At 40.5% G+C, this 72,089-nt stretch overlaps 1 protein-coding gene and 1 pseudogene across 2 annotated transcripts; one reads left to right on the top strand and one right to left on the bottom strand.

The window, feature by feature from the left end:
- Positions 1–30,626: 30,626 nt before the first annotated feature.
- On the bottom strand, positions 30,627–56,884 carry CTH (cystathionine gamma-lyase). Its single transcript, XM_032296624.1, has 12 exons — positions 56,527–56,884; positions 52,768–52,849; positions 51,024–51,119; positions 47,790–47,899; positions 45,036–45,167; positions 41,472–41,529; positions 40,942–41,019; positions 39,116–39,268; positions 37,412–37,533; positions 35,880–35,932; positions 31,661–31,799; positions 30,627–31,093 (listed from the first exon to the last, which is right to left on the bottom strand). The coding sequence occupies exons 1-12, from the start codon at positions 56,692–56,694 to the stop codon at positions 31,067–31,069; spliced, it is 1,218 nt and encodes a 405-aa protein (XP_032152515.1). The 5' UTR covers positions 56,695–56,884; the 3' UTR covers positions 30,627–31,066.
- Positions 56,885–58,320: 1,436 nt separating this feature from the next.
- LOC116563850 lies at positions 58,321–58,977 on the top strand (annotated as a pseudogene). The gene has a single exon (XR_004274599.1). The product of XR_004274599.1 is annotated as a coiled-coil-helix-coiled-coil-helix domain-containing protein 10, mitochondrial pseudogene (transcript).
- Positions 58,978–72,089: the final 13,112 nt, after the last annotated feature.

Here is a 72,089-nt window from a genome sequence, read left to right on the forward strand (position 1 = left end):
TGTGGGAAATGAATGTTTGCAGTTTAAGGCATCCCGTCTATGTTATTCTCTTAACAACAGCCCAAGTGACTAGTACATTCTCTGTGACTTAGTCACTAAAATTCAAATCAGAAAGATAGCAAATAAGCACATGAAAAGATGTTCATCATCATTAGTCATTAGGAAATACAAATTACTACAATATCACTATGTATCAATCAGATTGTCTAAAAATTAAAAGACTGACCATGCCAAATGTTGACAAGGGACTGGAATTCTCAGATATTGTTGGCAGAAAAATAAAATTTATTTGGAAAACAGTTTGGAAGCTTCTTTAAAAAGTTAAACCTACACTTACTAAATTACTAAGCTATTCTGCATCTAGGAATTTACCCAAGGGAAATGAAAGCCTATGTCCAATCAAAGATCATAGCTGATTTGTTTATAATAGCCTAAAATGGGAAACCACCCAAATGTCAATCAACAAATAAATGGATTGACCAGGGCTCACACCTGTAATCCCAGCACTTTGGGAGGCCAAGGCGGGAAGATCACATGAGGTCAGGAGTTTGACACCAGGCTGGTCAACATGGTGAAGCCCCATCTCTACTAAAAATACAAAAATTAGTCAGGCATGGTGGCGTCCCCTCTAGTCCCAGCTACTTGGGAGGCTGAGGCAAGAGAATCATGCATGGGAGGTGGGCATTGCAGTTACCCAAGATCATCCCATTGTACTCCAGCCTGGACAACAAAGTGAAATTTCATCTCAAAAGAAAATAAAATAGGCAGGGCACGGTGGCTCAGCTTGCAATCACAGCATTTTGGGAGGCCAAAGGCAGGTGGATCACGAGGCCAGAAGTTCCAGACCAGCCTGACCAGCACAGTGAAACCCCGCCTCTACTAAAAATACAAAAATTAGCTGGGCTCGGTGGTGTGCACCTATAATCCCAGCTATTCAGGAGGCTGAAGCAGAAGAATCGTTTGAACCCAGCAGACAGAGTTTGCAGTGAGCCTAAATAGTGCCACTGTACTCCAGCCTGGGTGACAGATAGTCTCCATCTCAAAAAAAGTGAATAAATAAAATAAAATAAAAGAATTAATAAGTTAAGGTTTATCTATACTACTGGATTATTCTCAGCAAAAAAAAAAGTAACAACTATTGATACACACTAAAACATGAGTGCATCTCAAAATAATGATGCCCAATGAAAGAAGTCAGACAAAAAGTACATTATGGATGTCTATGTTAAAGTCTAAAAAATACAAAATAAATTACAGTGACAGTAAGCAGTAAGTTGTTTGAAGAAGGGAAAGAGAGAAGGAAAAAGAGAGAGTACAAAGAAGCACAAGGACACTTTTGGGAGTGATGGCTGTGTTCACGATGTTGATTTCAGCAGTGACTTCATGGATATGTACGTATATCAACACTTAGCAGATTGTAACACTTTAAATAAATGCAATTTGTTGTAAGTTATGCTACAAATATTCTCACACTTGTGAGAGACAGAGAGCCTATCTAATATAAAATTTAAACTAAGATAAGGATTTTTGAGATTGCAGCTTCTGGCATATCTTTTCTCACTTGGTTTATAATTTTTCTCCTACTGTGTCCATTTAAAAGCTTTTTTAACTTTTGTTTTACGTTCAGGTGTACATGTGCAGGTCTGTGTTATTGGTGAACTTGTGTCATAGGGATTTGTTGTACAGATTATTTCATCACCCAGGTATTCCACCTAGTACTCCCTAGTTATTTTTCTTGATTATCTTCCTCCTCCTGATCTCCATCCTCTGATAGGCTTCAGTGTGTGTTGTTTCCCCCATTTGTTCATGTGTTCTCATCATTTAGCTCCCACTTATAAGTGAGAACATGTGGTGTTTGGTTTTATGTTCCAGCATTAGTTTTCTAAGGATAACGGTTTTTATCCAGCTCTATTCATATCCCTGCAAAGGACATGCTCTCATTCTTTTTTATGGCTGCATAGTATTCCGTGGTGCATATGTACCACATTTTCTTTATCCAGTCTACCATTGATGGGCATTTAGGTTGATTTTATGTCTTTGTATTGTGAATAATGCTGCAACGAACATACATGTGCATGTGTCTTTTTGATAGAATGATTTTTATTTCTTATATTCAAAGACCTAAACATAGAAATACTATTTAACCAATCAAGCCCATTACTGAGTATGTACCAGTGGAACTGAGGGTCAAATAGTATTTCTGTCTTTAGGTTTTTGAGGAATCACCACAGTGTCTTCCACAATGGTTGAACTAATTTACCTTCTCACCAACAGTGTGTGAACATTCCTTTTTCTCCACAACCTCACCAGCATCTGTTATTTTTTGACTTTTTAATAGTAGCCATTCTGACTAGTATGAGATGGTATTTCACCATGGTTTTGGTTTGCATTTCTCCAGTGATCAGTAATGTTGATCTTTTCCCATATACGTTTTGGCCACATGTATGTCTTCCTTTGAAAATTGTCTATGTCTTTGCCCACATTTTAATGTTTTTTTCCTTGTAAATTTAAATTCCTTACAGATGCTGGATATTAGATCTTTGTCAGATGAGTAGTTTGACTTATGCAACGTTCCTGGTTTCCTTCCCCTTTCGTTCAGTTTCTACGTCTTCCTTCCATCCACTCGGAAGATCTGCCATTTTTGTTTCCTAAATGATCGAATAATCCTATCTGAAAAACAGAGGCAATATATACCCATAGCTACACAGTATTGGGCCCAAAATGTCTTCGTTTGTCTTTGTTTCTTCTATTCCTAGCACAAGCACAGCACAATTGAAAATTGTATTACAAGTCTGTTATATAAATCTAGAGACTGAACGAATTTAACAATAATACTAAGGAACTACAGCTAGGAAAAAAATTTTAATCTCATGACACCTGTGATTTTTACATAGAGGCAAGATGGTCTATTTTCAATTCAGAGTTCAAGGAGAATTTTCCAAAGCAAATTTAAAATAAGCCCCTCACTAACACAACATGTAGAACAGAACTGTGACATCAGAAAGTCATTTCTATACGTTAATGCAAATAAATACGCAGCCCCTGGTTTGCTGAACAAATTAGAAGAAAGCATATCTTTTTATAAAAAACTTTTTTTCCTTTAAGCTATGTTGGACTTGAAAAAAAAGGCTGTTAATAATAAGTTGATACTTAAAGTAAGTGCACTTTGAGTAAGTGTGTAATCGAAAAATGGTTTAGTAATAAAAGCCCTAGAGGAGGAAACTGACAGATCATATTATGTGGGATGAGACTCACAAGGGACATACAATACAGAATAGAATAAAGACAGGACCAGAGTAGAAGCCGTTTCTCTGCTATAATAGGTAATGGGTTCTCAGCAAGAATAATTAGGAATTATTCCTAAAATCACTGAAAAATCCTTTAAAGTCTGTTAGTCTTTCCTTATCTATAAGGGGTACATTCCAAAACATTCCATGGATGCCTGAAACCACAGATTGTACCACACATATTCTTCTTCCTAAACATATATGCCTACGGTAAACTTCAATTTATAAATCACAGTAAGAGATTTACAACAATAACTATTAATAAAATAGAGCAGTTTTTAAACTGTACCAGCATCCCTGTTCTTGTGCTTTGGGGCTAGTATAAGGCCGACCTGAACATAAGCACTGTGATACATTGACAGTCGATCTGAAAACTAAGAGGGACAACAGAGTGGGTTACTAAGTGACTAAGGGGAGGATTATAGACAGCATGAAGATGCTGGACAAGGAATAATGCACATTCTAAGCAGGACAGAGTTGGGCAAAGTGAGATACTGTGAGATTTCATCACGCTATTCAATATGATGTGCAATTAAAAAATTACAAATTATTTATTTCTGAAATTTTTTATTTAGTATTTTTGGACTGTGGCTACTAGTAACTGAAACTGTAAAGCAAAACCACATATAAAGGAGGACTGCTATATATGTAAGTACATGAGATAAGCATTTCTTGTTTCTTAATCTGGGCTTATTTATTTGCAACAAACCATTTTACTATCTTTAAGTTCCCTATTGGAGTTAACAAAGTAATGAAAGTCATCTTACTATGTGGTTACTATCAGGAAACAGCCTATTTTGCAGAATTGTCTTGTAATATAGCTTATCTCCATCTTGAAATAAAACATGTAACACTAATTTACATTTTTTTCATGCCGTCTTCTTTAGAAAATGTGTCCTTTGGTTTCGGGACAAAGGAGACAGGGTCTAGGGAGAAGATGGCAAGTTAGATCCATGGTCCAGTAAATGCTTATTATAGCCCTCTCTTAGAAATTGATAATGCACACTTGCTTATGAAAGATGGAGAGTTGCTGCAGCAAAGAAACCTATTTAACTTTAGCATAGCATTTCTCAAATCTAATTGCTCAAGAAAAGGTTTCTTTCACATAGTATTATATAATACACCCAAAGACCTAATACACATATTTCAAAAAACAAGCTTTGAGAAGAGTACACTACTTCATGATAATTATATATGATGCAATATATAATTATCTTAATCCAGTGCCTGGATTAAGACCTCAATAAATGGGAACTATTTTCTCCCACCCCAAATTATAAACCTATTGAAGACACAGGCTGATGGTTTAATAACCAATATCCAAGAAAAGGAGTATAATTGAAATATCTTGGCTAAGATGACTTTTTGGGGGAGTCTATTTTCCTTTTTTTGAGACAAAGTCTCACTCTGTCACCCAAGCTGGAGTGCAATGGTGCAATCTAGACTCACTGCAATCTCCGCCTCCTGAGTTCAAGCAATTCTCCCTGCCTCAGCCTCCTGAGTAGCTGGGATAACAGGCGCCCACCACCATGCCCAGCTAATTTTTGTATTTTTAGTAGAGATGGAGTTTCACCATGTTGACCAGGCTGGTCTTGAACTCCTGACCTCAGGTGATTTGCCTGCCTTGGCCTCCCAAATTGCTGGGATTATAGGTGTGAGCCACTGCACCTGGCCTGGACTTATACTTTTGAGTTAATGTTGGAATAATTTAAAACTTTGGGGGACTATTGGTTTTGAAATGTGAAAAGAACATGAGATTTGGGAGTGGCCAGGGGTGGAATGATGTGGTTTGGCTCTGTGTCCCCATCCAAATCTCATTTTAAATTGTAATCCTGACCAGGTGCAGGGACTCATGGCTTTACTCTCAGCACTTTGGGAGGCCAAGGCAGATGGATCACCTCAGGTCAGGCATTCAAGACCAGCCTGTCCAACGTGGAGAAACCTTGTCTCTAGCAAAAATACAAAAATTAGCCAGGTGTGGTGGCACATGCCTGTAATCCTAGCTACTTAGGAGGCTGAGGCAGGAGAATCACTTGAATCCAGGAGTCAAAGTTTGCTGTCAGCTGAGATCGTGACATTGCATTCCAGCCTGGGCAACAAAAGTGAAACTCTATCTCAAAAAAAAAATTGTAACCCTCACATGTCAATAGAGGGACCTCATGGGAGACAATTAGATCATGGGGGCAGTTTCCCCCATGCTGTTCTCATGATGGTGAGTGAGTTCTTATGAGATCTGACAGTTCCAAAGTATGGCACTTCCTCACTCTCTCTCTCTCTCTCTTGCTGCCATGTAAGACGTGCCTTGCTTCTCCTTCACCTTCTGCAATGATTGTACATTTTTTGAAGCCTCCTCAGCCATGTGGAACTGTGAGTCAAGTAAACCTCTTTTCTTTATCAATTACCCGGTCTCAGGTAGTATCTTTACAGGGGCCTGTAAAATCAAAAGCAAGTTAATTAATTCCAAGATACAATGAGGGTACAAGAGTTGGGTAAATGTTCCCATTCCAAAAGGGAGAAATTTGTCAAAACAAAGGGGTCACAGGCCTCATGCAAGTTTGAAACCCAGCTGGGCAGTCATTAAAGCTCCAAAATCTGCTTTAACTCCATATCTCACCTCCAGGACACACTGATACAAGGGTAGGGCTCCCATGGCTTTTGGCAGCTCCATCCTTGTGCCTCTGCAGGGTCCAGGCCCTGCAGCTGCTTTCACAAGCTGGCGTTGAGTGCTTGCAGCTTTTCCAGGTGCATGGTGCAAGCTATCAGTAGACCTACAATTCTGGGGTCTGGAGGATGGTGGCCCTCTTCTCACGCCTCCACTAGGCAGTGCCCCAGAAGGAACTCTCTGTGGGGGATCCAACCACACATTTCCCTTTTGCAGAGGTTCTCCATGAAGCCTTCACTCCTGCAGCAGACTTCTGCCTGGTCATCCAGGTATTTTCATACATCTTCTGAAATCTAGGTGGAGGCTTCCAAAGCTCAACCCTTGTCTTCTGCATACTGCAAGCCCAACACAACTTGAAAATCATGAAGGGTTGGGGCTTGCACCCTCTGAAGCAACAGACTGAGCTGTACCTTGGTCCCTTTTAGCCCCAGCTAGAGCTGGAGCAGCTGGGATTCAGGGCACCAAGTTCCAAAGCTGCACAAGGCAATGGGGCCCTGGGCCCAGCCCACAAAGCTATTTTTTTTCCTTCCTAGGCCTCCAAGTCTCTGGTGGGAGGGGCTGCCATGAAGATCTTTGACATGCCCTGAAGACATTTTCCTTATTGTCTTGGCTATTAACATTCAGCTCCTCAGTTACTTATGCAAATTCCTGCAGCCAGCTTAAATTCCTCCCCAGAAAATGGGTTTTTCTTTTCTACCACATGGTCAGGCTGCAAATATTCCAAATGTTTATGCTCTGTTTCTCTTCTAAACATAAGTTCCAATTTCATACTATCTCTTTGTGAACACATATAATTGAATGCTTTCGGAATAAACCAGGTTTCTTCTTGAATGCTTTGCTGCTTAGAAATTTCTTCTGCCAGGCTGGGTACAGTGGCTCACACTTATAATCCTAGCACTTTGGAAGGCCAAGGTGGGTAGACTAAGATTCAGGAGCTCGAGACTAGCCTGGGCAACATAGTGAAACCCTGTCTCTACTAAAAATACAAAAAATTAACCTGGCATGGTGGCACACACCTGTAGTCCCAACTAGTCAAGAGGCTGAGGCACAAGAACTGCTTGAGCCCAGCAGGTGGAGGAGGCAGTGAGCCAAGACTGCACCACTGCACTCCAGCTGGGGTGACAGAACAAGGCTGTCTCTCCAAAAAAGAAAGAAAGAACAAAGAAAGAATGAAAGAATACAAGGAGGAGAGAGGGAGGGAAGGAAGGAAGGAAGGAGGGAGGGAGGGAAGGAAGGAAGGAGGGAGGGAGGGAAGGAGGAAGGGAGGGAGGGAGGCAGGGAGGGAGGGAGAAAAGAAAAAAGAAAAGGAAAGGAAAGAAATTTCTTCTGCCAGATACCCTAAATCATCTCTTTCAAGTTCAAAGTTCCACAGATCTCCAAGACAGGAGCAAAATGCTGCCACTACCTTTCCTAAAGCATAGCAAGAGCGGCATTTCTGCTCCCATTCCCAATAGTCCCTCATATGCGTCTGAGACCACCTCAGCCTGGACTTCATTGTCCATATCACTCTTAGCATTTTGGTCAAAATCATTCGACAAGTCTCTAGGAAGTTCCAAACTTTCCCACGTCTTTCTATCTTCTTCTGAACCCTCCAAACTGTTCCAACCTCTGCCCAATACCTAGATCCAAAGTCACATCCGTATTTTCAGGTTATCTGTATAGAAGTATTCCACTCCTGGTACCAATTTTCTGTGTCACTCTGTTTTCACACTACTATAAATATACTACCTGAGACTGGGTAATTTATAAAGAAAAGAGAAAGTTTGATTGACTCACAGTTCCAAATACCTGGGGAGGCCTCAGGAAACTTACAATCATGATAGAAGGCAAAGGGAGAGCTAGCATCTTCTTACACGGTGGTAGAAGAGAAAGAGAGCAGGGGGAAGCACCCAACACTTATCTAACAAGCAGCTCTTATGAGAGCTCAGTCACTATTATGACAACTGTATGGGGAAAACCGCCCCCACCCATGATCTACCCTGGTGGATCACCTCCCACCAGGTCCCTCCCTGGACACATGGAGATTACAGTTCGAATTACAGACCAAGATGAGATTTGGGTGGGGACACAACCAAACCGTATCAGGCCTGTAAAATCAAAAACAAGTTAGTTTCTCCCAAGATACAATGGAAATACAGGCATTGCAGTCATTAAAAATTAAATCTCGAAAATAATCTCCCCTGACTTCATGTCCCATATCCAGGACACATTGATGCAATGTATGGGACAGCTTCAGCCCTGTGGCTCTGCAGGGTTCAGCCCCAGCAGCTGCTGTCAAGGTCTAGCCTTGAGTGACTGCGGCTTTTCCAGGTACCCAATGCAAGCTGCCAGTGGATCTGCATTCTGGGGTCTGGAGGATGGTGGCCCTCTCCTCACAACTCCAATAGGCAGTGCCCCAGAGGTAACTTTCTGTGGGGCCACCAACCTCACATTTTCTCTCTGCACTCTCCTAGCAGAGATTCTCCATAGGGCTCCACCCCTGCATCAGGCTGCTGCCTAAACATCCAGGTTTTTCCATACATCCTCTGAAATCTAGGCAGAGGCTCCCAGGCCTCAACTCTTTTACTCTGTGCACCAGCCAGCTTAATATCATGAGGGAACCACCAAGGCTAATGGCTTGCATGCTCTGAAGCAGCAGCCAAGCTATATCTGGGTTTCTTAGAGCTATGGTTGAAGCGGGAGAAGCCAGAATGCAGGGAGCTGTGTCCCAAGACTGCAAAGAGGAGCAGGGCCCTGAGCCTGGCTCATGAAATCGTTCTTCTCTCCTAGGTCTCCAGGCCTGTGATAAGTCATGAGTCATCCAATGTGGTTTTAGAAAGTGCAATCTTGATTAGACATGGTGGCTCACGCCTCTAATCCCAACACTTTGGGAGACCAAGGCAAAAGGATCACTTGAGCTCAGAGGTTCAAGATGAGCCTGGGAAACACAGCAAGTCCTCATCTCTACTAAAAAATAAATAATAAATAAATAAATAAATAAATAGCCAAGCATGATGGCACACACCAGCAGTCCCAGCTACTCAGGAGTCTGAGATGGGAGGATCCCTTGAAACTGGGAGATCAAGGCTGCAGTGAACTATAATTGCACCACTGTACACCAACCTGCATGACAGAGTGAGAGCCTGTCTCAACAAAAAGTAAAATCTCAGAAGAAAAAAAGTCTCTAAAAAGGAAAGAAGTTATTCAAGCACCAATAAGAAGATTCCTGAATTTAAAAAGGTAAAAGTTAAGCATAATGAGTAGAATATCACCAAAGAAATAAATTATATTTCACAAATATTTATTGATTAACTGAACTTATGTCTCAGTTTGCACCTGGTACTGGTATAACTACTAACTGCATACCCTTTTGCTTCCAAAAGTGTCTCACTTTGGATAATGCATTATGTGGGGACACACTACCATGTGCCAGGTGAAGTAGCAGTAACAGAAAGTTAATATAAAAATCATTTATATTAATGATTTAATATTGGAATATTGGGGCAAAAAAAAGCATGTGTCTTGCCATCTGAAAGGTGCTCCATCTCTGATAGAGGCAAGAATAGTATATCTGAAAGTGAGTTGAAAACAATAAAATGTTTTTTCTAGTTTAAGGTCAGTGTTAGATAGAGCAAATAAACTGCAGAAAAAAAGCAGGAAAAGGGAGAGGGCAGAATGAGCTAGACAAATTAGGAAAAGCAGTGGGACACATTTGCAAATTGATACCCAGAACTTAAGCTTGAATCCCTATGGCATTGAATGGAAAATGGGTGCATACAAACATGACTGACTCCAAGCTAGTGACCTTCAGCCTGCCTCTCTGGCAGCAAGGTAACTAAGACTACATCCCTCAATGGGCTCTTAATTGTTTTAACAGTTTCTACAGAAGACATTTCTTAGAAGATCAGATATTACTTTCATGTAAAATATACTGCAAGCCTTTTTTCCCATCTCTTTCAGACCTTCAAGGTAACAAATTTGGAATTTTATTTATTTATTTCCCTAAGAACCTTTTAACTTCCAAAGAAGGGCAAGTTTGGGTGTCTGCAAAACTAAACAGTAGGACGGCTTTGCTCTCAAAACCCTTCCGTGTTGAGCGGAGCCTCTGGCCCTTGCTCTCTGCTTTGTCTTCAGCACTCGCCTGCTGCACAACAGCATACTAAGTTTAGTTTGCCCCCAGTGCTCTAAGGGTTTTAAACTGAGCTAGTTTTCTAAAAAATAATTCATTTTTAACAGGTCTTATTTCTGAGTAAAGCCACAGAAGAGCAGTTACAGGCAAATAAAAGCAGATTTTATTTAACATTCTGTGAAATCTGGCAGCCTGGGAAGAAGATGTATGCTGGGCCTGGCACAGAACTCCACAGTCAGTTTCCACAGGGAAAGAAGATGAATAACCCAATGCAGGCAACCCTTCTGTGAGCACAGAAGAAATGAACAAAAGACTCCTTTCATGTGGGTGCTTCATAACACTTTACACTGACTTCATGCAGCAACTTCAAAGAACTTCTCTGTTAGGAGTAATTATCTCCAGTGTGCAGAGTAGCACACACAGTGTTCTCACAAATTGTACACTCCCCTTCAGATGTCCAGCTGGCTGATGTGAACATGACAACACCCCATTTCTAGACCAGAAACAGCTTCCTGATTCAGTCTACAAGGAAGGAAGGGAAATATTTTAAATTAAAGGCTTTCCAAAGAGCTATGTCCTTGGTGTTGGCATGCTACTCACAATGATCTAAAAGCCCAATTAAGTACAACTTGAAATTAAAAGAAAGCCCTAATTATCAGATCACTAAAATAGGATCCTTTTATAACAGCAGCTCAAATATGAACAAATCAATTCTAATGTTTTATAATATAGAATAAACTGAAAACTGATTGTATGAATTGAGTTCTTTTTGTCACATCCAAGTGAATCAGATTCAAGGAACCAGGGGAAAAAGCACTCAGGGTACATAGTGCCTGCTTCAAGAATTACCCTGCAAGCTCAGCTGCTGAAATGACCTGCTGCAAATTAGGACCTTTTTTTTTTTTTTTTTTTTTTTTTTTGAGACGGACTCTTGCTCTGCCACCAGGCTAGAGTGCTGTGGCGCAATCTCGGCTCCCTGCAACCTCTGCCTCCTGGGTTCAAGCAATTCTTCCACCTCAGGCTCCCGAGTAGCTGGGACCACAGGCGCTTGCCACCACGCCCAGCTATTTTTTTTGTACTTTTAGTAGAGACAGAGTTTCACCGTGTTGGCCGGGATGGTCTTGATCTCTTGACCTCGTGATCTGCCCGCCTCGGCCTCCCAAAGTGCTGGGATTACAGGCGTGAGCCACCGCGCCCGGCACTAGGACCATTTTTACCTACAGCTGCCTGCCATGACTCTTTAGTTTTTCCTACTGCCGGTATTCACCGATCCGAGCTTGCCAGGTCCGAGGAACTTCACTACTGCCAGTGAGATTTCTTGCAAAACAATATGCAACATTTCTCTTTCTAATAAAACATTCAATCTTCTCTCTGGTCTTCCAAAATACTAAAAACTACACGAGCCGGGCGCGGTGGCTCAAGCCTGTAATCCCAGCACTTTGGGAGGCCGAGGCGGGTGGATCACGAGGTCAAGAGATCGAGACCATCCTGGTCAACATGGTGAAACCCCGTCTCTACTAAAAATACAAAAAATTAGCTGGGCATGGTGGTGCATGCCTGTAATCCCAGCTACTCAGGAGGCTGGGGCAGGAGAATTGCCTGAACCTGGGAGGCGGAGGTTGCAGTGAGCCGAGATCGCGCCATTGCACTCCAGCCTGGGTAACATGAGTGAAACTCCGTCTCAAAAAAAAAAAAAAAAAAAAAATAACTACACGAGTCTGTGTGTATACCACAAATTGCAATTCTGTTTTCTCAAATTAAACTTTATGTCTATAGATTTGTCTCTACATTTTTATTTGACTTTGACAAAACTGATGAAATAGTAACTATTACTTGTTATCTCTTAAAACAGCAATATTTTTAACAAACCACTTGATTCTTCATGTAATTAATTTCTGTCTATAGAACAAAGTATAATTCACATTTTCTTCAAGGCAATAGGTTGTTTCTTCAATATAAAATGTATTTTTTTTTTTTTTTTTAAGAAATGAAGTCTTGCTGTGTTACCCAATCTTATCTCGAACTCCTGGGCTCAAGTGATCCTACCACCTCAGCCTCCCAAAGTGCTGAGATTACAGGTGTGAGCCACCATGCCAAGCTGTAAAATGTCTTGAAAAAAAAAATGATAAAATATAAAAGGACTTCTAGGATCCTCTCTAGTTATAATACGTTGTTGCATAGGAATTTTGATTATTTTAGTGTATCCTGTTGATACGGTTTGGTTGTGTTCTCACCCAAATCTCATCTTGCATTGTAGCTCCCATAATCCCCACATGTCATGGGAAGGATCTGGTGGGAGATAACTGAATCATGACGCAGGTCCTTCCTATGCTGGTGTCTTGATGGCGACTAAGTCTCATGAGATCTAATGGTTTTATAAATGGAAGTTGCCCTGCACAAGCCATCTTGCCTGCCCCCATACAGAACACAACTTTGCGTCTCCTTTGCTTTCTGCCATGATTGTGAGGCCTCCCCAGCCATGTAGAACTGTAGGTCCATTAAACCTCTTTCCTTCTTAAATTACCCAGTCTTGGGTAAGTCTTTATTAGCAGCATAAGAACAGACTAACATATCTGTAAAAAGGTATGGAAAGTGTATGCTGGCTCTTAACCACTGTGAATTGGCTTTCCTAGGATTTTTGCATTTTACTTTTAATTATCCAACGTATCTTTACATCTAAGTTCTAAGAATCCTTGTCAAATTTCTACCACCATCTTTTTTAGGTAGAACTGATTAGAAACTAAGTAAAACAAAAAAATTATACACAGAACTTTTCCTCAAAAGATGGTTTTAATTAACACTAATTTTTAATCAAAGTATTATGTTTACAAAGTTGTTTTAGGTTTATGCAGAGCTAAAAGACTTATAACAATAATAAAATAATAGCCCCAAGTCCTCTTTGCCTGCCAACCTTTTTCTCCTACTTGCGGTTTGAACACTTCTTTACGAGTACTTTCAAAACTCTGAATAGTATGTATGTATTACTATCTCTCAATTCATCAGATTTTAGTTATTTACTAACTTTCCGATATGGTAAATGATTTCACGCCCCCTCTTCCCCTTCTTCTATTCCTCCCGATATAATTCTCTCTCTCCTTCTCTTTCTGTCTCATTTAAACCCAAATGAGACAGAAAGGTTTCATTCTTATAATTATGTAAATATTCAGCACTGTTGAGTCAAGTGGATATCATGACTACATTTACTTTCTTGTACAAATTTTTTTCTTCTTTTACTTTATTTCCCACACACTCCAACACCTCTATGAAATGCCTTGCATGTCCAGGTGCAGTGGTTCACACCTGTAATCCCAGCATTCTGGGAGACTGAGGAAGGAAGATTTTGTGAGCCCAGGAGTTTGACACAAGGCTGGGCAATGAAGTGAGGCCCTGTCTCATTTACATAATATATGCAGAGAGAACTACAGTCTTGAGGAAACCAACTCAAGACCAATATGTTCTGCAATGTAGATTTCCTAGAGACATAATTGTTGTTAACTACAGACAGAACCCCATAAAGATAAACAGGGGTAGAGATATAAAAATTGACAGATAACCAGAATGAAGCCATCTGGTAGTGATATTGCCAAATGTTACCTACACAATAATTGGACATTTGTTCAATGACTTTTGCGAGCTCCAGGGAATTTTTCTTTTTCTACCACTAAAGGAGGATGTCACTAATCACATTACGAGTAGCTCTGAGTATGTCCAGAAGAAGAATTTTAAACAGAGAGTTTTTTGAGCTTTCACATTAAATTAGGTTTATATTAGAGGGGCTACAACAATTAAAATCTTTGCAAATGTATAGAATACCTAATCCAATCCTGCAAAAACTAATTTATGCATATAAGAGAGACAGATAAGGAAACAAAGAGTCAGAGAAAATAATAAAATCTAATTTAAACATCCCTCTCCAGAAATGGAGCTATCATAGGCCTTTATTCAAAAAGAATTTTTTTTTTAGTTTCTAAAATACATCTAACACATGAAAGAATAAGACAATGCTTCATGTGCACATGAAGCCTGCAGCCTAGTATAAAGACTAGACCCGGCCTGATCAGGCCAGGTATGGTGGCCTATCCCTGGAATTCCAGCACTTTGGAAGGCTAAGGTGGGCAGATCGCTTGAGCTCAGGAGTTCAAGACCACCCTGGCCAACATGGTGAAACCCCATCTCTACAAAAAAATACAAAAATTATCTGGGTGTAGTAGCATGCGTCTGTGGTCCCAGCTATTCTGGAGGCTGAGATAGGAGGATTACTTGAGCCAGAAGACAGCAGTTGCAGTGAGCTAAGATTGCACCACTGCACTCCAGCAGCAATAGAGCCAGCCTGGGTAGTAAAGCAAGATTCTGTCTCAAAAAAATATATATACACACATATGTCTCGGTAATATGGGATTACAGAGGAAAGAAATTACTTCCAGCTAAGATCAAGATGGTTTCCTGAAAGGAACATTTAAGATGGCTTATAAAGGATGGATTTGATTTTGATTTTGAGTGATAGTAATAAAAGCAAGGAAGGAAAATTCTGATTCAAAGAAAAGCAGTGCTTCTCACCAGTCAAGAGATATTTCAATTTTGAGGCTCCTAATGCATTTTTTAAAAGTAAAAAAATGCAAAAATACAGGTTTACAGAATAGCATTTGTTTACGTCTCTATTCCATTTGAAAATATGAAAAGTCTAAATTCAAAATGCTTTTCGAATGAAACTCCCAGGACAAATGGTCTTTTGGACCCCCATCATCGCTCACCCCAAACAGACCCTGAGATACAAAAGCAAAGGGAGGCAATTCATAAGGCATGAAATAAATGTGATCTTAATTACAGAAACAGACAAGACAGGTTATATGGGGGTTTTTTTCTACGTGGTTAAAAAATGTTTAACAAAGTTATTTAATATAAAGGATGCACAAAAAATATGATTTTTCAAATTGTTTTAAAGCATTTATCTAAGTCCATCATGTATCATGTATCACTCACCTTGCCAGCTGCAATAATAATTTATCTTCTTAGCAAACTGTGGTGTTGTTAAACACACTAGTTTTTGTCCACGGTTCCTGGTTTACAACTCCCATAGCTCTTCTTTCTGTCTTTTGTGATAACACTGGGTATGCTAGGCCTCAGAAAACAGAATTTCTCTGACCTTCCTCCTTCCTTTCACCTGCCCCAAGGCAGCACTCTTATCTGCCCCCATCACCTCAAGACCCTCTCCAGAGAGGGTCTCACCCTATACACTGAAGGAAGGAATTTGTCTTGAAGTTCCCCAAAAAACCCATAAGTACTGGGTTCAGAAAGTTTCCAGATAGCTGAACACGTGGAGGTTCCTGAAGGCTGGCATGCCTCCAGAGGGCATGGAAGCTGCGTGCCCCTTCCCACATACCTTACCTTATGAAGGCATGCATCTCTTCATCTGTGCCATTTGTAATATCCTTTACAATAAACCAGCAAACGTAAGTGTTTTCCCTGAGTTCTGTGAGCCACTCTAGCAAATTAATCAAACCCAAAGAGATTGATTAACTCCAAAGAGGTGGGAACCCCACCTTGAAGTTCCAAAGAGGTAGGAACCCCAACTTGAAGCCAGTCAGTCAGAAGTTCCAGAGGCCTGAAACTGTGACTGTGTTTAAGGAGGAGGTGGTCTTGTGAGACTGAGCCTCAACCTGTCAGCTCCGATGCTATCTCCAGGGAAATGGTGTCAGAATGAAATTGGTGGATACCCAACTGGTGTCTGCTGCTTAGGTGTGGGGGAAAAAAAACACTCCTTTGGTCATGGAAGTCTTCTTCTCTGTTGATGATTGCTGTGGTGCTGTGAGAACAGAGGGAAAACATGGTTCGACTGTGTTGCCACCTAAATCTCATCTTGAACTGTAGTTTCCATAATCCCCACGTGTCATAGAGAGACCCAGTGGGAGGTAATGAATCATAGGGGCACTTACCCCCATGTTGTTCTCATGATAATGACAGCGTTCTCACAAGATCTGATGGTTTTATAAGGGGCTTCTCCTCCTTCGCTTGGTCCTTCTTCCTGCCACCCTGTGAAGTAAGTGGCTTTCCTCCCCTTTTGCCATAATTGTAAGTTTCCTGAGGCCTCTCCACTCATGCATAACTGTGAGTCAATTAAACCTCTTTTCTTTGTAATTTACCCAGTGTCAGCTATTTCTTCACAGCATCATGAGAGCAAACTAACACACATTGTGTGGGAGAATTTTTCTCTACATATAAACTGTTTTACAGATTTTCTCCCATATCAAGTTTTATTCTTTAGCAAAAGTGAGTAATATTAAAGCACAGCGTGACTTTCCTGGGAATGTTAGTAGGCTCTGGTGTCCCGAACACCATCAGGTCTCTTTACTGAGAGTCTGATCCATGAGAGAAGAAATTGTGCTCTGAGGGAAGAAAGCTCGTCTTCAACAACAAAAATATTAAATAAAAATTAACATGAGCCTGGGCAATATAGTGAGATCCCATTTTTACAAAAAAAAATTTTTTTAATTATTTGGGCATAGTGGCACCTGCCTGTGGTCCCAGCTGCTCAGAAGGCTGAGGTGGGAGGATTGCTTGAGCCAGGGAGGTCAAGGCTACAGTGAGCCATGATTGCACCACTGCACTCCAGCCTCAGCCTAGGCAACAGAGCAAGATACCGTCTCAAAAGAAAAAAAAAGAAAAAAGTAAAAGAAAAAGAAAAAGAAAAATCAGCATAGATGCTGAGTCACCAGCTCATAAAAATCACTATTTCGTATCTTATAAATACTTTCTGTTTTACCCACTTTATTTCACACAAAATTCACCCCCTCAGCTTTTTCTCTGTGAATGTGGTCTCACAGTTAATCATAGCATTTTAGATAATGTTGGGGAACAAATCAAAGTTTATCAGGCAGAGAAATTAGCAAATCTATATTTCTCTAGACATTAGAAGGGGATGGGTTGAAAAACATTAAGCAAGAAATGTCAAAGGAACTGGAAGTGAGAGAGGGCCAGCAAAGTCACAGTAAAAAAAGCTCTGAAATATATTAGATGAAGGCTTTCCTGCATACAAACAAATAAAAAATGAGAGCCGTGAATTCTATCTACAGCAATCAAAGCACCATTTGAAAATGAAAGTGATAAAGACTCAAATAGGCTTTTTTTTTTTGTTTGCTTCAATATCTAAGTAATATATTTTTAAGTAATGCAGAATTAATTTGCTACTTATTTGAAGTTTATAGATAATGCATACTTAATGGTCTTTTTTTATTATTTTTCTCCATTGATGAAGTGAATGTAGAGAAACTCATATGTCAGACAGGATGCTAAGCACTTTACAAACATTTTATCAGTTATAGTTCAAAATAATCCAGAGAAGTAGATACCATTATTGTCCTTAAGATGAGGAAACAGAGGAGATTACATAGTCTAAAGTTACATAAGAAGTAAAACCAGGATTCAGGCCAGAAGTGGTGGCTCACTCCTGTAATCCCAACACTTTGGGAGGCCGAGGCAGGTGGATCACCGGAGGTCAGGAGTTCAAGACCAGTCTGACCAACATGCAGAAATCTCATTTCTATTAAAAATACAAAATTAGCCTGGTGTGGTGGCGCATGCCTCTAATCTCAGCTACTCGGGAGGCTGAGACAGGAGAATCACTTGAACCCAGTAGTTGGAGGTTGTGGTGAGCCAAGATTGTGCCGCTGCACTTCAGCCTGGGCAACAAGAGAGAAACTCTGTCTCAAGAAAAAAAATTAAAAAATAAAAGTAAAACCAGGATTCAAATTCAGGCAGCATGGCTCCAGAATCCATACTCATAACCTTAATTTGTATTTTTTTAAATGTGTATTTCAGAGATAAACATAGTATGTGGCGTACACTATGAGGTAATACTTCACAATATTACAAAATATGTAGTTTTGCAAGTTAAAATCAGTATACTTTATAGTAATATTAAAAAGCTGTTTGGATCAATTTTTCCCTTCTGTATGGTCAACAACACATTTCTCAGCAGCTTTGTGAATGAAGCAATGAAGGGTTTCCAGATCTGAAAATTCTACTTTAGAAAATAAATTTTCTAATATAAATTTCTATATAGAGAAAGTTATCTGTATAGAAATGGTAAAACCACAGTTGTACCATTTTCTCCTTGAATTTAGGAAATCTGACCTCTGGCACCCAGGTTAGAGAATTAAGCTGATTGTTTCAAGCTAGTTATCGCCCACCAAAATGTTGGTTACAGTCTGAGCAGCATAGCTCCTCCCTATCCACAGGTAAGGTACTTCAATCTAGAGGGTAGGTCCTGGTAACAGCCTGGCTGTTATGAATGAATGTTTGTTGAACAGCCAGGCTGTTACCAGGACCTACCCTCTATACTGATCTGACGGGGAAGAATCTGAGGGAATGTGTTCTCTTTCCGGGTCCACCAGGGGGCTTAGTATATAAGCAAGGGCAAGGTATAGCCCGAGCCTGTGTGAAACGGGAACCTGCATGGGACCGGGGACCCCGGGGGCCTGGTGCATGGTTCTGGCAGGGCTCTCGCGTTCCCCAGTTGGAGGCAGCAGTGAAGAAAACGGACCCAGGGTGCGCACGTGGTTCCCGTATCACGGCGAACAGGGACGCTGCAGGGGCGGGGCGAGCCGCTCCAGCATCCTGGTTGTAGCTAGTAGTGTAAAAACACTCCCCCGGGGCATTCACCTACAGGCCGCGTGTCCTGTGTGGGCAGCAGCCAGGGCAGGCAGCGGCTAGGGGAGTGGCCCAAGCGTGCACGTGGTTCTGGCGGGTTAACTTGGCAGAAAGGAATGCTGCAAGGGGCAGGGCACGATTCCCAGGACTCACAGCCAGCCCAGCTAGCTTTTTTTTTTTTTTTTTTTTTTCCTGAGACAGGGTCTTGCTCTCTTGCCCAGGCTGGAGTGCAGTGGCACAATCTCGGCTCACTGCAACCTCTGCTTCCCGGGTTCAAGCAATTCCCTGCCTCAGCCTCCTGAGTAGCTGAGATTACAGGCCCGCACCACCATACCCGGCTGAATTTTGTATTTTTAGTAGAGACGGGGTTTCACCATCTTGGCCATGCTGGTCTTAAACTCTTGACCTCGTGATCCACCCGCAGCGGCTTCCCAAAGTGCTGGGATTACAGGCCTGAGCCACTGCGCCCGGCCAACCCAGCCATTTTTTAAAATGACACCGACAAGCAGTTTTTCCCTCTGGGCGCACTGTGAGAAGACACCGGCTGGAAGAAAAGATACAGCCGCTGGTTGTGGGTCCCTGCCAGGTTTTCGGGCAGACACCCAGATTCAAATTCCAGGTGCCAGCCCGGCCGATGCACCGCCTCAGGGTGCTGCATTCTCATTGAGATACGGCTTAAGAAAGCTTTCTGCCTCATTTTGACACGAGCAGTGAGGTTGGTGAAGGGGTTAAGGCCTAGGGCTGGCAGCTGCAAAGTCACTGGTTCAAGTTCCTGGTGGAGCCAGTCTCAAATTAGGGTCGTCTTTTAGAAAATTCAGAAGCTGAAGGCTATGGGACTTTGTGTTTTGTGTGTGTAATTTCTCTTGCTTAGGATTGGCTCGCTCTCTCTACAGCAAAACTTTTCCATCTACAAAATCATAGTTAAACCTGTTCCAGGACCCAAATAGTCAATGGCAGCTCTCACATCCCCAAGGGCATTTTCCTGCAATGGAAATGGGTAGGGGAGGAGGCCTGGGTCCTGAGGATTAGTCCAGCCTCAGCCCCGTGGCCTGCCTTCTTTGAACTGTGTGCTCTAAGGGCCCCTCCTTAGAATATTATCCTTCTGGGGCAGTTTTATAATCTGGCCTGTGTAAATTGGACTTTGGCTGGGGAATATGGGTACCCATCTCCTGAGCCTCACTGGCGTAGTTCAGGGATACGCTGGTACAAACCACCCATCCCAGCTAAAAGTATGCAGACAGTGAGCATTAGTTCCCATGACGCTGGTAGGTGTGATTCGAATCCAGTACATGGGAGACCCCACTGAAAAAGATGATCGGGCATCTTGGGCACACAGAAATTTCCAGGTACTGACTGGAGGACACTCTATTTCCAGTACATTTACCTGAGGAATGCCTCAGGTCAAGCAGCTATAATTAAACAACCGGGGATGCTGGCATTCCTTTTGTTCGATTTCAAATGGGTGCTAATCTTCCCAAGCTCAAGTCTGCATTAAAATGTATACTGGATACTTGGGACCAAATTGACACACGATATTTGAAGAAGAGGCTCATTTTCCTCTGCCGAACAGTGTGGCCAAATTACCCCCTGTCGAGTGGAAAAACCCGGCCTCCAAAGGGAAGTATAGATTATGACATTATTCTACAATTAGACTACCTCCATGTGTGGGATTCCCTGTGGTAACTACCTCCATCAATGCCAACCAGGGCTCCTCAGCTCCTGTACCCCAGCAGGAGCCAGAGAGGACAAAATGGCCAAGGCATCTCGGGCTACCAGGATGCCCAAACTCTACACCCTACAGGCGCTAGGAGGAGAATTCGGCCCAACTAAGGTGCACACACGCTTCTCATTTTCTGACTTAAAGCAAATTAAAGTGGACCTAGGAAAGTTTTCAGATGACCCAGACAAATACAGAGATGTTCTGCAGGGCCTGGGTCAGTCCTTCGAATTAGAGTGGAAGGATGTCATGCTATTGCTTAATCAAACTCTAACCATCAATGAAAGAGAGGCTGTTCTAGCAGCGGCTCAAGAGTTTGGAGACACTTGGTACCTTAGTCAGGTATATAACCTGATAACACCAGAGGATAAGGACAGATATCCCACAGGTGCTCAGGCAGTCCCTGCCATGGACCCTCGCTGAGATCCGGATTCAGAATAGGGGTTCTGGAGCCGTAAGCATTTCCTGACCTGTATACTCGAGGGATTAAGGCGAACTAGGAAAAAGCCCATGCACTATGCAATGTTATCCACCATAACTCAGGTAAGGGAAGAAAACCCAACAGCTTTCCTTGAGCGATTGCAGGAGGCCTTAAGAAAGTATACTCCCCTGTCACCAGACTCCATTGAAGGTCAGTTAATACTAAAGGACAAGTTTATTACTCAGTCAGCAGCAGATAATCAGAAGAAAGTTTCAGAAGCAGGCCTTGGGGCCATAACAAAGTCTAGAATCATTACTGAACCTGGCAACCTCGGTGTTTTATAATAGAGACCAGGACGAACAGCCTGAAAGGAACAGGAGAGACCAGAGAAAGGCTGCGGCCTTAGTCATGGCTCTCAGGCAAGCAGACCCCAGGGGCTCAAATGAGGGAAGGGCTCAGGTTAGCCGCCGGGCTGGCAAAACTTGTTACCACTGTGGTCTGAAGAGACATTTATAAGAAATTGTCCCCAGAGGAATGGACCACCATCTCGTCCTTGCCCGCTGTGCCAAGGTAATCACTGGAAAGCACACTGTCCCTGGGAACAAAGGTCCCCAGTGCCTGAGGTGTCTGACCATATAACCCAATGGCAGGACTGAGGGTGCCTGAGGCAAGTGCCAGCATGAGCAATCACCCTCACAGAGCCTGAACTAAAGCTATCCATAGAGGTCCAGGAAGTTAATCTTCTCCTGGACACTGGCATGGCCTTCTCAGTATTTCTTTCCTGCCCTGGAGACTTGGTGCTTGTTAAATCTCTCCCTTGAGACTCTCCCTCTTTAGCCTTATCTTGGGAAGGACCCTTTTCAGTTGTTCTGTCTACCCGAAAGGCAGCTAAGGTGGTGGGAATCAACTCGTGGATTCATCACACTCGACTGAAGCCTTAGACACCTCCTAAAGAAAGTCATAGACCCTCCACTCCACAGCCTGAAGTTCCAGGAGACTCAGTCCTGTAATCGCCAGGAACTCATTTCTCCTATCTAAATAAGCAAGGAAATAGAGTCTCCGTTAGAGACTCCAGAAACACAGTCTTGCTGATTTCAGTGCAGTGGAACCTATGTGAGATTTTCAATCTACAGAACTATAATAAATTTATGCTAGTCAAGCTAAGTTTGTGGTGATTTGTTGTGGTAACAACAGAAAACAAATACAGAAGAAATTTTCAAGGTTTTTTTTTTCAGTTCTATCACTCATTTTACCAGTGAGAAAACTGGGTCCTCGTTATACTGTAGAAAGTTCTTCTTTTTTTTTTTTTTGAGACGGAGTTTCGCTCTTGTTACCCAGGCTGGAGTGCAATGGCGCGATCTCGGCTCACCGCAACCTCCGCCTCCTAGGTTCAGGCAATTCTCCTGCCTCAGCCTCCTGAGTCGCTGGGATTACAGGCACGTGCCACCATGCCCAGCTAATTTTTGTAGTTTTTAGTAGAGACGGGGTTTCACCATGTTGACCAGGATGGTCTCGATCTCTTGACCTCGTGATCCACCCGCCTCGGCCTCCCAAAGTGCTGGGATTACAGGCGTGAGCCACCGCGCCCGGCCTTAGAAAGTTCTTCTAACCCTATTCATTTGGCTAACATCTATTCGCCGTCAAAATTCAACCTGGATGTATTTTCCTCCTGAAAGTTTTACTTGGCCCTCCAGAATTGGAAGTCCCCATTATGTGGTCTCAAAGCATTTCATGCATGCTTTAGCACACTGCCTATTTCTCTAAACTCCTTACCGGATTTTGAGGGCAAGGTCTTTGTCTTCCTCAACATGATATTTTTTTAGCTTAACACATCCCAACAGTTATAGCTCAATAACATTGAATGAAAAAATAATTAGGAGTTACAGCTCAACAAACATTCATCCAATTCAACCAACATTGAATGAATGTTTGTTGAGCTATAACTCAATAAAATATTTATTTTTTGAGCTATAACTTGCTATAACTAAAAAAATAGAAACAGTGTCTCCTGAGTACCTTTCTTCTATGCTGTTAGAGTATTCTCTTAAAAGTGACCAAAGCATGGCAAACAATTTGCAGCCCTGGAGTGGCAGCATAGCTGTTTGTTCAGGACACATATTTGGAATTATACAAACCAGGTTCATGTGGTGCCTCTATCAATAATATTACAATTATCATTGTTGCTATTTGATGATGATTAAGCTTTAAGTTTGCTGTATGTTTTCAAAATGATCTACTACCATCTGTATTAGCTCCACATATGTATGTATATGTAATTTTATGTATCAATTTCTCTAGGAAATGGCATCTAGAAATGTCAATTAGATCTTCTGGCATTTCTTTCTCCAATATTCAACTTTTTATAAAAAGCCAAAAAATTATCACATCAGTTGGTTAAAACAGCTTGTAGCTAAGCTAAAATGAGAACCACCCTCCAACCCAGGATAATCAGTCTGTTACTTAGTAACAACAACAGAATATTCTAAATCTAAACCACAACAAGAGTTGGATGGACAGTTTTATTTGCCATGATTCCAATATTCAAAACACTGTCTATATAATTTAAAGAAAACTGAGTCATATACACAACAACAATGGTTTTTACTAAGTCAAAGGGATAGATAATTATTGAGCACCAAATGCATCATGCTTTACATGCATTATGTCAGCAAACATTATTAGTCCCATTTTTCCTATGAGGAAGGATACTGAAGTTTAGATAGTTTGAGTTGCTAAAAATAAGGTCAACTAGCTGGTAAGCACATTAGCTGGGTTTTGAACTTAGAAATTCTGATGTCTACTTTTCTGTTATGAAATCCTATTAAAGGCCAGGTACCGTGGCTTTTTTTACCGGATTATACCTGTAATCCAGTAAAAATTTACTGGATTACAACTGTAATCCCAGCACCTTGGGAGGCCAAGGCAGGTGGATCACCTGAGGTCAGGAGTTCGAGATCAGCCTGGCCAACATGACAAAACCCCGTCTTTACGAAAAATATAAAAATTAGCTGGGCCTGATGGCGGGCACCTGTAATCCTAGCTACTCAGGAGGCTGAAGCAGAGAATAGCGTGAATCTGGGAGGCGGAGTTTACAGTGAATGGAGATCGTGCCATTGCACTCCAGCCTGGGTGACAGAGGGAGACTCCTGCACCCAAAAAATAAAGCCTATTAAAGACCACCTTTTTTTTTTTTTTCTAAATCTCTAAACTCTCTAGAAAAAAAAATTACTTTTAGCTTGGGCAACATAGTAGGACTTCATCTCTACAAAAAAATTAGCCAGGCATGATGGCACATGCCAGTAGTAAGCTACTCAGGAGGCTGAGGCAGGAGGATCACTGGAGCCTGGAAGGTTGAGGCTGCAGTAAACCATGATTGTACCACTGTGCTCCAGCCTGAGTGACAAAGCAAGACCCTATCTCAAAAAAAAACCTTCTGCAAAATAGAAAAACATTATTACAGAAGGAGAGAAAGAAGAAAAGAACGGGTGAGCAATTTCATTATAGACCAATAATCACAACATTATAGTCACGGTTACTTTTTTTAGGTAGCTTATGGATGTTGTTAGATAAAATGGGTGAGACGTAAGTTACCACCTGTAGTGGATGCTATAATACACCAATAAGGTTCCCTTTACCAGGCCACAGCACCAGCCTACCCTTCACCAGAGAACTGCCCTCAGCTGACTGGAGCCACTTCATCAGGAAGGTTTCCCATGTCTCCTCCTTCAACTTCCCTTCCCTTCCCATCTCCAGCTCATAACTAATGGCTGAATAATACAGGGCTATAAAAGGCCAGCCCCCATGTCCCCAGCTGCAGCACATTTGTTTCAGAGATCACCCCCTCAGGAACAGGCCAAGGCTAGACTTCACTTGGCTCTTTCATTCAAAATAAAATAAGCTATGTGAATAAAATATATATCCATCTTTTATTACAAAGTCTCCACCTTAATCTCTTTCCCAACTAGAAACTAGGGTTTGCATTAATTGTGATGCCTTGATCACATGGTAACAGCTCTTGCAATTTCAAGAGGGTGTTTTGCTAACCTGTTTGAGAATTGTCTGTGCTGGACTAAGAATGGTGCACTAACACAAAGAAGTAAGAGGTCTGAAGCCCAACATTCTAGCCCCGCCTCTGCCACTTATTTTTGCTAGCCAAATGAGGTGGAATGGTCACATAATCACTCTGAACCTTCCTTTCCTTCTCTGTAAGAAGATGGACTATACTTGTCCCTTCTAATTCAGCACATAGGTGTAAGAACAGCTGAGCTAATAAATGAAAGAAAAAAAATCAGCCCCGATTTTTGTTTCTAATTGAAGAAACCAAAATATAAATTACTGTAAAAATAGTAATGAAGTCAGAAGTCTCTAATCTCTAGAGCTATGTGATATGTGTTCTATTAAAGATGCACTATTCAAAAGAAGTTTGCAATATTTGACAGTTCTCACAGGATCAAATATACGTTATTTTGTGAACAATAAGTCAAAATTGAATGCAATGTGTTTATTTAAAAGAAGACATATATAGCAATCTTTTCTTGAATCTTCAATTTAAAAGCAATTTCATTTTTTATTCTACTCATTTTTTTCTAAGTAAATTTGTCTTGTATTGTGAAGTAAATGAAATCAGGATTTCTTCCATTGTATGGAAGTGGAAATTATTTCTAAAATAATTACTTGTCTTTGGATAATTCCTAAGAGAAGTTTTATTTTGAATAATACTTTTGTTACTCATTGATGACTTTTTGTTTAATCATGTTTACCATCTTTTATATTTCTTTCAATATTGGCCTCTTAAGAGATCTGTTATGTGTTCCCTTTTGTGTTTTTCTAACGTGCATTTCAAGCTTTATTTTTTTTCTCTGAAATTTTCTTCAGGTCCACCTGAGTAATTAAGTGATCATACTGTTTTCACTTTATAAAAATACTGTTAAGATTTCCATATGTCTGGGCTGGGCGCGGTGGCTCACGCCTGTAATCCCAGCACTTTGGGAGGCCGAGGCGGGTGGATCACGAGGTCAAGAGATCGAGACCATCCTGGTCAACATGGTGAAACCCCGTCTCTACTAAAAATACAAAAATTAGCTGGGCATGGTGGCATGTGCCTGTAATCCCAGCTACTCAGGAGGCTGAGGCAGGAGAATTGCCTGAACCCAGGAGGTGGAGGTTGCGGTGAGACGAGATCGCGCCATTGCACTCCAGACTGGGTAACAAAAGCGAAACTCCGTCTCAAAAAAAAAAAAAAAGAAAGATTTCCATATGTCTACAAAATACATTTGTAGTTCCACACTGTTTCCTAGCTTTTCTGTGGAATCAGATCATTCAAGGCTACTGTTGTTAAAAACGACGTCTTAATTTTTAAAAGATATTCCAGATTTTACTGTTACTTTCATATTTACCCCTCACATCTCAGAGCTGGTCATCTTCAGCAAAATAATCCAAAATAATGAACAATCTTGTCCATTTTACTTTACAACAGAATTCACTGAAAAACTAAAAGAAAATGTACTACAAGGACACTGAGAAGAATATGACCCATTTCTTTTATCATGTAAATTGAAAGCAGCTGGAAGTTAGCTATGTAATAACTCCCAGGTACAAATGCATGAACAAATTGAGTCACAGACAAATGTCACATTTTAGAGTCCACAATAAAGTTTTCTCTTACACGTCATCTAGCTGGATCAAATCCAAACATGTTGCTGTGTGCCTACTGAAGACAGGACCCACACGCTTTGGTGTGAGACAGCAATCTCACTCTTAGAATTTCGGACGAGATAGGCTGTGTTCAGGGTGGTATGGCCGTAGACTGACTCTTAGAATTTCAACAGCGAATGTAGCGAACAGAAGAGGCAATAGAATTTTGCATAATGTGCCTTATAAAGCAACTCAGTGAAAATAGTGTCCTGAAAGCCTGACCTCACCTAACCTGAGCAGAATGTAGCTGTCCAGTTACTTTCCCCTTTACAAAACCAGACAGACTGTGAAGAATGTGGGGCCAAGTGTTAAACGCAGAATCATCATCTCACTGTGAACTATGTTAATGGTGGAGGACATGGTTGCAGAGACCCAAAAGCTGCAGATAAACCTCAAAAACCCTAAAAAACATAACGGTGTCTTCTCAGGCAGTGAGGAACAGTGCTAGAACACGGTTGTGAGGGTTACTGTGTCAGTTATGATGCCAAGTTGTTTGGTCAACGATATGTTGGTCTAGATGTTGCTGTAAAGGAATGTTTTAGATGTGATTAAAAGTTAAACAGACTTTGAGCAAAGGAGATTAATCTCTATAATGTGGGTGAGTTTCATGCAATCAGTTGAAGGCATTAAGAGCAAAGACTAAGATTTCCCTAAAGAAAGCAATTCTGCCGGCCGGGTGCAGTGGCTCACGCCTGTAATCTCTGCACTTTGGGAGGCCGAGGTGGGTGGATTATGAGGTCAGGAGTTCAAGAATAGCCTGGCTGACATGGTGAAACCCCATCTCTACTAAAAATACAAAAATTAGCCAGGTGTGGTGGCTTGCATCTGTAATCCTAGCTACTCAAGAGGCTGAGGCAGGAGAATTACCTGAGCCTGGGAGGTGAAGGTTGCAGTGAGCTGAGATCGCACCACTGCACTCCAGCCTGGGCGACAGAGTGACTCTGTCTCAAAAAAAGAAACCAATTCTGCCTCAAAACTGCACCCCAGAATCCCTGCCTGTATTTTCAGATGAATAGTCTACCCTGCAAATTTCAAATTCAAGACTACAGTAGATTTTAGACTTGCCACCCCTCACAATCACATGAGCCATTTCTTAAAATAAATCTCTCTCGCCGGGCGCGGTGGCTCAAGCCTGTAATCACAGCACTTTGGGAGGCCGAGGTGGGTGGATCACGAGGTCAAGAGATCGAGACCATCCTGGTCAACATGGTGAAACCCCGTCTCTACTAAAAATACAAAAAATTAGCTGGGCATGGTGGTGCATGCCTGTAATCCCAGCTGCTCAGGAGGCTAAGGCAGGAGAATTGCCTGAACCCAGGAGGCGGAGGTTGCGGTGAGTCGAGATCGTGCCATTGCACTCCAGCCTGGGTAACATGAGTGAAACTCCGTCTCAAAAAAAATAAATAAATAAAAAATAAATAAATAAATAAATAAATAAATAAATCTCTATTTCTCTCTATACATAATGCGCGCGCACATGCGTGCGAGCGCGCACACACACACACGTACGTGCACCTTATTGGTTCTGTTAGTCTGCAGAACCCTGACTAATACAATGGTAGTTAATTATTGCTCACCAGAATCCCTAAGAGACTGAATGTAGAAATGGACAATGGCCATGCCATATGTAAAATTAGAAATTAAGCCCACAGCCTGCAGCAACCTGTCCAAGAAACCAAACAACCCAGGAGATCAGCCTGCTGTAAGTCAGAGTTGCAGGAAACCAGACTGCTTTCTTTTTTTTTTTTTTTTCAGACAGAGTTTCACTCCTTTTGCCCAGGCTGGAATACAAGGGCATGATTTCGGCTCACCACAAACTCTGCCTCCCAGGTTCAAGTGACTCTCCTACTTCAGTCTCCCGTAGCTGGGATTACAGCCATGCACCACCAGGCCCAGCTAATTTTGTATTTTTAGTGAGATGGGGTTTCACCATGTTGGTCAGTCTGGTCTTGAACTCCTGACCTCAGATGATACGCCTGCCTCGGCCTCCCAAAGCGCTGGGATTACAGGCATGATCCCCACGCCCAGCCCAGACTGCTTTCTTTAGTGACAGTCCACAAAGCTAAACAATAACTTGTGTAACAATTCGCCCAGAATGGCTGGGAAATGATTAAGAACTGACAGTTTCTCTAATTTTGCCCCTGCTTCCAACTCTTAGGACCAGAGAAACCCAAATATGCACCCTTAGCAAATCACACAAGATGCCCCATCTAGAGGCCAAAGCAACTCCATCTTGGATGCTAATCTGCCCTGTCAGCTTCTGATTATTCACCATCATTCCAGTTTCTCTTTTGTACCTTGTTTAAGAGCAGATACTTATTGCAATTCCTGCCCTTACAGTAAGTTACCCTTGATAAACTCCTACATACGGTAAATCCTGCCCTTAGGTCAAACAGCTTTGATGTTATCATACTTCCCTTGTCTTACAAGTCCTTTCTCAACCACTCCTCTCCCTATGGTATGTAAGTACCAGGTCTTGGTGGTAGTTATGCCAGGATCCACCAACTTGCCTCACCACTGCCCAAGATACAGTCATGGCTTCTGTTCCTTAGTCCCTATGAGATATTTCTAAGAAGCTGGATGCCTCTTTGGCCTCTCAGCGTCCTTAGACTTTGATTAGATTACATGGATCTGCCCATTGTGAAATACCACCACCTCCAGTCAGCCTTTTTCCGCTTCCCCATGCCAACAGTATTCAACCAGGGCACACCTGAAGGCTTCCCTCTTTTCCACTATAAAGCTTTTCCACTCATTTGCCCACCTGGACTTTCTGCCAAAACCCAGGTGACAGTGGCTAACTCCCTTGCCATAGTAAGCTAAGAATAGCCTTTATTTTTATTTGGTGGATCTTCGTTGATTTCCACAGCCCTAAGGCCTTGAGATGGCAAGAAATCAGTTACAGAAACCTCAGTGAGATAGGACCTGCCTCAAAATGCTACTGCCTCTAGAGACAGAATTTCCAGACTCAACAGATATAACTCAAGAGTGTGGACAATACAGAAGAACGTATATTTTTATGTATTCTCCTCCTAGACAGTACTGTTATTCATCAGGCTGCATGATATCATTTTAACCAAAACAAAAGGCAATATCAAGATTTATTATAAGATGGAAAACCTTTGGCATAAAAACAATATTTAAGATGTAATTCTTTGACTTACGGATTACTGATGATAGCTTGCTGACTATACATTCATCTATAAAATAGTCTATCTTATTATTTTTTTAGAGACAGGGTCTCATTCTGTCACCCATGCTGGAGTGCAGTGGCATGTTCATAGCTCACTATAGTCTTGAACTAGGCTCAAGGAGATCCTCCCACCTCAGCTGCCCAAGTAGCTAGGACTACAAGAACATGCCACCAGGTCCAAAAGATTCTATTATAGACATATCTTCCTTTATTCTCAACAAATATACTATTTCAGATAAAAACATAAAAAGTACTATTTCTCTGTATAAAAGGTGGCTTTTAATCTGCTGTTTATATGACTTATAACTAATCTGCAAACACTAAGACTTGGGAATGATAGTTATTTAATTGAATTTATAAAAATTAATATAAGAGGCCTGGCACGGTGGCTCATGCCTGTGATCTCAGCACTTTGGGAGGCCGAGGTGAGCAGATCATGAGGTCAGGAGGTTGAGACCAGCCTGACCAACATGGTGAAACCCCATCTCTACTAAAAGTACAAAAAATTAGCCAGGGGTGATGGCACGCACCTGTAATCCCAGCTACTCAGGAGGCTGAGGCAGGGGAATTGCTTGAACATGGGAAGTGGAGGTTGCAGTGAGCCGAGATCATGCCACTGCACTCCAGCCTGGGTGACAGAGCAAGATTCCATCTCAAAAAAAAATAATAAAAATAAATAAATAAAATAAAAACAATTAAAAAAATTAACATACAAGGCTAAGACCTCTAAGAGCAGTAGTTGGGAATTAAAAGGACCCAGGAATATAGGTTAATGTAGGAATATCACAATGAGATGCATTTGATAATTAGATTTATTTTTTAAAAAATATTAAGTACAATCTTAAATCAGTAGAATTTCACAGTAAACTTTTCAAGTATTTGATTTTTGGCTTATGGTAACTAAGTGTAAACCATTGTTTTTAATGTTCTTTTCAACAATATGCAAAAAAAAATCACAATTTATTTAAGAAAATTCATTTAAATTTAAATTCTTCACAAAACATCAAAAATGAATTACCATTACATTGTAAACATGAGTGAAATAAATCTTAGACATGAAAAAAGAACATGATCCCCCAAAGCAGCACAAATCTCACCTCCTTCAGAGGCAAACACAGAGCAAAATTAACAAAAAGATATTAACAGAATTGCTCTGTAATTATGACTTACAGAAAACTTTTTAACAGAGAGGATCCCTAAGAGGATTACAGTTATGAAAGGGAATGAGGTGCCTTAAAATTTTCACTTGAAAATTTTGCAAAGGCTCATTATTGGTCATTTAATTACTCAAGGAAGATTTGATCTTCGCAGGAAGCAGCTTCTAATAGCAGCTCTGGAATATTAGCTGTGACTTCCACTTGGAGGGTGCTATAATAACAGTGCACAAGAAAAATGTTATTAAACATATAGGCCAAAGCTTTACCTCCTCAAGGAGTCTTTTTTCTGATCACTACAATCCCTTTTTTTTTTTTTTTTTGAGATGGAGCTTCGCTCTTGCTGCCCAGGCTGGAGTGCAATAGCGCGATCTCAGCTCATGGCAACATCTGTCTCCCAGGTTCAAGCGATTCTCCTGCCTCAGCCTCCTGAGTAGTTGGAATTATAGGCATGCGCCACCATGCCCATCTAATTTTGTATTTTTAGTAGAGACAGTGTTTCTCCTTGTTGGTCAGGCTGGTCTTGAACTCCCAACCTCAGGTGATCCACCCGCCTCTGCCTCCCAAAGTGCTGGTATTACAGGCGTGAGCTACTGCACCCAGCCTACTACCATGCTTAAATATGCACTTTGAGCTCCCTGTACATTTATACACCTGGTCTTTTATAGGAACAGAAAAGCTTTAGCGTTCACAGTAAGACCACTCTTTGTAAATATAGTTACACCCATGTCCAAGATTAAGCAGACACACATACACACACACACACAATAATAAGACTTACTGCGGCCTTCAAAGCTTGATCTAGATCATCCAGTAGGTCTTTCTCATCCTCTAAGCCCACAGAGAGTCGAATCAATGTGTCACTAATTCCAAGGACATCTCTGTCTTTCTTAGGAACTGATGAGTGAGTCATGATTGCCCTAAAGAAGACATGAGCAAATTTTGATCACTGTATTGTGTCCGTGGAGGCATGTTTCTGTCTCATAAATAGAAATTGCCCTCAAATTTTTTATGCTCCAAATATCAAATTTTGCATGCCCCCTATAATTCACAGCCAAAAACTGAGAAAACTATGAAACTTACCTCTTCTGGCCATGATTTTAAGTGAAAAGCAAGAGTTTTTTTTATCCTGTTTATATCACCAGTAAGATATAATCAATCCAAATAATAAAACTGTGTGTCAAGCACCCCAGTAGGGTAAGGCATAGCATCCCCAGTGTGTAGATTTTAAAACCTGCCTAAATGAGGCTTTGGCCAGAAATCATGTACCGCATGACCAACCTGTAGGACTGCTACTTGGACCAAGAGCCTGTCATAATTAGTTTCCTCTGGATCAATCCAGAACCGGGCTTTCCTTTTTTTTTTTCTTAAATTTTTTTTTCTTTATAATAGAGACGGGGTCTCGCTACATTGCCCAAGCTGGAGTGCAGTGGCTATTCACAGGAGCGATCCCACTACTGATCAGCACGGGAGTTTTGACCTGCTCCGTTTCCGACCTGGGCTGGTTCACCCCTCCTTAGGCAACCTGGTAGTCCCCCACTCCCGGGACAGAACTGGGCTTTCTTCCTTCACATCAGAGAAAGACCACCAAGAATCACTAGTAGCAACCACTAAACATTCAGAATTCCACAATATAACTCCTGGCATAGAGTCCTTGAAGGATTTTTCAAACTATCTGGCAGCTCATTACAATGATCAACAGATGTAAAGGAAAAGCACCCATAATATGTCAAGCACTGCAGTAAAAAATTGGGAAACAAAGAAGAGTAAGATATTTTCTTTACCCTAAATAACAAAGCAAGAGCTAAAACTATGACAATTCACAAAACAAAACAGTCTATATAAACAATGCCAAACAAGTATAGACAAAAAGACTGCCAAGTTCAAGGGAAGGAGAAATTTCTGTGAGGAAACATGAAAGAGAGGCTTAGTGTCTTACCCCCAGTATGTGTATGACAACCAACCACTCTTCCTTTCCCTGCCCACCACCAGCAAAATCAATACCTAAGCTGCTTTCTCCTCTCTTACTTGAGAGCCTTGGGGAAAAAAATCTCAGTTGTGGTCTGAGTGATGGATATCTTCCTTTATCACACTACTAAAGATTTTACACACAAACATCCATCTTAAAATGTTCTGCCCTGGGAGACTCATAATTCCTTAAAAGAGTGGGTACATGTAGAAATAAGAACTCAGGTCTTATTTCTGACCAACCAATTTCGGTATGAATCTTAGCCCCTCCCATATTGGCTATGTGGCCTTATAGAAGTTACTCATTCTCAGTGCCTATTTCCTTATCTGAAATAATAATAGATATACCTACTGTGTGCTTACCATGAGGCAGGTACTCTACTAGGTGGTTTGTGTGCATTAATTCATTTTTTTAATGAATAAAAATTGGATATAACACCTGTCTTAAAAGTTTGTCACAGGCATTAATTTTAAGGAACATGTATAAAGCACTTCTAAGCACCTGGAATGTAGTAGACGCCTAACAAAAGGTAATAGTTCATAGCAGGTGCTAACATTTATTGGGTTCATACTTAGTATGAACCAGGGCATCAGCTTAGGGACTTTTTTCCCACGTTCTCACAACAAACCTAAGAGCTATGTAGAGTGTTGCCTGCATTTTACAATCAAGGAAATTGAGATGTAGAGAGGATGAGTAACTTTTCTAAGGTCACAGAGTTACATGTGTTGTGAGGCTGGAAGACTAAGCTAATACACATTGGCTTCACTTCCTCCCTCCCTTATTGCAATGCTGCACTATTAGCAGCAGAGTTGGGAGACACAGAATGCAGGGTGATAGAAAAGACAGGCCCTGACCTAAATCCACTCATCCTCTGAAATTGGGGTTATATTCCAAACCCGAGTGTCTAGGGGCCAAGCAACTTTAAACAAAAGTCCCTAAATAAATCAGGAGAGATTTATTTTAAGACAATTTTTTTAAACATGAGAGTCTTAAGGTAACACATTTCATTACTATGAAAAACAAACCCATTTCACATGCTGAGTGTGCCCTCTTGTGCATCCAAACTTACTAGCAGGTGTCTTCCAGAAAGACTAACAAAAAACTGTGTTACACGAATTATTTGAAATCATTATTTGGACATTTTTATTTTAACTTTGTGAGACTTCCTAACTTTCTAACTGTAAACTCCTATATAAAGACAGAAAATAGGCCTAAACTTTGGTGGGCCCTGTTATTTCTCCACACAATACTTACATAACAAGTTATTCCATAAATGTTTATGAAAATGAAGCACAGAAACACACTGTATATATTTAGTACAGTTAAAAATAGGTTATGATCTTAACTTACCCCTGCAATAATTACAACATATGGTCATAGTAGCATACAATAAAGGCTATATATATATCAGGAATGCTTGGTAGGACAGGTAATTAATAAATAATAATCATTAATTTTTCATTGTTGTTTTGTTTTGAGACAGAGTCTTGCTGTGTCACCCAGGTTGGAGTGCAGTGGTGCAATCTCAGCTCCCTGCAACCTTCATCTCTTGGATTCAAGCAATTCTCATGCCTCAGCCACCCAAGTAGCTGGGATTATAGGTGTGCACCATCACACCCAGCTAATTGTGTGTGTGTGTGTGTGTGTGTGTGTGCACGCGTGTGTGTGTGTGTTTTAGTAAAGACAGAGTTTCACCATGTTGGCCAAGCCAGGTCTTGAACTCCTGATTTCAAGTGATCCACCCACCTCAGCCTCCCCAAAGGTACAGGGATTGCAGGCATGAGCCATTGCACCAGGCTAATAATCACTAATTATTAATCCCATTGTATGTGTTAAAAAATGGAAGTTTAAAGGTTAACTAGCCGGGCGCAGTGGCTCACGCCTGCAATCCCAGTACTTTGGGAGGCCCAGGTGGGCAGTTCACAAGATCAGGAGTTTGAGAGACCAGTCTGGCCAACATGGTGAAACCTCTCCCTACTAAAAATACAAAAAATTAACTGGGTGTGGTGACAGGCGCCTGTAATCCCAGCTACTCAGGAGGCTAAGGCAGGAGAATGGCTTGAACATTGGGGGTGAAGGCTGCATTCAGCCGAGATTGCACCATTACACTCCAGCATGAGCCACAAGAACAAAACTCCTTAAAAAAAAGGTTAACTAATTGGTGAAAGCAGATCTCAAATCCAGATCCAGGCTCTTTTTACCCCTCTCACTGTTTCTGTTGCAAAGCCAAGACTGAAGTTGCTAACATGTTCCTGTGTGACACCGGAGTCAATCAGCTCAACTCTCTGGATATTTGTTTTCTTGCCTGTAAAATAAGGTGTTGGACTGTATGATCTTAGGCTGCTTCTTGTTCCAATATCCTCTGATGCTTTGATAAAATTAGATGAATTGACTGGGTTAGTTGGTGAAGGGCCTGGTACCAAGGTGGGGTTTAGATTTATCTTGTAAACAATATAGAGATATTAAAGGTTTATCCCACAGAGAACAGAAAACAAACAGATTTGACAATATCTAGCAGGGCTCTTTTCTAATAATCAAGGACATGGAAGCTTTTCATCAGAAACACATTTTCTGTTTCCCAAAGAGCCTTGAAAACAGAATGCTTGGCGGGACAGTTAATCAATAAATGATAATCACTAATCATTTTCTAGTACAAAGTCTCCAGTTCCCTCTAAGGCTGAGTAGGGTCGAACATGTGGCCCTAGGTTAGGTCAGAAGTCAGAGATCCTAGAATACAATTACAACTGGAATCTCTTTTTGACAGAGCAAGGAAGGAAGCAACATTTCAGAGGACACCGCTCGCTAACAAGTAGCCCACTCACTAACAAGTAGCCCTGCTCACTAACAAGTAGCCAGCCACGAGATTTTACCAGGGTCTCCATCTTGACAGGGTTAGAGTCCATTCTGATTAATGCCATGCTATTCTTATTGTTAAATATCTTGAATTATCCCTGACCTTATCATATTTCTTTTTCTATCATTAAAGCTGACATCAAGTTTAAAATACACAGAAAAACAAAACTGTACTTACGGAAGCTCAGCAAGACTTTCGTATCCTCCCAAGCTCTCAGCCAGAGTAAATAGCTATAGCAAAGAAAACATGAATTTAGATCTTCTAGTAAAATAAAAATACTAAAATCCAAAAATAAATGTTTTTAGGCCAGGCACAGTGGCTCACGCCTGTAATCCCAACACTTTGGGAGGCCGAGGCAGATGGACCACCTGAGGTCAGGAGTTCAAGACTAGCCTGGCCGACATGGTGAAACCCCATCTCTACTAAAAGTACAAAAATTAGCCGGGCATGGTGGCACATACCTGTATGTAATCCCAGGTACTTGGGAAGCTGAGGCAGAAGAATCACTTGAACCCAGGAGGTGGAAGTTGCAGTGAGCCGAGATCTTGCCACTGAACTCCAGCCTGGGGAACAAAGTAAAACTCTGCCTCAAAAAAAAAAAAAAAAAAAAAAAGAAAAGAAACAAAAGTGGCCAGAGGCAGTGGCTCACGCCCATAATCCCAGCACGCTGGGAGGCCTATGCAGGTGGATCATGAGGTCAGGAGATCCAGACCAGCCTTGCCAACATGGTGAAACCCTGTGTCTACTAAAAATACAAAAATTAGCCAGGTGTGATGGCAAGCGCCTGTAATCCCAGCTACTCGGGAAGCTGAGGCAGGAGAATTGCTTGAACCTGGGAGGTTGCAGCGAGCCAAGATCACACCACTGTACTCCAGCCTGGCAACAGAGCAAGACTCCGTCTAAAAAAAAAAAAAAATTATTGCATTTGAGACTTTGCTCTGTGGTTACCACTTAAATAAAAAAGTCTCTAAATGCTTACCAAGCTATACCAAGTTATACATACTTCCTTATGAATATGTATAACTTATGAAATACATTCTTTAACTCCCTACTGGAGTAGGAGAAAAAAAAAAAAGCAGTTTTTATGTGGACTGTTATAGTGTCATAAAACTTTGCAAATGTTTTAAAAGTTAAATTAGGGTAACACCAGGAACACTTAAACTAATCTGGCAGCTTTCTATTAATCTATACTGTAGTATTTAAACTACACGAGCTGAAGGTAAGCCGAGTATATGCAATCAGATAGGACTCTTGCTCAAGGCCCCTGAGAGCCTCCCCCTGCCTTTTGAAAATTAGGCAAAGGCCTCACCCCAGGCAGATGCAGCCTAGGAGGCACAGGGTTTGGAAAGCCATTCATAGGATGGATTTCAGAACAGCCCTTGTGCAGGGCACTAACTGCACACTACTTCAAGGTTTTACCTATTTCATCTGAAAAAGTGGTTCACTTTTAAATAAATGCATTGGAATACTCTGTGTCTCTCAAATTGATTGCAGTATGTGGAGAGTTAAGCAAATGAACACATTTCGATGTCTGCTACTGTACCATTGTTGCTTAAGTCATTTTCAACCAATGCATTTCATAAGCAAGAGGTTTATGAGTATAACCTGCAGATACAAAAGCATTATCAGGGTTGGGTAGAAGTGAGAGATGGTGAACTGCTATAAGGAGGCCTTACCTCTTAAAATTTTAAACCTCTTTTGTAAGTTACCTTTAGGTTCTTGAGGAAAATCTCAGCATGCTGCAGAGTGCCCTTAATGTAAAAGGTGACCATCCCTGTACAACCTGTGCACTGACGCTTCGCCAACTCATGCTGTGGATGAGAAGGCAGCCCTGTAATCATAAGGTATAATAAGAGTCGTATTTTAGAAACAAACATGTAATTTTGTGGGTGTGAGAGAATTTTTCACTGTCTGCTTAAATAAATTGCAAATAAGCCTAAGATGAGGATTATGTCATGGTCGCATCTGACTGCTTGCTCGGGCCCCTATCTCTCCAGCTTCATATTGCCTCATCTCTTCTTCCCTCTTCAGCTTTCTTTATGTCAGCACCAGTGCACTTCCTTTCATCTCAGGGCCTTTGCACATGCTGTCCCTCCAACCTGGACTTCCCTTGTTAATTATATCTTGTAATTTCTCACTTATTATCTGTCTTAGCCACCAGAGTTGCTCCATGAGGGCAAATCCATTTCTTTTGTGACTAATTAGATCCCAGTTCCTAGTGCAAAGCCTGGCTCATAGCTGGCAATTAATAAACATTTCCTGAATAAATCTCCAATACTTTGTCTATGCCCTTTTAACCAACGCTGCCCATTCTTCATGGCACAGCTCAAACACTTCTCTCTCCCTCCATCTAAAATATATACCAATCGATAGCTCTTTACCTAAAGTACATATAGGGCATTTAGTTTTGTATGTATTTCTGCTTTGGTTTTCCTAAATTCCTTGTGGACAGGGACCAGTCTTAATTTTTCTATATATTCTAGACTACATGGCTAAATCCCTCAAAAGGATCTAAAAAGAAAAGAACTACTTAGGACCACCACAGCTTAAAAGACTGGTAAAAATAAATTCAGAAAGTTAAGATGTAAGTCAGCTAACTCCACAAAGCATTTCCAGATGCTGGCAGAGGTGAAGGAATTCAAAAACAGAAGAGAACCTCATGGCTGGGACACAGTGGCTGACACCTGTAATCCCAGCACTTTGGGAGGCCAAGGCAGGTGATCACCTAAGGTAAGGGGTTCGAGACCAGCCTGACCAACCTGGTGAAACCCCATCTCTACTAAAAATACAAAAAATAGCCAAGCATGGTGGCGGGCACCTGTAATCCCAGCTACTTGGGAGGCTGAGGCAGGAGAATCGCTTGAACCCGGGAGGTGGAGTTTGCAGTGAGCCGAGATAGTGCCATTGCATTCCAGCCTGGGCAAGTGTGAAATACCATCTCAAAAATAAAAATAAAAAAAGAGAACCTTGGGAATTTTGGCACCTAATATCAAGTCTCAACTGGGACAAACCTTTATCAGATTAAAGTGAGAGCTAGTGCTGAATAGCAGACTGACAAGATTATAAGCAAATCAACTGAGAAGTCCAATGTTAAAATCTTTGAATAGACATACACAAGACTTCAAATCACAGACCACCATAGGAACATCTAATGCATAAAACTAGTTTTCTAATATCCAAGCATCCACTAGGCTAGAGGCAATACAAGGGTAGAGACCATGTCTATCTTCCTTCCGCCAGACCCACCTCAGAGCTCAATAATAAATGAACATAATAAATGAATAATAATAAATGAACATAAACAATAAGTGAAAGCACCTAACTTATAAATAAATGTTACATAAACACGATGCTCAGGACAACTGCTAATATCCTAGTATAAGCATATCTGCTTAGAAATCAAATTAACATACCAGGATAAATGACCTTTTCTACCCGAGGATTAGATTCCAGGAACTGGGCAACTGCCATTCCATTTTTGAAATGCTTTTCCATTCGGAGATGTAGAGTCTTCAAACCCCGATTGCAAAGGTAACAATCAATAGGAGATGGAACTGCTCCAAGAGCTGTGAAATGAACACATCCTGGGTTAGTCTGAAGGCAGGGTATGGCCAAGAAATTATCTGGCTTCTCTTTTTCATTATAGTGGCTCTCAGAAGTTAGGTGTGAAGCTCAATGTTTGAGTTCTAGGAAGAAAATACTATATCAAATCAGAAGCACGAGCACAAAGCATAGAATATGCTTAGAGAAATTTACTTTAAAATGAGGGGAAGCAAATAATATGCTAAAAACTAAGTAAAAGCACAATGATATAAACTTCTCAAATATGAAGATAAATAGTCCTTTCTATGATTTTAATAAAATCAAAAATTGTGCATAGCCTACCCTTGTATTTCGTCGAAAAATTATTTCAACATACAGAGAAAAACAGCAGTTCAAGTCCTATAATTACCGAATATTCTAAAACATTCTATTTAGCCTTTGTGCAAAGCAGCCAATGATTTCACATACCTCAAGGATACATACCTCATTTCTACTTTTTATAAACCAAAGGATACTTATCAAGCAATAAGTTTTGGTTTCTCTCCTGGAGGACATTTTTATTCCTAGTTATGTTTACATCTTACCTGTCAAAATTGCAATGGTTTAATCCTTAACTATACTGGAGATAAACTAAGCAATGTAAACAGGAAATGGTGTTTAGACATCTGTTGAAAAATGTAAGTTTATGCGATAAGTGCTATTTAAAATTAACCATCATTCCTGAGATAAAAGGCGTAGTATATGAAAGCCTTCATTTCAAATATAATTTTTAAAAAGAAAAAAAATCCATTAAGTCTTGAAACTATAAAGTCACTAAAGCTTTATCAAATTATGATTATAATTAAGATGGACATGAAAACAACAAAACTCATTTCTTATATCATGTCATAAAGCCTTAATATGCTATAATCTTTTTTTTCTTTTTGAGGTAGGATCTCACTCTGTTGCCCAGGCTGGATTGCAGTGGCTCAATGTCAGCTCTGCAACCTCTGCCTCCCAGGCTCAGGGATCCTACTGCCTCAGCCTCCTGAGTATCTGGCATGCAACACTGCACCTGGCTAATTTTATTGTATTTTTGGTAGAGAAAAGTTTTCACCATGTTGCTCAGGAGGGTCTCAAACTCCCGAGCTCAAGTGATCCATCTGCCTCAGCTTCCCAAAGCGCTGGGATTACAGGCATGAGCTACTGTTGCCCAGCCACTATAACTATTTTTATAACACTTTTCTCTAAAATCAGAAAAAAATTTGTTAGCAGGGCTCAGTGGCTCACACCTGTAATCCCAACACTTTGGAAGGCCTAGGCGGGTAGATCACCTGAAGGCAGGAGTTCAAGACCAGCCTGGTCAACCTGGTGAAACCCTGTCTCTACTAAAAATAAAAATAATTTGCTGGGCGTGGTGGTAGGCCCCTGTAAACCCAGCTACTCGGGAGGCTAAGGCAAGAGAACTGCTTGAACCCAGGAGGCAAAGGTTGCAGTGAGCCAAGATCGCACCACTGCACTCCAGCCTGGGCAACAGAGTGAAACTCCATCTAAAAAAGATAAACAAATAAATAATAAAATCAAAATTTTTCTCCTCTATTTTTCATTTCTTCATAAATTATTAGAATGCCATCACTTCATAACACTTAGTGGAAATATAAATATCAAATGTAGTCACTGAGAACATCATAGGGAATCTGGACTTTTTAATACTTACAATTTTGCAAGAAACGAAGTCTATCATGGAGCCTTTCAGAATTAACAGACACCAGGCCCATTACAACATCACTGTGGCCTAAAAACAAAAAAAAATTTCCACTAGAAACAATTACGTTAACTCTTTATTTTATAGTTTCCATAATGTGATTTTCACTTGAAAAAACTCTCAAGGAAAAAGCTGTATAAAATAAGTTTAAGTAAACTTTATTCAATCAGAGAGTAGCAAAATCTGTGTCTAAAACAATAAAATAAAAATCATATAAAAACAAAATGTTTCTTTAAGATGTCAGCAAGATAAAAGCATAACTTTTTACAGTAAATTTTAATCCTCTTCTCATAAATTGTGAACATGGTTTTGTGTACTATAAATGAAATCCTCTATTTAATCAAAGGATTTTTCTTTACTTTCTACCTAAGTCACAGAAAAAAACTTACAAATAATCAAAGAAAAGGGATCAAAAGCCAAACCCTATGCTATTTCCACATATCCAGGAAAAGATCATTCAAAGTACACTGTACTCATCTTACCATTCATGTATTTTGTTGCAGAACACATACAAATATCAGCTCCCAGAGCCAAAGGCCGCTGAAAGAAACAAGTTTTTTACTTTAAATGAGAAACTATTTGAAAATATGCTTCATTACCTGCCTACTTACAATTGTAAATTCCATTCTTATTCTAATCAATACTAACTTTGCAAAAATATGTACATCTTAAAATTTTTTAATCTCTGATATTATCCCTCCTTTGCCTCCCTCCCTCCAAAGAAAATTGTAGTGTTGAATCCAGTATTTAATCTGAAGGCACAAGTTTCTTGGAAACAGCAGATAAGCCCAGATCAACTGGTCTCTTGAACCTGTTTCTTTATAGCAGTTGCTGGCAGGCCTCTAAATTTATTACCTACAGTAGAGACATTGGTATTTTATGACTCATAAAACACATAAAATGGTTGACATGAACATTCAGCAATTTTTATGAAGACTAAGTATAAACTAATCTGCTTAGATCTTTAATCATTAAAACCTCATGATGTATGCTGTGATTATTCACATTTGGTTTGTCAGGATCTTGATTCCTAATTACTCTATCCTTCCTATGTGTGGATTTCACATCCATGGATTCAACCAACCATGGATAAAAAACATTTGAAAAAAAGAAAAGAATGGTTGTGTCTATAATGAACACGTACAGACTTTTTTCTTGTCATTAGTCCCTAAACAATATAGTATCACAACCATTTATAAGGCATTTACATTGTATTCAATATTATAAGAAATCTAGATGGCTGGGAGTTGGGGGATGGCTCACACCTGCAGCAGTTTAGGGGGCCAAAGCAAAAGGATTGCTTGAGACCAGAAGTTTCAGGTTGCAATGGACCATGATTGAGCCCCTGCACTTCAGCCTGAGTGACAGAGCAAGACTTTACCTTAAAAACAACAACAAAGAAAGAAATTTGCTGGGCATGGGGGCTCACACCTGTAATCCCAGAGCACTTTGGGAGGCTGAGGTGGGTGGATCACTTGAGGCCAGGAGTTCAAGCCCAGCCTGACCAACATGGCAAAACCCTGTACCTACTGAAAAAAAAAAAAAAAAAAAAAGTAGCTGAGCATGGTGGAACATCTCCACAATTCCAGCTACTTGGGAGGCTGAGGGATGAGAATTGCTTGAACCAGGGAGGCAGAGGTTGCAGTGAGCCAAGATCACGCCACTGCACTCCAGCCTGGGTAACAGAGCAAGACTCTGTCTTAAAAAAAAAAACATTGTCAGCATCTTTCCATTTACATTTTCCTAAACACAGAAGTGTGTCTGTGTATTTTAACCTCACTAGAGTTGTTTAGTCTTTGGAAGATAGTATAGGTGGCAATGGGAATATTTTATTTAGGGTATTTCAAAAATAGGATGCTTTAGGTAAAGTATTGCCCAAAGCACTGTCTGCATATGTGTTTGCACATCTCTAAAGGGATAGAGTCAAAAGTAGATGAGGTCTAAGGTTTTCTCTAGTGCTAACATTCTGTAAACTCTACAGCCAAAAGAGAAGAAAACATAAAAACCAAATCACTAACACCTGTTGATCTCATTATCTGCTGAGAATCATGCTACATACTTTATATAACCCAGGGAAGCATTATACAAAATACTTTCCCAAACTCAATAAAATCAATACCTTTAATGGCTCTTATTGTACTCGTGAGCAAAGGGGACTAAGAAAAACAAGACAGATCCCTCAGATTAAAAAGCTGGTAGAGCCAGAACTCATACCCAGACTGCCTGACTCCAGAGTGCTACTCTGAAACTTCATGCTGGTAGGTCTATTTTGCCTTTCGTGAGACTTACAGAAGATCCAGAATACAAAAGACTGGGAAGAAAGAGAATATATTCAGTTTTCATGAAGGTAAGATAATGAGACAATTTTTTTAAGGAAGAGATTTGCTTATGGAAACAACACATGTGGCTACTAAGGGATGATATGATTCTGAGTAATTCAACTAGAATAATCCAAACTGAAATGAAGCAAATTCCAATCATTGGCATGAGGAATGTGACAAGGTACAGGCAGGAAGAAGGTAATTCCTAACAAGGAAAGGAAGAGTTGGGTTACTCAGAGGAAACAGAGGGAGAGCCTGTGGGGAAAAGGCAGGAAACAAGTTAATTATAAAGAGATCCCAAAGGGATCTACAAAAGAAAGCAAAACAGAAAACAGGATGAAACTAGAAAAAAGACAGAGAAAAAAAATAAAGGATGGAGGATGTATGGGAGGGGTGGTCTGGGGAAGAAGCAAATGCAGAGGGCCAGGTAGAGAAAGAAACACTTAAAGAGAGATGCTATGGTCTGAACATTTGTGTCCTCCAAACTTCACGGGTTGAAATCTAATCACTGGTGTGATGTTATTAGGAGGTGGGTCTTTGGGAGGTGATTAGGGTGATTTGTGCCTGATACGGTTTGGATCTGTGTCCCCACCAAATCTCACGCTGAATTGTAATCCACAAATGTTGGAGGTGGGACCTGGAGAGAGGTGACTGGTTTATGGGCGTGGCCATATCATGAATAGTTTAGCACCATCTCCCCTTGGGTCTGTCCTCACAATTGTGAGTGAGTTCTTGTGAGATTTGGTTGTTTAAAAGTGTGTAGCACCTTCCTCCTTGTTATCTCTTGCTCCTACTCTGGCCATGTGATGTGTGTGCTCCCCCTTTGCCTTCCAGCATTATTGTAAGTTTTCTGAGGCCTCCCCAGAAGCCAAGCAGATGCCAGCATCATGCTTCCTGTAATTAGACCTCTTTTCTTTATAAATTACCCAGTCTCTGGTATTTCTTTAGAGCAGTGTGAAAATGGACTAATATAGTACCCTGAAAAAGGAGGCCCCAGAGAACTGTCTTGTCTCTTCTATCATATGAGGACATAACGAGAATCTGCGAGCACTGAATCTGCTAGCACTATGATTGAGGACTTCCCAGCCTTCAGAACTGTGAGAAATAAATTGCTGTTTATAAGCCACTCAGTTTATGGTATTCTGTTATGGCAACCCAAAGAGGCTAACACAAGAGTGCTATAAATACTTACAGCTATAAAGTAAAATAAATAAAGTAAAAGTTCAAAATAATGATAAGTTAAAGAGATCTAGACACAGCATTTGGAGTGCTGAAGGAATAAAAACTAGAAGAAATAAGAGATATAATATGCTTTACATATACTGAAATCATTGAGCATCACTTTTCTTTTATAATATATATATTAAAAATATTCAAGGTGACGGAAAAATATGGCTGATTTGTAACCAATGTGTAAACATTCAAGTCCTTACTATGTATAACATATTAGCAGATTCGATCACATAATAAGGCCATGCCTTAAGAGTTTACACATCCTAAAAGAACTGGTAAGCTTTAATAAAAAACACAAAGTACCACAGAGGATATTAACATAGGTTTGAAATGATATTATCTCATGGTAGAAAAAGTCCAAATTTAATTCTCTGCCCAGTAAATAATTAATTATAATTAGATTTCATGAGTTTGATCATGATTTTAATTTCAGCAAGTCCTTTTTCTCCTAATTACAGATTTATGTGCCAAAAAAAAATTATTTTCATTTACCTGGAAATAGGGCGACATAAAAGTGTTATCCACAACCAAAATAATGTCTCCATGCTTATGGACAATATGTGCACATGCTTCAATGTCAGTCATCTTCAGGACGGGATTTGTGGGAGTTTCAATCCAAACAAGCTAAAATCATTCAGTAAATAGCAATAGTTTATAAAAATATACTTTACAAACATACATCTCATATATTATTAACAATCTGAGAAGCTACATTATATAATAGAAATGCATGGATGTTGATGTTGGGAGATTCAAAAATGAATAGTAGCCTCACCTACAAATTTCTGATGCCATAGGTATGTAATATATCCTATTGTATAATGGGGTTGGTAATACCTACCTTACAGAATTTTTGTAAAGATCAAATAAGATAATGTACATATCAACAGAAAAGTACTAAAGTTAATTATTGTATTTTTCTTTAAAAAGAGAGTATATTCCAAAGACACAGCTCAGTGTCTGGAAATTTTGTTCTCAAAGATAAATAACATAGATTGTGTAAGAATACATCTTAGAGTTTTAATGAAAGAGAATTATCCCTACGATGCCAAAAATATATTTAATATGAACTTAAATAATGCCAGAAACCCTAGAAACTATAGAATAAGGACCTAAGACTTGAAGAGCACAGGCTTTAGACTAAAGAAGAAAAATGACACCCACAACAGAAAACCTGGTTGGTGCCTACTTAAAAAAGTAACAATGACCTTTATATCTCAAAACCTACCACAATTCAGGTACATGGTAGATGCTTGATAGTTATCAAGAAGACCAAAGAAAAGAATTCTATTTATTGAACAAAATGCCATTATATTGAATTCCTTACTTTTTTTAAGTGACAGGGCCTCGCTTTGTTGCCTAGGCTGGAGTGCAGTGGCATGACCACAGCTAACTGCAGCTTTGACCTCTCAGGCTCAAGTGATCCTCCTACTTCAGCCTCCCCCGTAGTTGAGACTACAGGCATGAGCCACCACGCCCAGCCAATTTTTTTTTTTTTTTTTTTTTTTTTGCAGAGAAAGGGTCTCGCTGTGTACCTTGAACTCCTGGCTCAAGCAATACCCCTGCCTCAGTCTCCCAAAGTGCTGGGATTACAGGAGTGAGCCACTGTGCCCAGCTGATTCTTTATTATTACCTATTATTTAAATGGGCAAAGGGTCTGGTTGAATACTCTTCTGACTTTAAAGTTTCACTATGGAAAAGATAAGATGGTTAAAACCATATATATTCTAACAAAAATCTTGAATTATTTAAAGAATTTATAAAAATTATTCCTGCTAAAGATGTATTATTCCTACTAATAATTTTAAAAAGTAAAAATAACTAAATAAATAAAAGGTAGGTTTTACATGGACTTAAACATTCTACTTCAAATGAAAAACCTGATATTTTAGGAAGGAAAATGCATTAATTCAAGTTGGTAGAGTGCTATATAAAGTTCTGTTGACAAGATTTACTATACTCATAATTTGCTTTCCTCCCTTAGAAAGACTCAGACTAGGGCCAGGCGTACTGGCTCACACCTGTAATCCCAGCACTTTGGGAGGCCAAGGCGGGCAGATCACAAGGTCAGGAGTTCAAGACCAGCCTGGCCAACATAGTGAAACCCCATCTCTACTAAAAATACAAAAATTAGCTGGGCATGGTGGCAGGCACCTGAAATCCCAGCTACTTGCGTGGCTGAGGCAGAAGAATCGCTTCAACCCAGGAGGCAGAGGTTGCAGTGAGCATCACACCATTGCACTCCAACCTGGGTGACAGGGCAAGACTCCGTCTCAAAAAAAAAAAAAGACTCAGACCAACTATTTTAATGTGTCTTTTCTCCCAAGCAAGATAAAGAAACAACTTAATTACCGAAAGCTCACCCATGTTAATGTGCAAAGTAATTATTTGTACATGAAAAGGCATTCATTTTTTAGTGTTCAGTGCAACATAATCTTGGGTACAATTCTAACATTTTAATCATTAGCAAAATGTTGTAAACAGCTGACTTATAAAAGACACTAGTCCTTCTTTTATCCACACAGAATTTAAATGAGGCCCCAAGAAAGAATATCACATATGCTATTCACTCAGGCACAAAACACCTTCCGGAGGCATACAAACTTCCCAGGATGGAAGCTAAAGATTGCTTGTGGCCCATTCTCTACATCTAACTAGTATCTGGGCAGTACCCCTTACAGCCCAGCAAAGCCACTGTGCTTAGGGTTTCGGGATTTGGCAGGCTTCCTTTTCTATAATCCTTTGTGATGACTTCCTTTACCAATACTATTTTGGCTATGTCATTGAGAATTACTCCTCCTGCATAGAAATTGTCTCAATATGTCATTGAGAATTTCTGTGCTCCTGCATAGAAATTTTTTTTAACAATTACTATGTATCCAGGAACTATACAAAGCATTTCACATGCATTATCTCATCTGATTCTCACACTCCCCTCTCTATAAAACTGGTATAATTATCTCCATTCTGCAAATGAAGAAATTGAGACTTTGGTTACATAATTTGGCCAAGATAATATACCAACTAAGATACAGAATTAAAATTTGAATTCCACTCCAGAAATCATGTACCACCATTATGCTATAATACCGTAGAGATGACAGTCTATCTTAATCTTGTTGATGTTTCCAATGGCATATAATAAAATTTGTTATTCACATTAAATTATATCATCTAGTAAACAGAAATGTCGAAAAACAAAACATCACAGGAAAAACAGGCAAAACTGAAAACTAGCTGAGTTACCTTAGTTTCTGGTGTAATTGCTGCCTCTAGTAATTTGATTTTGGAACAGTCAACAAAAGAAATCTTTAATCCAAATTCAGATGCCACCTGCCTGAAGTACCTGTTTGAACCTGAGGCAGAAGAGAATCAGATAAAATGGAAAGAACATTGCATTAAGAAACATTCACGTATAAATGTTAACCTTCTACTTATAAACACTTACAAAATATAGGGAACTCTCAGTCACCAAGAAAAATGCAACTAAAAGCAATTCTAGTTTGGTTAAAGAGTTTGGCTATCTGATATAGTAAAGAATAATAAGGTTTGGACTTTAAAGGTTAAAGAGTCAAATAAGACACACTTGAGATCCAAAAGTAATATGAAGTAAATAATGTTTCTCAAAACATCGAACTTCCACTAAGTGGCATGCTTCCTGAAACATCTTATCTTTTTTAACAATTTCTACCTAGTTCTCAACTCTAAATTAAATGAACCAATGTCAATGAAATATTCAAAATAAATTTCAATATACTTTGTAATGGAAAAGAATTGGTTACTATTCGTTGTACTTTTTCGATCTTTTTGTTGCGTAGTTCTGAAAGTTTTTTTTGTTTTTTTTTTTTTTTGAGACGGAGTTTCGCTCTTGTTACCCAGGCTGGAGTGCAATGGCGCGATCTCGGCTCACCGCAACCTCTGCCTCCTGGGTTCAAGCAATTCTCCTGCCTCAGCCTCCTGAGAAGCTGGGATTACAGGCACGCGCCACCATGCCCAGCTAATTTTTTGTAGTTTTAGTAGAGACGGGGTTTCACCATGTTGACCAGGATGGTCTTGATCTCTTGACCTCGTGATCCACCCACCTCGGCCTCCCAAAGTGCTGGGATTACAGGCGTGAGCCACTGCGCCCGGCAGTTCTGAAAGTTTTGATCAATAAAATGAGACAGTATAAATCAAACTACCAGATTTTTACAGTGAAATAAGATAAATCATTTGACTTAGAATATTTTTTATAAACACTCCTAGACTTCATTTTTACACATAAAAACTTAAAGAAAAACTTGATATTGATAATAACAACAACAACAAAAGAATATTCTGTCATTAATGAGAAACTAGACTTTTGATGGTATGTAGTCTGACCCAAGGTAATATAAAATTGAAAAATAATGTGAAGAGTTCTTAAAAATCAACAATTTTCAGAATTTTATACCTATGTTTTCCATGAGGCTTTTATAATGCATTATAAAAGTATCTAAAGGTTTGAGATGTCTATAATTTCAATTCAAGTGTTAATATAAGAAACTAAGATAATAAACTGTCTCAAGTCTGGGAATATAAAATAAATAAATAGAAAAGGAATTTTAGAAAAAGAAACTAAGGGCCGGGCATGGTGGCTCATGCTTGTAATCCCAGCACTTTGGGAGGCCGAGGCGGGTGGATCACGAGGTCAAGAGATCAAGACCATCCTGGTCAACACGGTGAAACCCCATCTCTACTAAAAATACAAAAAATCAGCTGGGCATGGTGGTGCATGCCTGTAATCCCAGCTACTCAGGAGGCTGAGGCAGGAGAATAGCCTGAACCCAGGAGGTGGAGGTTGCGGTGAGCCGAGATCACGCCATTGCACTCCAGCCTGGGTAAAAACAGTGAAACTCCGTCTCAAAAAAAAAAAAAAAAAAAAAAAAAAAAAAAAGAAACTAAGATAAAATACAAAGCATTGTGCTAATTTCTGAACTCTAAAATGATTACTAACAGTATCTTCCTTTCAAGCAGGGGTCCCCAACCCACAGGTCACAGACAGGTACAGGTTTATGGTCTGTTAGGAACCCAGCTGCACAGCAGGAGGTGAGCAGCAGGTGAGCACTAGGACTCTCTTAGCTCAGCCTCCTGTCAGATCAGCGGCAGCATCAGAGTCTCACAGGAGGAGCCCTACTGAGAACTACTCATGAGAGGGATCTAGGTTGTGCACTCCTTATAACAATATAACTTTCAAGGGATCTAGGTTGCATGCTCCTTATGAGAATCTAAATAGCGCCTGATGATCTTAGGTAGAAAAGTTTCATCCTGAGACCATCCCCCTTCCCTTGGAAAAATTGTATTCTACAAAACTGGTCCCTGGTGCCAAAAAGGTTGGGGACAGCTGTTTTAAAGGACTAGGTGATTTAACTTTTTGTTCAGATAGGAAATAGATAAAATGATAATATTCTAGAAATCACATTTTAATTATTTGGAAGCATCTAGAATAGATGTATATGTATATTCACAAAATTCCTTGCTTTTCTTTTAAACACAAAAATCAATGGGCTTAAAGGCAATGGCAATCCTGTCTTCTCCACATTCACCACTTTAAAGAGCTAACATTTAATCTCTTTCGAATGGAAGTTCTTAAATTTGGATCTCCCTAAATAAATGGGCTTCAGGGGTTCAATCGGTGAGACTCCTAAAATGAAATGCTAATTGCTGAGTACAGTCTTAAGAACATTTTTTTGGGAAAAGAGGCCCATATCTCTTAACAAATTTTCAAAAGTTTCCCTGGAACGAAACAAAAAATAAAAAGCAAGAGGGAATGTGCAGGGTGGAGCTCTTGGAGTAACCTAGGTTGTAGTTTACCGTTATTACAGGTAAAAATTAAGTTACAGGAGAACACTGTCTCTCTAAACCTTATCTTCTCTAGAGCACAATGTGGCTGCAAGTTGATCAGGTCCTAGATATTCATTCTAGCAGCTTAAATACTATTCTTACTAAATAATCTCTAACTTGGTGAGGTGGCTCAGCCTGAGATCCCAAAACTTTGGGAGGCCAGGAAGGGGGGATCACTTGAGCTCAGGAGTTCCAGGCCAGCCTGACCAACACAACGAAACCCTGTCTCTACATAAAATATAAAAATTAGCTGTGTGTAGTGGCGCACACCTCTGATCCCAGCTTTTCAGGAGGCTGGGGCACAAGAACCATTTGAACCCAGGAGGTAGAGACTGCAGTGAGCTGAAGTCGCACCACTGCGCTCCAGCCTGGTTGACAGAGCAAGATCCTGTGTCAAAATAAACAAATAAATAAATAAATAATCTCTTTTATAAGCAGTTCCAGAACGTGGACCCTAAGTGTTTATGCTCTTCTTTTGCCAAGTCTGAGGTGCCTGTCACACCTGTAAAATATAATAAATAACCACAAATACTGGCAACATTGTTAATATAATTCAGAGCTCACTTTATTATCTGTAAAATACAAGTTTACACAATATAAACAAGAGGAGTCACTTACCTCCATACACATCATCCATACAAATAATTTGGTCTCCTGCTTTTAAAAGATGGGTAATAGTTACAGTGGCTGCTAAACCTGAAGCAAAGGCCAAACCTAAAATAAAAATACAGTTAGAGTAAGCTGAAAGGTTAGACCTAAAGGTTAAAAAACATCTCCAGTATTTACCTGACTTACTTCAATGCAGATAGGACAGCCATGATGGCTGAGTTGCCGGAGGCCCGTGATTAATACCATTACAAAATCTCCCTTTCTATTTAAAGAATAAGATATCTTTAAAATAAAAAATATATAATGTGGGCAGACACTTTTGTGTTAACGTCAATTTTGCCTTGGTTATAACATTTCTCTGAAACACTTTACGGAAATAATTCTTTACAAATATCTGAGATAAAAGACCTATTATCAGTTAAATTACAGTTTAAAAATAGCAAACTAAAGAAATTTCAGGCCAGGCATGGTGGTTCATGACTATAATCCCAGCACTTTGGGAAGCCAAAGCAGGTGGATCACTTGAGGTCAGGAGTTAGAGACCAGCCTAGCCAACAAGGTGAAACTCTGTGTCTACTAAAAATATAAAAATTAGCCAGGCATGTTGGCACACGCCTATAATCCCAGCTACTAGGGAGGCTGAGGTGGGAGAATTGCTTAAACCCAGAAGGCGGAGTTTGCAATAAGCTGAGACTGCGCCACTGCATTCCACCTGGGTGACAGAGCAAGACACCGTCCCCAAAAAAAAAAAAAAATTCAAACATAAAGAATAGAGCTAAGATATGAATCATACATTTATTATATGAATATGCAGTTCAGCAATATTTTAACAAAAGTCACCATCAGACCTGAGATTTGTCTAATAAATGTAATGACAATGAATACATAAGACTCCCTCCATGAAAAAAAAAAGGTTTAGGTAGTTAATCCCTAATCCCTGAGAGTACATTAGCACGGATTAATAAACCTTAGTGCTAGCCGGGTGCAGTGGCTTACACCTGTAATCCTAGCACTTTGGGAGGTTGGGGCAATTAGATCACAAGGTGAGGAGTTTGAGACTAGCCTGGCCAACATGGTGAAACCCCGTCCCTTCTAAAAATACAAAAATTAGCCGGGGGTGGTGATGCATGCCTGTAATCCCAGGTACTCAGGAGGCTGAGGCAGGAGAATGACTTGAACCCAGAAGGAGGAGGTTGCAGTGAGGCGAGATCGTGCCATTGCTCTCCAGCCTGGGCAACAAGAGCAAGGCTCCATCTCAAAAAAAAAAAAAAAAAATTAGCCAGCTGTAGTGGTGTATGCCTATAATGCCAGCCACTCAGGAGGCTGAGGCACCAGAAACACTTCAACCCAGGAGGAGGTGGTTGAAGTGAGCAGAGATCACACCACTGCACTCCAGCCTGGGCAACAAAGAGAGAGACCCTGTCTCAAAAAAAGAGTTTATATTCTAATAGGTAGTGTTATTGAACTTCATTTCCACTTATTTATTTATACTGATAGTATTTATACATAATAAATGTAGTATTCATGTGAATTATTTCCCTTATTCATTTTTCCTTTATTTATATATATTTTAACCTGATGATTACACACATGCATATTATACTGAGGGACCTTGGGCAAAGAATTCAAAGTCAGTAGAACAGCAGTTTTCAACTAGCAAACCTGTTTCTTTTCAGTTCGACATTCTGTGCCTCTATGGTTTTCTCTATACATTTAAAAATCGATTCTAGACTGTGAAATAGAAATTACTTACAGTACTTAGCTCCATCCAGTGCCGCCACTGCTCTTTCCAGACAATTCCTAGTGGGATTTCCAGAACGGCTATATTCAAAACCCTGAAGAAAACAAGTTCAAGTTCATCCTAAGAGACTTAAGTTTATTATTAGAGTCCTAACATAGACAACTACAGTTTCACCCTACCATATCGAGTTTCTATTCTTTAGTCATGATATGTCTTGCTATTACACAAAGGAGAACACTGCTGTGGCTATAGTGAAGAGGCTCTGAAGTCAAATAAACTCTATGTGAATTCTGTACTGCCACTTATAAGCTTCATGACACTAGGTAAATTGCTTCACATTTCCAAGAGTCAATCTCAATATCTGTAAAATGGGAATAACAGAGACATCTAGTTCATAAAATTGTTATGATGATAAAATGAGATAATGCACGGATTCGCTGCATGTTTCCTAGCACATGCTAATCACTAAATAAATAGCATTTTTTATTAGTAGTATTTTTATTACGTTAGACTCACCTTTCTTCATTAATCTGGAAACATTAGGAAAAGTGACTTGCATGAGACAATAGAATAAACCTAATTCTAACCTGTATTTCATTTCCCATGAAATAAGTGATTAAGTGATACAAGTTTCTTTCTTTTTTTTTATGGATAGGGCCTCACTCTATTGCCCAAGCTAGAGTACAGTGAATCAATCATACCTCACTGCAGCCTCAAACTCCTGGGCTTAAGCAATCCTCCCATCTCATCCTCCTGAGTAGCTAGGACTACAGGTGCACATCACCATGCCTAACTAATATTCTAATTTTATTTTTTCTAGAGGCAGCCTAGCTATGTTGCCCAGGCTGATCCTGAGCTCCTGGCCTCAAGCAACCCTTCCACACGTTGGCCTCCCAAAGTGCTGAGATTACAGGTATGAGCCACCTCCTCAGGCTGATTCAAGCTCTATTTAGCATACAACAGGAAGTTGTGATCAGATCCTACAAATACTCAGCGTTCATTCACATCTTGGCCCTACAAAGGTGACTCAAAACACAGGGAGCAATTCCTGGCAAAACAGCTCCACACAATACTTTTTAAAAATTTGCATTATGCTCCTTTTACACATATGGCACCCTGCTATCTATAATCATCCTGTCATTCTATTAATTCTTATAACTGGCTTTGAGAAAAGTGAAGTCAAATGTAATAGTACCTAGGAAGTGTCAAAGCCAGAGCGTAAACCTAGGATTTGAACATTAATTAGAAGTCCTATAATTTTCTCCCTCTGCTTTATATAACACATAACAAAACAAAATACTACCACTCTTTTCACCTTTGTTTCTGATTCAGAAGCTCCCAGTATTAATAATAATAACTTTTAAAAGTTTTGAGTCAGGTGCAGTGGCTCACACCTGAAATCCCAGCACTTTGGGAGGCCGACACAGGTGGATCACCTGAGGTCAGGAGTTCAAGACCAGCCTGGACAACATGGTGAACCCCCATCTCTACTAAAAAAACAAAAAGTAGCCAGTGTGGTGGCGCACACCTTTAATCTCAGCTACTAGTGGGGGCTGAGGCAGAAGAATCACTTGAACCGGAAAGGTAAGAGTTTGCAGTAAGTGGAGATCATGCCACTGCACTTCAGCCTGGTGACAGAGTGAGACTCCGTCTCAAAAAAAAGGTTTTGTTGAGGCCAGGTGAGGTGGCTCACCCCTGTAATTCCAACACTTTGGGAGGCCGAGGTGGGTGGATCACCTGAGGTCAGGAGTTTGAGACCAGCCTGGCCAACTTGGTGAAACCCCATCTCTACTGAAAAAACGAAAATTAGCCAGACGTGGTAGTGTGCACCTGTAATCTCAGCTACTAGTCGGGGCTGAGACAGGAGAATTGCTTGAACCCAGGAGGCGGGGAAGTTGCAGTGAGCCAAGATCACGCCTCTGCACTCCAGCCTGGGAAACAGAGCAAGACTCTGTCTCAAAAAAAAAAAAAAAATTAAGCAGAGTTTTTATGGATTTAACCATCTCTGCTGGTTTTCTGGAAATATTTAACTATTAATATCACATCCGAATGGTTAACTTTTACACTAAGTTCCAAAGCTTGGGCAGCTACACATTTATTAAGCCCTACACAAGAAACTGCATGTTTGAAAGAGAGGCTGTGTACATATTTTGATTCCAAAATACAGTAGTTAAGAGCATTTTAAGCCAGCTGTAGAAATGGCCTTTGAACTCTATATCACAAAACACAGGACTGTCTATAAGGATTTTCCTCAACTTATAGAACACACTAAAGTAGTTTTCAAAGCATAATCCAGTCTTTGGAATTTAACTAATTCTTACAAATCTCAGCAACTTTTAAATTCTCCAAGATCCATCAAGTATGCCACCAAAAGGGAAAAAGAAGCTATGTGATTAACGAGTCTCTTTCATAGGATTTACAGATCTTTCATGTATGACTCTGGGTCAGTTCCTTTCCTACAAAAAGTAGACCTGGTTGTTCTGAGGATCAAATGGAAATAGTGTAAATGTGAACACCATGAAAAAACAAATTACCATTGAGTAATTATTATGTACTATACAGTTTTAAATACATCTCAACAACTTATGTGGTAGGTACAATTATTATCGACATTTATACAGGATCAGTCAGAGGCTTTGATAGGTTAACTAACTTGCCCAAGGTCCCCCAGCTCAGAAAAAGTGGGGTCAGAACTCAAACCAAGCCTCTGACTTGTGTTCTGGTTCTCTTTTTTTCTTTTTCTTCTTTTTGAGTTAGAGTTTCACTCTTGTTGCCCAGGCTGGAGTACAATGGCAAGATTTCAGCCCACTGCAACCTCTACCTCCTGGGTTCAAGAGATTCTCCTGCCTAAGCTTCCTGAGCAGCTGGGATTACAGCCACCCACCACCATGCCCAGCTAATTTTTGTATTTTTAGTAGAGACAGCGTTTCACCATGTTGGCCAGGCTGGTCTCAAACTCCTGACCTTGGCCTCAGGTGATCCACCTGTATTGGCCTCCCAAAGTGCTGGGATTACAAGCGTATAAACTACCACGCCTAGTCATGACTTGTGTTCCTAACCACTAAGCCATACTTCTTAAATGATGCAATAGGCTAAATTGTTACTAGCATTATTAGAGATAGCATAGTGTAGCTGAGTGCCTAAGAGTTGGTTCTTAAACCTAAAGTTTCTAAAGTTTGAATCCCAGCTCCAATACTTACTACTTTAAGGCTAGATACTTAACTCCCTAAATCTCAGCTGTTTTATTGGAAAAAATGAGAATTCAGTTCAGACTAGGGTTTTTGTTAGCATTAGGTGAGACAATACATGCAATACACATGGTATATACTAGTATGTATTTGGCACATAGTAGATACTCATTAACTATTAATGCAGGTACTGGGAACAATCTTAATTCTAGTCAGGTTATCAGACTCTTAGTATTTTTTAAGCTGACTCCGGACTACAACTTTAAAACTTATGCTGCTAAAGATAATTCAAAGAAGTTATGACCTTCGGTTTTTAATGGCAAATTTGACAAAATCACGTGGATTTCAGCCCAAATCTCTATGGCAAGGTGGACAAATAGCTCCTTCCAGTCCTGCTCATCAAAAGAAATACGATCACTGGACCACCCGATACAAAGCTATACTGCAAGAATTACAGTCTCGAAACGTCTGTCAGTTGCTTTCCTAATTTATATGTCATCTTATAAATTACTTACATGCCTTCTAAATTCATAAGCCTCTCTTCCCGCCCAACTGTGGGCAGCCCCAGACAGACCCAGCTCACCGAGTGCTGGCCAGGCGCCTCTTGCTTGAACGTGGTGGACAGTGAGATGGGGGGCACCACAGCCCTGGAGGTCCATTGCTCTGGTTCCTGGCCCACATGGATGGCCTGCGTGGCGAAATGTTGGAAGCGAGGCAGGAAACCGTGTGAGAAGGCGTCTTTTTCCTGCATGCTGAACCGCGGAAGGAGAGAGGAAAAGAACAAGGAAGATATAACCAGGAAGCCGGGCGTCCGGGGTTGGGAGAGACAGAAGGAGCAGGAGAAAAGGAGCAAAAGCGGCCGGCGGAGCCTACACCAAGCGTACAAAAGCCGGACACTGTGAGTGTGGGGTGGATTTTGCTAGCCGGCCGGCAGGGTCACGATCACTGCGAGGCGGGGCCAGCGTGGTCCAATGAGCGAAGGCCCGACGCGTCCCCCGCTCCTTATTGGCTGGCAGCAGAGGCGTTGCCTGAAACGTCACCGCGACCGCCCCTTCCAGTGCAGAAAGTGGAGAGAAGCTGGAGTTCCTGGGTCCACGCGGTGTTGGTCCCTATGGGCAAAATTCCTGAGTACCGGTCCCGAGGAGGCTGCCATGCTGGCTACAGAGAGCCACCCGGTCGTCTGTGTGACCTCAGCCTGAAGGTTCGCCCGAGACTTGGCGGAAAGCTGGCATGGTGTTGAAACCTGGCAACTGTAAACAGACCACATAAATAGCCCCCTCTTATTGCGGCACTTGCCACTGACCACCACACTTTGCCCTGAGGGCGGTGCTGAAAGACGTAAGCCTCAACGTGGAGATTGGTTAAGAAAAGGGTGGCTCTTGCAGCTTGGATTCTCATCCATCACAGTCAGCTTGCGTTTTAGGTACACTGAACTCTGTAATGACCCCGTGCTTACGATGACTGAAACAGAAATGAAGGTTAAATTGTTCTTAGGACATAACGAAGTTAACTGTAGTGAGGACAACATGCAGAACTCTGGCAGCTTCCTAAAAGTTCTTCAATCCTGAGCTTTTTCAAGCATCATTATCTTCTTTTGAAGTACAAGGAGAAACTCTCCCTAATGAGAAAGACAATGTGGCTTTGAAAAATTTACTGGAGCCTTACATCCTTACACAAAAATGCTTCAGCTGTTACACAACTAACAGCCACATCCCTGCAGGAAAAAGGAATGTTTACCATTCACCTGCACCCAGAGCCCTATTCTCAGAAGAACCACTGCTTTAAAACAAACAAAAATCTCCTTGTTCCCGGAACAATACAGACTTGACCTACTTACTCTTCTGACTGTTTTCTAGTACCAGGAAATTTGGTAATATTTCCGTTCTTGCAAAGTATTCACTAAATATCTAAAACCTTATTAAACAAATTAAGAACAAGGAAAATAAGGAATAAACAGCTCTTAAAATTTACAATTTGAAAGAAAGACATGAAGAGAAAGAATGAGGCAATTTGCTTTTCAAATTAGCTTCAGGGACATTTAACTCATTAAGCACTAGAGGAGTGGTACTTGAGGGCCTCAAGCTTTTAAAAGCGTACCAAACTTTTTATGGCTGGGGGAAAAAAATGGATAGACTTCAAAACACTAATTATATTAATACATATTTAATTAATGTTTTTCTTTTAAAAATATAACATCAACTACAACTCACCTCAATATTTATATATAGCTATATGTGGGTATTTTCGCATAATATGATACGGCATTTAGGGGCCAGAAGGGTCTAAAACAGTTCCAATTAGTTTTACCTCCTAATATTTGCTGACAAACCCTGAGTTGCATAAATACAGATATTTTATTTAGTGTACTGCAATAAAGAATTATTCAGGAGAACCGCTGCCGCCGCCGCCGTCTCTAGATTGTCCGGGTCCCACCGCCGCCACCATGCCTCGCGGAAGCCGCAGCCCGGCCGCCCCGCCAGTCAGCCGCCCCGCCGCGCCCTCTGCCCACCCGCCTGCTCACCCACCGCCCTCGGCAGCAGCCCCGGCTCCCGCCCCTTCGGGCCAGCCGGGCCTCATGGCTCAGGTGGCATCCACGGCCGCAGGGGTAGCCGTGGGCTCGGCTGTGGGACATGTCATGGGCAGCACCCTGACCGGAGCCAGCCCAGCCTGCCGCCCAGCAGGCCCCCACCCATGCTACCTCCCAGCCCCTGCAGATGGGGCCCTGCGCCTACGAGATCAGGCAGTTCCTGGACTGTTCCACCACTCAGAGTGACCTGTCCCTGTGTGAGGGCTTCAGCGAGGTCCTGAAGCAGTGCAAGTACAACCATTGTCTGAGCTCCCTGCCCTGAAGATATCGGTGCACTCAGGGGCCAGCCCTGCATCGACCTCTGCCCCTCGTCAACAGCTAGACCACAACACTAGATTGTATGCAGATAGCTGGGATTGCAAGTGAGGAGGAGGTTTCTCACCCCGCGGTTAACCCAAGACACAAATGTGCAATTAAAAGAATTTATTTTAGACCACAAAAAAAAAATTATTCAGAAGTTAAGTCATTTTATTTATTGTACTGCAATAAAGAATTATATTTATTGTACTGTATATTTATTGTACTGCAATAAACAATAAAGAGGTGTACAATAATACACCTGACTTGGTATATTGGCTAACACCTGTAAATCCAGCACTTTGGGAAGCTGAAGTGGGCCGATCACCTGAGGTCAAGAGTTCAAGACCAGCCTGGCCAACATGGTGAAACCCCTTCTCTATGAAAGTATAAAAATTAGCCGGGCATGATGGTTGGTGCCTGTAATCCCAGCTTCTCTGGAGGCTGAAGTGAAAGAATCACTTGAACCTGGGAGGTGGAGGTTTCAGTGAGCCGAGATTGTGCCATTGCACTCCAGCCTGGGCCACAGAGCAAGACTCTGTCTCAAATAAATTAAAATTTAAAAAAAAAAAAAAAAAAAAAAAAGGAAGATAGTGCTAATACAAATGCTTTAAATCAGCATTTTTTACTCTCATAAATTGAGAAAACTTTATTGGATGGCAGCTTAAGATGTATCAAGGATTTAAAATAGCCCCTTTCTATGACTCAGCAATTCCTTTTGTAGAAAACATTACTTGCAGGAATTTATCCTTTAGATATATTCTTGCATGTGTACAGAGATGAGCAAAATGCTCTTAAACCTACCTTATTATTTTTAATAGCAAAAGTGTGAAAAAATAGCTTAATTATTCATTCTTAAAAGACTGGTTAACTGGGTAGGGAGTGGTGGCTCACGCCTGTGATCCTAGCACTTTGGGAAGCCAAGGTGAGTGGATCGCCTGAGCTCAGGAGTTCGAAATCAGCCTCCGAAACATGGTGAAAACCTGTCTCTACTAAAATACAAAAAATTAACTGGGCGTATTGGCGCTTGCTGTAGTCCCAGCTACTCGGGAGGCTGAGGCAGGAATTGCTAGAACCCGGGAGGTGGAGGTTGCAGTGAGCCGAGACTCCATCTCTAAAAAAAAAAAAAAAAAAAAAAAGACTGGTTATACTACTCTGTGATGGCTACAGTATGGCCAAGAAGTAGGAAGAGACTGAAATGTGCTGGTATGTTAGAATATCACTCTGTCACCCAGGCTGGAAGGGACGGATGCCATCTCTGCTCACTGCAACCTCCGCCTCCAGGGTTCAAGCAAGTCGCCTGCTTCAGCCTCCCAAGCACCTGGGGCTACAGACTCAGCCACCATGCCTGGCTATTTGTATTTTTAATAGAGATGGGGTTTCATCATGTCGGCCAGGCTGATCCCGAACTCCTGGCCTCAAGGGATCCTCCTGCCTCAGCCTCCCAAAGTGCTAGATTATAGGCATGAGCCACTGTGCCTGGCCTATTGGTCTCTAATTTCTAAGGCACAAAAGCAAAGCAATGTATACATTATGCTTCCACTTTTTCAAAAGAATATATACTATGTTGCATTTTTTTAAGACAGATATTTATTATTTAATATGTACAAAAACCTGTCTGGTCCTTAGCTGGGCACAGTGGCTCAGACCTGTAATCCCAGCACTTTGGAAGGTCAAGTCAGGCGGATCATCTGAGTTTGAGAGTTCAAGACTAGCCTGACCAACATGTAATCGCAGCACTTTGGGAGGCTGAGGCCAGTAGATCACGAGGTCAGGAGTTCAAGATCAGCCTGGCCAACATGGTGAAACCCTGTCTCTGCTAAAAAGACAAAAATTACCCAGGCATGGTGGCGTTCGCCTGCAATCCCAGCTACTTGGGAGGCTGAGGGAGGAGAATCACTTGAAACCAGGAGGCGGAGATTCTGGTGAGCCAGGATCGCACTATTGCAAACCAGCCCAGGCAACAAGAACTAAACTCTGTCTCAAAAAAAAAAAAAAAAAATCCTTCCGGTCCTAGAGACTATGGATCTGCAGTGGAAAGGTGATTTTCCTTACATTTTATTCTCTTTTGTGTTCAAGTTTTATATCATGAGCATATATTGCCTTTTCAACAATAACAATACTATTAAAAACGCTAATGTTTTAGAAAAACATTATTTAGAAAAAATAATTTTTTAATGATTAAATGATAGCCACTTTAAATCCAATAAGTGGTATATAGTTTGGGGTGTGTGCCAATTTTTCGTATAAATTAAGTTGCATACGACAAAATAAAATTATCATAACGCCTACTGAAGAATTATTAATTCTTCTTGGGAAGGAAATTCAGCAAGGGCAGATATTTTAGAGGAAATGGAAGACTTCTCTTTTTTTATATTTTGTTTGATTCTTTTATAAAACACAGAGTGCATTCTTTTATAAGTACTTCTTTTTTTTTTTTTTTTTCTTTTTTTGTTTGAGGCGGAGGTTTGCTCTTGTTACCCAGGCTGGAGTGCAATGGCGCGATCTCGGCTCACCGCAGCCTCCGCCTCCTGGGTTCAGGCAATTCTCCTGCCTCAACCCCCTGAGTAGCTGGGATTACAGGCACGCGCCACCATGCCCAGCTAATTTTTTGTATTTTTAGTAGAGACGGGGTTTCACCATGTTGACCAGGATGGTCTCGATCTCTTGACCTCGTGATCCACCCGCCTCGGCCTCCCAAAGTGCTGGGATTACAGGCTTGAGCCACCGCGCCCGGCATAAGTACTTCTTAAACACTATGAAAATAGCACTGTACTTCTTGTGTATATGCACAAACACCTCTACTATTCTCATTAAGGGCAGGCTATGAATAAAGATACCGTGACTGAATATCATAACAGTACAATCGGGACTTGGGAGGGATGTTCATATAATATATTATTATTATTATCAAGCATAAACATAGGCAATTATTAGATCTGTTTTATTTTACCTCAAAGGGAAACAATTTGCTCTTCCTTGGGCTTTTGTCAATGAAATAATGAGAATTATGAAGGGAATTTGGGTAGCAGGGGGAAGAAAAAGATAAACTTGGTGGACTTGTAAATTATTTCAGCAAGCCAAAGCCTGTCAGATAGCAGTTTTTTTGTTTGTTTGTTTGTTTTTTTTTTTTTTAGACAAGGTCTCAGTCTCACCCAGGCTGGAATGCAGTGGCGCCAACTGGGCTTTCACTGAAACCACTGCCTCCTGGGTTCAAGTGATCCTCCCAACTCAGCCCTCCAAGTACCTGGGACTACAGGCACGTGCCACCACGCCAGGCTAATTTTTGTGATTTTTTTTTTTTTTGTAGAGACAAGGCTTCACCATGTTGCTCAGGCTGGTCTCGAACTCCTGAGCTCAACCGATCTGCCTGCCTTGGCCTCCCAAAGTGCTAGGATTACAGGCACGAGCCACTGCACCAAGCCAGATAGCACTTATGACACCTACCTTCACTCACTGGTGTAAAGAATTTTTAAAAATAGTAACAAAAAGATATTATGCAATCATATCAATTCTGTTTTGATATGACATAATTGAAAATTATATCTCTTGAGAATAAAAAGGTCTAGATAGTGTTGATAGAACTGTTAACGTTAACATCAAGAGACATTGGCATCGAAAGGAGGGTGCCAAGACTTTTTATACCCAAAAACCACCTTGGGAGTGGGGGTGAGGAGGGGGGATGGGGGTGAAAAGACTTCAGACATTCCGAGGGCTAGTGGATTCTGTAAATCACCTCCTGGGCGGAGACTAGGGCTCCGGATATTCCAAGGGCCAGGGGACTTTTGTCATTCCGTTTGTTACTTAAGTGGTTTACAGAAGTCAAGATAAACATTTGTTTACACATTATCTGGGTAAGGTGGAAATCACAGACCTTAGTTACTTATTACAAGTCGCAGGAGCCAAGATGGCATGGGTTAGGACTGCTTGCCTGTCACATTAGGGCCACAGAGAGCAGTTACTGATAAGCAAAGTTGAAGCAGCTTTACATAGTGGGCATTTTTCAGATCAAGCTAGCAGCTTTATTTACAGAAGCCAAACACAGCTTTATCTTATAAAATGGCGTTGCTCAGGTTCTGGCTCTAGGTCAGCAGAATATCACACTAACAGTGTATAGCGAGTATATAGGCTGATAATTGAGTACAGTTTCAGATGTTTAAGATGAAGAAGTAACCCCAAAATCATTTGGATGCATTTCACAATGATGTAAAACAAGTCAGATATGATTAAAAACATAATCTAAATAACAATGCAGACATAACAGTTAAGCAGCTGAAGTTTGGAGTCAGAATGCTTGGTTTTGAAGCCTACCTCTAGAACCTGCTGTCTCTGTGACCTTGAGAGAGCAATTGACTTAATCTCTGTAAGTCTCAGTTTCTTTTGTAAAATGCATAAAATAATACTTGGCAGCTTTCAAAAATAGGTTATTAAAAGCTTATGGCAGGCCAGGAAAAGGGTATAAGGCAAGTAGAATAAGTAGGAAGCACTTAGGTCAGAGAGCTACTTTTTGATATTTTTCTATCAAAACTACTGATACTTGCAGTAACTTTGAAGAGGAATACTATGCAGAGGTCATGTGGTCCAATACAGAAAGTAAGCAATATCTTTGCAATGTTCATAAACTGACACAGAGATTTAACAACAATGAAACAAAAAAGATGCTGGGCGCATTGGCTCACACCTGTAATCCCAACACTTTAGAAAGCTGTGGTGGGTGAATCAGAAGGTCAGGAGATCAAGACCATCCTGGCCAACATGGTGAAACCCCATCTCTACTAAAAATACAAAAAGTAGCTGGACGTGGTGGTGTGCACCTGTAATCCCTGCTACTCGGGAGGCTGAGGCAGGAGAATCACTTGAACCCGGGAGGTGGAGGTTGCAGTGAGCCGAGATTGCGCCACTGCACTCCAGCCTAGCGACAGAGCGAGACTCCATCTCAAAAAAATAAATAAATAAATAAAAGGTAGGTAGTTTGCACTATCCAGACATGCAGATGTCTTCTTCAACTAGTAATGCAGCAATTGAAAATCTCTTGACTTTTCTTGCTTATAACTTTATATCAGAGAGAAAACATTTTAGGGTGAGCAATTCCCCATGTTGCAGGACTGCATGTCTAATTGTAGGGCATTTAACTTCCCTGGTGGCCAGTTGCACAACCCCATATATTTCTAATCACAAAACAACAACTCCAGTTGAGAACAATGGCAAAGGAACTAAGGGGGTTGCTCTGAATTTAGGCTTACCAACTAAAAGAATGGATTGACAATGAAGACATAGAGAAATCTGGGAGAAAATGAACTTATACTGAAGATTGTGGTATCAAGGAAAAAGAAAGCCGGCCATATAAGACATATTAAACCACCCCAAACTGTGTCCCTAGAAAAATTTGTAAAAAGCAAACAGCTCCGTGGCCCGAAGTGTTAGTGGAACACTACATACAAGCATACCTTGGAGGTATTGCATGTTCAATTATAATAGAGATATTTGTTACCAATGCCTGTTTGCTTTGAAATGTGTTTTAAATAAAATGAAGTCAGTGTGGAATCCCTCCAGAAATTTTGACACTTATGCAACTACTTTAACGATTTAGATTGTGTAATTTGGCTTAGTGCAACTGTGTTTGAACAGGCTCTTAGACCAAAATTGTGAAGGTCAATACAATATCTAAATTCATTCATTTGGTGACCTGTTCATAAAGAAAAATAATTTATGGCTAGGTATGGTGGCTTACTCCTGTAATCCCAACACATTGGGATGTCTGAGATGGGTCAATCACCTGAGGTCAGGAGTTCAAGACCACCCTGGCAAGAATGGTAAAACCCTGTCTCGACTAAAAATACAAAAATTAGCTGGGCATTATGGTGGGCGCCTGTAATCCCAGCTACTTTAGAGGCTGAGGCAGGAGAATCACTTGAGTCCAGGAGGCGCAGGTTGCAGTGAACTGAGATCACAACATTGTACTCCAGCCTGGGTGACAAGGGCAAAACTCCATCTCTTTTAATTTTTTTTTTTTAATATATAGAGACAGGGTTTCTTCATATTGGTCAGGCTGGTCTCGGACTCCTGACCTCAGGCAATCCACCCACCTCAGTCTCCTAAAGTGCTGGGATGACAGGCATGAGCCATCACACTAGGCCAATATTCTTTCTTTTTTCTTTTTCTTTTTCTTTTTCTTTTTTTTTTTTTTGAGGCAGTCTTGCTCTGTCACCCAGGCTCTAGTGCAGTGGCAAAATCTCAGCTCATAGCATCCTCTGCCTGCCAGCTTCAAGCAATTCTCCTGCCTCAGCCTCCTGAGTAGCTGGGACTATGGGCGCGCCCCACCACGCCTGTCTAAATGTTTTCGTGTTTTAGTAGAGACAAGGTTTCACCATGTTGGCCAGGGTGGTCTCAGTCTCCTGACCTTGTGATCCGCCCTCCTCAGCCTCCCAAAGTGCTGGGATTACAGAGGTTAGCCACTGCGTCCATCTCAAAAAAAAAAAAGAAAGAAAGAAAAAGAAAAGATTGTATTGTTATAATAAAGGTGTGAATAAATAAAGTATTATAAGGACTCAGAGAAAGTTTCATGAAAGACAGAAAATTAAGCTAAATCTTTATGAATAATTAGGAGTTCCAAGGGTTAAAAAGACATTATTGCCCTCTTGACATGCAAATTCTTCTGAAGTATATAAATTTTATTGTGCACATAATTATCAAAGGGATGTTGTCAGGAAATGAGGCATTAAATAAACAAATAAGATTTGGTTTCTTTATTTGAGGATTATGTAGTATTCTAGGAGAGGGGAGAGGATTACGTGGTCTTCTAGGACCAAGTCTCGCTCTCTTGCCTGGGCTGGAGTGCAAAGGCACAGTCTTAGCTCACTGCAGCCTCCACCTCCCAGGTTCAAGTGAGTATTTCACCACAGCCTCCAGAATAGCTGGGATTACAGGCACCCACCATCATGCCCAGCTAATTTTTATACTTTTGTAGAGACGGGATTTCACTGCTGTGTTGGCCAGGCTGGTCTTGAACTCCTGACCTCAGGGGATCTGCCCACCTCAGCCTCCCAAAGTGCTGGGATTACAGGCATGAGCCACTGTCCCCAGCCAGTTTTAGTTATATGTCTTTTTTTTCTTTACAAATGACATATTTTTGTTATTAGAGATACTCGAATTAGTAATTCAAATCAACTCCACAAAAATTTAGGAAGGATAAAGAGAAGAAAATACCCCTCCCTTCAAACAGTCCCTGTTTTCTAGATTTCTTTGTGATGTTATGTGCAATTATGAGTTTGTACCTGTGCCTGTGTGTTTATGTGTACATTTTTCTTAAGTATCAGGTTGACTTTAAGAGGAAGTTACATATGTTTGGCTGAGCTAGAGAGGGAAGGCTTGCCAGAGGCCTGTTTGTAGGGGGAACAAAACAGGTGTGGGCTGGAAAGTCATCTTGAGAGAGACAGGCCAAGGTGTGCATTTGGCTCATTAATAGGAGTGTTATGCATACTGAGGTGTGTGCTTCTAGGTCCTGGGGTACCCCTCTTGCTCACCTTCAGATGCCTGGGAGCTCCTTCCATAGTAATAAAGGGGACACAAGATCAGAAACTTTAATATAGTCAGGCGTTAATAAATATAAATACATAATAAATAATATAAATATGATATAAATATGTACTAATATTTATTAATAAATAATTAATTGTTTGATAATTAATAATTATTTATTATTTATCATTGATTGTTATTAGTATTTCTCTATATTGATAATTAACAATTAATAATTTGTTATTGATAATTAATGAATATTAATAGACTTTAATAAATATAGTCATCAGCAAATTCATTTATTTGTTGATTTACTCCATGTTCTGCACAGTATCAAGAATCAAAACCCAGGTAATTGGGAAGTAGAGGATCTCTAAAGAGGAGTGGGCAATGAGAGAAGACTGTAGTCAGAAGGAATAATAGAGAAATTTCACCGATTTCCTTCACAGGTAGGACAGGACTCCATGGGCCATTGATTACTCATCAGCCTGGTATGTACCAAGGAATTGAGTCCAGTGCCCAGTTGTGGTGCCTGCTTAGAAATTTGACATTTTTGCTTACAAAATAGTTTGTGTGATGTGCTTATTTATCTCTACATACAATGAAATTGATATTGTTCACCTTCAGAGACTTTGATTCTCAGTGAATTACTTCAGTGATACAAACTAGGTAATTTAGCTCTGTGCACCTAGGTTCAAGCTAATTCTTGGGCCTAAACTGTGGAATTAAAATAAAATTATCTGAAAATTTGAATCCCATTTTCTAGGCAATTTTCCCATCAGAAATAAAGTTTGCTGGCACTCAAGTAAGAGTCTAATTGTCAATAGATTGCAGTTAGTCAACGAGAAAATTTTGGCCAAGGGAGAGTGGGAGAAGAAGCTTCTATGCAAATGATTTTTATCCCAGTGACTCTCTATTCATATCCTGGTATTATCTCCTATAAATCTAAAATCAAGATCAAGCATTCATTCAGGTCTATCTAGAGTGACTGATGTTCCAGTATGCTCATATTGTACATAGATGCTGGTGCCCAAAGACATTAATTAAGTTGGCAGAGATACTGAAATATGATCTTTGTAGGTTATTGATTATATGAATCCCAGTAGTCCAATTTTTGGAGTTAAATCAACACATCCTGCTCTGAATGTAACCACAGATTGGAGTTGTTCCTGCTTCTTGATACTTACTGATCAGAATCTCAGCATAAGAACTCAGGGAGAATGCCCTGCAAGTAGAGTCCACATAGAGAACTGAGTAAATATGTCTATGATTCTAAATATCTTTCAAGTTCACAGAGCTAAAATTTTTGAATTTTTTCAATGCCCGAATTTTTGTGGCATACTTAATGGAATTAATTTCCTCTATTTGCAAATGTTTGGTCTTCCTTTTGATTTGCTCGAATCCTGCATTGCCGTTTGATTAGAATGCTCATTTCCCCTACCTGGCTCATGTCTATATTCAAAGAGGTAAAATACTTTATGTTTCAATAAATAGTTATATTTTGGTCTCAGTTTGGGGTTAACTTGTACCTGCATTATTCTTTCATAAGTTGGATATTTTCTTGTACAATTTTTCATGGCCTATTTAGCTCAGAGTTTTGGCTGATAGATATTGCTGTAATATAGAGATCTTTAGTTGTAGTGAAAGTGAAGTTTGCATAGTAAACAAAATATAACACACCTAAAGGTTTGTGCTGCTTTGGTGTACTTTGCTCACTTATAAACACATTATTTCATTTAGCAGGTATTCATTGGCCAAATCAAATGTCTCAGTTGTAGGCACCAGGAGGAATAATAAAATGCAGTTTCCCATCCCCAAGATATTTTGCTATATCATAAAGAGGAAATGAAAGTTAGAAAATGAATATGCTATGAAGGATGGTAACTAATTTACAAGAATTTATAGGAGAGCAAGTTCATTCTTGGGGTAGTGTCAGGTAGGTTGGTAGGCTCATGCCAAAGTTGGAGATCTTGAGCCCCTAACTCCACCATGGGCCACCACTCACTCACAGCCTGAACAACTGTACTAAGACTGCAGGGCACAGTTGTGCAGGTTGTGTCCTGTACGAGACACAAAGTCTTCTCTTTGTACAGGACACAACCTGCATAACTGTAACCTGCAGTATCGATTTGGGGTAAGTATAGTTTTATGTAAACAGCAGTTTTGAGGTTAGCAAAAAGGTTATAAATATTATTGCTCTTTTTCATAATCCAGATGGTATATTTATGATACAGGAGATTAAAACTTCAGGCATAGGAAGATAATTTTAAAATTAAAAATTACAGAAACTTTTAAAGTTAGAGAATATGAATTTGTTATTTTGTAAAAGGAATAAGAGACCAAATTGCAAAGAGGTAGGATTCGTTGTATCTGATTCACAGAAACAGCACTGCAATCAACTTCTCAGTTGATAGCCAACAGTCCTGCCACAGCAAAGAGGAACCGTTTTCAGCACCATCACATGAGGGATTTTGAGAGCTTTTCAGGTCAAAACAACAGATGAGGACCCACGTATTAATTAAGACTCTTTTGGCTTGTAAAGTTCAGAAATCTTATTTGAATTAAATTAGCACAAAGAAGAATTTGTTATGACGAAAATGAAGTGTCTTGTGGAACCTGCGAATAGAAATGCAGATGCTTTTCAGGAATACAGGAGGAACTTAAACATTGCTAAATTATCTCACAACCTCTCATTTCTGCTTACTTTTTTATTTTTGTTTTTAATAGGGAGTCTCACTCTGTCATTCATGCTGGAGTGCAGTAGCGCCATCTCGGCTCACTGCAGCCTCCACCTCTGTGGTTCAAGTGATTCTCCTGCCTCAGCCTCTCAAGTAGCTAGGATTACAGGCGCCCACCACCACACCCAGCTAATCTTTGTATTTTTAGTAGAGACAGGGTTTCACTATGATGACCAGGCTGGTCTTGAACTCCTGACCTCAGGTGATCCACCCACCTCAGCCTCCCAAAGTGCTGAGATTACAGGTGTGAGCCACCACTTCTGGCCTACCTTTGTACTTCTATTTCATTTTTATTTCTCTCTTTGTAGGCCTGTTGTCGTTAACTCTCTGACCTAATCGGCATATGCATTTCCCCTTTTCTCTGCAACATCTTGTAAGATTTACTTATTACTGTGTCTACCACTGGAGAGTATCTGGCTTTTATTCTCAGTTCCAGTTTCACAAATTGCAGGAAAAGGTCTGGTCTGCCCACTTCTGTGGCACCTGACTCCAGCTAAAGGGACTAAGCAGCCAAAGGGACAGTTATAGAACACAAAGTGCAGTGATGTGCTGACAATGTGTAAGAGTTGGCTGTTGGGGTGGAGAGGGAGGAGGTGTCAATTTGCCTCTTGCCCCTTGCCAATATAAAATGTAAATATTTTCACTGTGGTTAGTTTCAAGCTACCAGTGCGGTATCATTGAATGCGGAGTTCAAAGAGATGCTAACAATCAGCTTCATAAAATGTGTAATATGAGGCAGCTTTAATAATGGCTGCTTCTGTAGTAACCATGGGGGTGAGAGAACATTTGCTGTGAAAACAGGAGACTCTAGGAAAAGAAATCAATGTGTCTAACACAGCCTACATTGCACAATAAATACTGTTTTTCCCCCCACCATATCATGTCTTTTGACACAATTTTTCTGTGTAAAGGTATATATATATATTTTTTTACTTCCTCCTTTCCTATTTGAATACTCTTTATTTCTTTTTTTTTTTTTTTTTTTCCCTGATTGCTCTGGCTAGAACTTCCAATACTATATTGAATAGGAGTGGTGAGAGAGGGCATCCTTGTCTAGTGCCAGAATTCAAAGGGAATGCTTCCAGTTTTTGCCCATTCAGTATGATATTGGCAGTTGGTTTGTCGTAAATAGCTTTTATTATTTCGAGATACGTTCCGTCAATACCTAGTTTATTCAGGGTTTTTAGCATAAAAGGTTGTTGAATTTTGTTGAAGGCCTTCTCTGCATCAATTGAGATAATCGTGTGGTTTTTGTCTTTGGTTCTGTTTATGTGATGGATTATGTTTATAGACTTGGGTATGTTGAATCAGCCTTGCATCCCTGGGATGAAGCCTACTTGATGGTGATGGATAAGCTTTGTGATGTACTGTTGCAGTTGGTTTGCCAGTATTTTATTGAAGATTTTTGCATCAATGTTCATCATGGTTATGTCTAACACAGCCTACATGGCACAATAAATACTGTTTTTCCCCCACCATATCATGCATTTTGACACAATTTTTCTATGTAAAGATATATATTTAATCAGCCATCTTTAAATTCATAATGCCTATGATTAATATGATAAAAGGTCACAGAAGCCTTAGAATAAGAAACCAAGTGTGTATAGGGTCTCAGAAAGTGATACTCGAAAGCGAAGTCCTCAGAAATACCTCTCCCTGACCGTCTGCCCTTCTATCTCTGGCCTTTCATTCTCCCCTGAGGCTAGCCACAGAAACTAGAAAGCCTCATCCTTAATGCTGGTCACAGAAACCAGATCGTTCTTTTCCCAAAGCCAGCCATAAAACCTGAAAATATTACTGTAACTTCCTGTCTTTCTGTGTAAAAACTGGCCATAACAAAACTATCTAATAATATATATATTTTTTTAACTGTGGATCATAAGACCCCCATTCCAGAGGGCATTCTGTCCCATACTCAGAAGGAAGAAATGCATGCTCAGAGAGGTCAAGAAGAATCTCGATAGACAGACTTTGCTGTGTTTTACAACTTAACACTAGGTCATGGGCCAGGCACAGTGGCTAAGGCCTATAATTCCTGCACTCTGGGAGGCCAAGCCAGGTGGATCACTTGAGGTCAGAAGTTTGAGACTATCCTGGTCAAGAAGTTTGAGACTATCCTGGCCAACATGGCGAAACCCCATCTCTACTAAAATTAGAAAAATTGGCCAAGCATGGTGGTGCATGCCTGTAATCCCAGCTATTCAGGACACTGAGGCACGAGAATCGCTTGAACCTGTGAAGCGGAGTTTGTAGTAAGCCGAGATCTCACCACTGCACACGGCACTCCAGCCTGGACAGAGCAAGACTCTGTTTAAAAAAAAATTAGATCACAACCTTTTTCTCCAATCATATTTTTAAACAGCTGTCCGTACTTTATTGCACCTAAGCATACAATTGGATTGTTTCCCCTGCATCTTTGGATCTTCATTCTGAAGGCTCCCATGTCACATAAAACTATGATCGAATAAATGTGTATTCCTTTTCTCCCATTAATCTGCCTCTTGTCAGTGATTTTCAGTGAACTCTCAGAGGGTGAAGAGGAAGTTTTCCTTTGTCCCCTATGTATGAAATAATTCAAGAGAAGACTCTTTTCTTCATACATCTATTAACTTCCTCCTCTCCTATCACCTATCTCCCATTTCTATTGTAGCAGTTTCCTTGAAACAACAATTTATTTATTTATTATTTTTATTGAGACAGGGTATCACTCTGTGGTGACAGGTTAGGGTGTAGTGGCAAGGTCATAGGTCACTGCAGCTTCAAACTCTGGGGTTAAAGCTAGCCTCCCATCTCAGACTCCTGAGTAGCTAGGACTACAGGTATGGGCCACCACATCTAGTTAATTGTTATTCTTTTATAGAAGGAGGGTCTCTCTATGTTGCCCAGGCTGTTCTCAAACTCCTGGCCTCAAGCGACCCTCCCACCTGGGCCTTCCCAGGTGTTGGGATTACAGGCATAAGACCCCAAGCCTGGCCAACAGCAATTTTAAAAGAGCTTCTCTGG

The sequence above is a fragment of the Sapajus apella genome, unplaced genomic scaffold (genome assembly GCF_009761245.1).
Source record: "Sapajus apella isolate SASKATOON/1434 unplaced genomic scaffold, GSC_monkey_1.0 scaffold36, whole genome shotgun sequence".
Classification (NCBI taxonomy): Eukaryota; Metazoa; Chordata; class Mammalia; order Primates; family Cebidae; genus Sapajus; species Sapajus apella.

Excerpts from the sequence above, each read along its gene's own strand:
- CTH (XM_032296624.1), bottom strand. The coding sequence starts at position 56,694 with ATGCAGGAAAAAGACGCCTTCTCACACGGTTTCCTGCCTCGCTTCCAA. Across the intron at positions 41,530-45,035 it reads TTATGTCGCCCTATTTCCAG|CGGCCTTTGGCTCTGGGAGC; the intron begins GTAAATGAAAAT and ends TGTTTCTTTCAG. Across the intron at positions 35,933-37,411 it reads TTTTCCTCAAGAACCTAAAG|CTATTTACTCTGGCTGAGAG; the intron begins GTAACTTACAAA and ends TCTTTGCTATAG.